Below are 72089 nucleotides of genomic sequence, written 5' to 3'. Positions count from 1 at the left end.
GCATGGAATATTTCGTGACGAAATCAGTCATTTCGTCGATGAAATGATTATTTTGTTACGAAATGACGACATTTTCCACGAAATGATATTTCGTTAACGAAACGGTCATTTTGTCGACGAAATGACCAATTTCATAAAGAAATATTCCATGCGACACTTGGCGCTCCATGGTTTTTGTTCATGGTTTAAACCATGGTTTCATTTGTACCACCTTCGTGAATTCGGGCCTTTGAGTCTCATATCGAAATTCCAAGTAATTTGACATTTATGCTGTCATAATTGTGCTGTAGTGATATATGAGTACACTTGCCCTAGTGTCATATGGCTTTACTAGACCCCTGCATTTTAGTTTCAAATCAACGAGCAACGAGTGACAGAGCTGATCTAATCTCCACAGGGGATGCGCCTTCTTTCTTGCAATGAAACGATGGAGCATCAGAAATCAAAGCATTGTAAAATCACCCCCAATCCCCATGAGTCGGCAGGCATTGCATCTGAAGAAACACCCACTCTCCGAGGGCAGTGTGTGTGTCCAGCGTGCACTGCCCTGGTTTCCATGCATTCCTCTCTCCATCTTCCCCTCTCAACCTCCCGCCGCTCCCTCCCATCTCAGCCAGCCCTCATGAATATTCATCATCCCTCTTCAAGACCCCCCAAAAGACTCAACAGGTTGTCTTCTGGGGGTACCGGTCTCTACGTCCATGTGACTCCTCAACGCATGTCCAGAGTCGGTACAGTGCATGAAGAGTCAGCAAAAATGTGTGCCATGGCAAGCGTTTGTCCTCCCCCTTTTTTTTTTTTTTTTGTGAGAGATGTTTTGATCAACACGTAGCGCTAACACCCTCGTCCCCCTTTGCCGAACTGATTTGAACGCCATATCCCTACAATTATCGCAGTATAGGGGCGATTAGATTTTGTTGATGTCAGAGCGAGGAGACTCCTCTGTGGAAAGTCTCCACTATGAGTGACTTCAGGGGATTCTCGTCGCCCACACAAAAAGAAGGTGAAAAAAATAACAGGTGTGTCAGTCACTTGTTATTGTGAAATTACTCTAATTTCTGTAATTTCACTTGGTCTGAATCCAACTCACCTTCCTATTTACCTGATTCTCATTACCAAGACCCTTTGAATGTCCTTTCACTTTATTCCTCACACTGACTTTGGGATCGGCTACACACTTCAGATTTATCACATTTGTCATAATCATGTTGATCAGTCTCATGTTTTTCAGTTTTTCAGTCATTAGTTGGATAATGTGTAAAGAAAGGCAACAGAGGAGTATCAAAAGCTGTTGATTGCGAAAATGCATTCATAAGTAGCATTAATGAAGCAGCATTAGTTTAGCCCGACTAGTGCTAGGGTGTCATTTTGTTTGGTGTTTTATGGTCGAGAGCTACTGAGTCTCGAGTCTCCCGAGTACTGAGAATTAGATATCTCTGAAAACAAGATATTTCTTCATGACTTCACAAGAGATTATAAAACTGTCTATGAGATGCATATACCACACAATTGTACCCCTGATGGCTCTAAGGAATCTCCCTGGTCTTTACTGCGTAAATGTTTAATCCAGCTGAAGTATCACCCCACCCCCATTCAAGATGCGAAAGATTCAGGAAAACAAACAGGAGAGAATCAAAAGAAATTAAATGCCTTTGAATTGCTATCATCACACAAATTAAAGGGGAAGGCTAGTAACTGATCAGTGGGAATCAGTGGAAATGCTGGGAGATGATTGTTCCAATCCTTATTGGATTCATTCAAGAGTTCATTGTATATCTATTGTTGTGTGAAAATGATTTGCTTCAGAATGGTCTCATATTCAAGTAATGTGCAGTTTAATGCTTCCAGGTTAGCGTCCCTGGTCAGTGACGGAGCATTAATCTGCACATTACTTGAATATGAGACCGTTCTGAAGCAAATTATTTTCACACAACAATAGATATACAATGAACTCTTGAATGAATCCCATAAGGATTGGAACAATCATTTCCCAGCATTTCCACTGATTCCCACTGATCAGTTACTAGCCTTCCCCTTTAAGCTGAACAATCTTGCTTTTATGTAGGTTCCATCATATTTCTTTAGCATTTACTCCAACTTTCATAGACCACCATGTTCTATTTATCTGCAATATTTTGTTATGCTTCCTAGCTGAATATCATGTATCATTTTATTTTGTGATATTTGTCATATTTTTTACTGGGAAATGTAAAAGTATATTGAAATTGAATTAAATAAAAAAAAAACACACAAATTCATGTATATACATTGTATGTTTGCTCTTTTTTTTGCAATATGTATTCAATGAAAGTTGAATCTCTTCAACCAGTCTAATTCAGTGAAGGAAACTGCCGAGTCACCTGATGAGAAATAGAAAAGACAAATGAAGAGTTTGATGACAAAATGTGGTAAGTGCTATTTCAAACATTTTAGGCTAAGTCCATCATCAGATAGAGCAGAATAAAAACCTTTCCAGTGATCACTTTTTGCATCATAAGAAATATTCTTGATGTTATGATTTAAAAAATAACAAAGTTTTTGGTTATTTTCTCTGTTCTTACTTTTTAGCAGTTCATAATCACAAATATCTTAAATTGACGTATGTTGCCATGGTGAATGGAGTTAACTCGTCTTGCAATTAGACTCTTCAGATAGTTGTATAGATTAGGGTCATTAAACAGAGGATACATTGTAAATGAACAGGTGTGGTCATGCAAGAGGATGGATCAAACAATCATAGAAACAGGCACAAAATACTTATCTCATCTGACTAAAATTTTGGGAGTCATCTCTCCCTGCCCATCCTGAATCTCTTTCCTTGAGTGCATCTAGTAAGATATCCAAAGATCAGTAATGTATTCTATCACAGTCTTGCCCAGCACAGTTTTAGAATGAGGTCAAGGGTGGGGAGGAAGAAGGAGAGGAGGGGTCGGGGAATGTGTGTGGCAAGGAGTGCACAAGAAACACTATTTGTTGAACTTTCTGTATTGGGACAGGAAGTTCTCCCAACATGCAGTTAGCTGAACTAGAATTGCAAGACACATCTACAAAAATAAGCAAAACTCTTTGTTTGTGTGTTTGTTTGTTTGTTTGTTTGTTTGTTTTCTATTACATGTATACTTTGGTCTGTGTGCTCCTTTGTGCAGTTGTTGTTGTTGTTCTGTATTCTGTTATTGCAAATCTATAAACATCCTTCACTTTCATTTTCAAACAAAGGGGGAGGGGGGCAGGAATTGCGTGGTTCAGTCATGGTCGCCAACCACATTGTAAAATTCAGGTCAGTCACGTGTTTGCTTCAATGCGTGACGAGGCGGAGTGGACACTCACTACACACGCACGTCCTTGGGTCATAGGATTTGTGCTTTCATTGTCCGTCCTTGAGCTTCCATATATTTTGAATTGTACATGTGCGAGTAATCTAGTGCTTTTGTTTTGTTTTGTCTTTTGTGTGCGGGGGAGACTAATTTGAATTGATGCGACTTTTATCTGTGGTGTACGTACGGATACCATTGTCACTTGAGAGTGAATTTTCCCAAGAGTAGATATTGATTGATGATGTCTAGATGCATTGCACTTCCACTACTCTTGTCCTCCTTTCGGGAGGCAATCACAAATACTTCAAGAGGATAAAGGTATACCTAGGTGTGGCAGTACCCCATTCTACATGTGAATATGAGTGGACAGCAATTCATATTGAAGAGAAATCAGTTTGCTCATCAAAGCTGCCGTTACATGTGTGAACAGCTCCGAGTATTCATGTTAAAATGTGTGTGTGTGTGTGTGTGTGTGTGTGTGTGTGTGTGTTGTGTGTTCTTGTAGGTATGCGCATGAAGTTGCCCTTAAGGCATGGATCATTAAAATGTGAGCTGTGGCCATGTATCAACCACTGATGTCCTTGACAGCTTTATAGGTAGGGAGACCATATTAGGTAAAAATGCATGTGAAATGGATTTGCATATGATCTGCGAGTTGACTGTTAAACAGTGGTATGCATGTAGTTTTCATGACTCTTATAATCCCAAAGTGTGATAAGAAATCAGATTTGAATTCTTTTATGTTGTGCATGTGTGTGTGTGTGCATGTATATATATATATATATATAGGCCTACATGTGCCAATTATGTTCACACTAAAACTTTAAGATGTCATAATTTCATTTTTTTAAGATAGTTAAGCCAATTAGAACATAGATATATCTTTAGTTAAAGGATTACGTTTATAAAGGCATGACTATGTTTGTGTCTATGTCTGTTTCTGTGTGTATGTGTTTTGTAGTGTGTATGTTTGTACATATTTTGTTCAGCATGTGTTTAAGTGTGTTTTTGATGTTGTTGCTGCTTGTGTATGTATTTGACATACCTCTCTGGTTTTAATCAGCTTTTCACCGCACAGTTCGAAGCATGTGTGTCATTTTATCATTCGACACCAGTGATCTGTAATCTTGCGGGCTAAATGGACATTCCAGAATGTCAAAAGCATTTGAGTTTACAGCACTCCAGAGCTATAGCATCAGCCTTTCCATGAGTGTATATCATTACAGATGTTCATCAAAGTTTTGAAGTGTTTAGAGGAATATATGTTGGGGGGGGGGAGCAAATTTGAACCGGGACAAAAAACAATCATCACCCTCTCCACTTTGTAATTTCCAGATCATTTTTTGCGTTGTTAAAAAATTTGACGGAGTAGTACATTACAAATCATGAACACTGATAATCCTTGGGAAGTTTTATTATGTTCATCTTGGTTGCTTTTGCTTGTTTGTTTGTTTGTTTGTCTGTTTGGGTTTTTGTTTTTGTTTCTTGCTTTGTTTTGTTTTTACCGGAAGAGACATTTTGAATGTAGATGGCTAACAGGAAGTCCTTTCTAGCGTTCTGCATGTGCCGCATCATACCATTGTGTGAAACAGATGACAAAAGAAATGAAATGAAATGGAAAAGGCCGAGGAAATGTGTTGACCTTGAATAAAGTCATTTTTGTTGTTGTTGTTGCTGTTCTACAAGTGGGTGTGAGTGTGTGTGTATGTGTGTGTATGTGTGTGTGTAGGTTGAAGAGAAGGGTGCTAGATATAGGAGAAAGAAAACCAAACAAAAGGAGGTGGGCGTGCAATGGATTCGCCCATGTGGACTGAGTCTTTCTGTCAAGAAGTGATAAACTGGGACAAATTCATCAACACACACACACACTCCCTCTCTCTCTCTCTCTCTCTCCCTCTCTCTCTCTCGTTTTTGCTCTCTAACTCTCTCCTGTCCTTAAACCTCTGTGTGGTCCGTCAACGTGAGTCGGAATCTCATGTCCCCCTGGTTCTTGGCATCGGTCTGAATTGTGTTGCACTTGATACCTGGCATCGATCAACATGATTGCTGTCGTGGTATACCTGCCGTCCTGTTTGATTTTTCGGCCCGCAGATCGGTAGCTGAGATACATATTATACAGGTTGCTCTGTAAACTGTTTTAGATGCATGAGATCATCTAAAGCAGATATTAACACCTTGCTGTCTTGTGTGACCGTGCTGTGTAAAGTTAGGAATCTGATGAGCACACGTGCCTCTGCAAACATGTCATTTCTGTTTCTTTTTTGTTTGTCAATGTGCAAAATAATCTTTGAATCATTTAACATATACATATTTTTTCTGTGCTATGTATTCTGGGTACTGCCATAATTATTCATATCTTTGTGTGCAAACATATATCAATATCTTCAGTGCACCTGTATATCTATTCTTGAACTATCTCTCTCTCTCTCCTTTTCAATATCCTATTGTATCCTCCTTTCCTTCTTTTTCTCTCTATTTTTGTCTCTTTATGTCATGTTGAGAGCAACAGATTGACAACACTTGAGAGAAAATCTTACATATGTGTAAAAAGCAAGAACCACTTTCACGTAATTCATCAAAAGTTGCATTGAATGGTCACCTCAAAGTAGGTATGTATATCACGTCATGACAGCGTCATCTCTTCAGCTACATTTTTCATTTGCTTTGTAGTAAAAATAGGCTTAAACATTTACGCTCTCTATGTAATCTTTTTTTGCGTCATCAATGATTTGCAAAAACAGCCACAAAAACAAGAGTACACTTTATGTGCCAGTGGCAGAATGATGGGGAAAATATGAAGTTGCTGACATTCTAGACATATGTAAGACATGGCGAGAGTCTTCTCATGGAGACGTCATAGTCATGTCACCATGGCAACATACGTCATTCTTAAATGACGGCATAGAAGATTTCACGCTGAAATCCAAAAGATTGCAGGGATTTTTTTTTTTTTGCATTTTTTTCCCCAATAGGTCTAATTTTCTCTGATCTGTGAGATTTATGTATCATCTTCCCTGCAAATGTCACTTTTTCAAGAACTCCTTTGAACTCTTATTGATCTGTAGTTTGTTTGTTTTTTTCAGCTTTGCTGCAGACAGCTTGCCTCTACAACTCCTGTAACTAGCTGAGGATAATTCTCTTCATCTTCTAAAGCTATATGCTTACACAAACTAATATCTCAATGAAAACATGAAAGAGCCTTTCCTTCTTTCAATCCCTTTTAAGCTAGTTTCCTATTTGTCTTTTTCCTTCCTATTTTACTTAATCCTTTGTGTACTTTGAGAGCCAATTAGCACAGAAAATCCCGTAGTTTTGTACAAACTGTCCAAAGTCCCTAGCGCAGAAAGGGTTAATCCTCATTTGTAAGTGAGCCAGAGTCGAGAGGGCTGTTTACAGGCCATTATAATCTAGGTCGCTCCAAGACACGAATCGGGCGCTTGTCGCGACGGGAAAACATCACTCCAACTGAAGACGTTGAGCAGGAAAAACACTTGATTTGAAATCCAGCTGGATATCTTCACCCACGTATCCATCGTTCCTGGCTTATCTCGGATGACGTCACAGAGCAATGCGGAAACTCAAACGATGACGGTTGTTTTTCTTATCTAATCTTGAATTTGGACAAGACTAAAATTGGAGTGACATAATATTTTCTTTAGTACAGGACACATGACGTAGCAGCAGTTGTAAACCAGTTGTAAACCAGACATCAGACAGGAGCTTAATTCTGACATTGCAGCGATTATGACAATGTCATGAAATTCTAAGGGTAAAGCAAAAAACACAACGAAGCATATATATCTCGTGCACAAGCAATATCGAGTGAAAGAAAATAAGGGTCATGACCTTTGAAGTCTAACGCCCATGTCAGAAATGTCAGATTGCAAAAACACTTGATGACATTTTGAAATTTGATGTTTTGGAGTGTGTCATATCTTACAACCAAAAGTGCAAATAGCAGCTTCATGATGTCGACATTTCTTGACCTATATGTTTGTTTGTTTTTATGCCTCCGCCACGAAGTGGTGCCGGAGGCATTATGTTTTCGGGTTGTCCGTCCGTCCGTCCTTCCGTCCGTCCGTCCTTCCATCCGTCCGTCCGTCCGTCCGTCCGTCCTTCCGTAATGAATTTTGTGGACAAGGTAACTATCGAAACCTGTTGAGGTATCCTAATGAAACTTGGCATGTATGTGTATTAGGGGGTGAAGTTGTGCCTATCAACTTTTCGGTGCACATGCTCAAGGTCAAAGGTCAAAAGGTCAAGGTCAAATACATACAATTTCACTATTTCCACCATATCTATTGAATGCCTGAAGATATTTTCTTGAAACTTAGCGTATACATGTATTACCCAATTAAGATTCTCTGGTGAAAGTTTGGGTCATGAGGTCAAAGGTCAAAGGTCAAAAGTTCAGGGTCAAATACATAAAATTTCACTATTTCCACCATATCTATTGAATGCCTGAAGATATTTTCTTGAAACTTAGTGTATACATGTATTACCCAATTAAGATTCTCTGGTGAAAGTTTGGGTCATGAGGTCAAAGGTCAAAGGTCAAAAGGTCAAGTAAAAATATTAAAACTTCTTTTTTTTCTCCGTACCTTGGAAAATTGTTCAAGGTATCCTCATGGAACATAGTATATACATGTACTGACTGGAAGTGATTATCTAGAGAATGTAGGGTTCATGGGGTCAAAGGTCAGGGGTCAAAGGTCAAGTGCAAGACTTCAAAATTTTACTATTACCCTCATATTTATGCAATGCCAGCAAGGTTATTTTTTTACACTTGGTGTATGCGTGTGTAACCTAATAGAAATTCTCTGGAAAGTTTTTTTTTTCTCTTTTTGCCTCAAAGGTCAAAAGGTCAAAGATCAAGTGAAAGTGCTGAACTAACTTTTTCCTCCATATCTCGGAAGTGGCTCAAGTTACCTTGAAACTTAGTACATATTATGCATGTTCTACCTGAAAGTAATTATCTTATGAATTTTAGGGTCAAGGGCCAGATGAAAATGGTAACAATTTACTATTCAATTCAGAAATCGCACTTTTTCTCCACACTTGTACCTTGAAAATTACTCAATGCCTAAATGTATGAATGGGTCAAAGTCAAGTTAAAGTCCTTAAATCCCTAGATACATGCTCTCCTATTCATCCAATTAAACCTACGTCAAGGAAGGTGAACATTCAACACATTTGTGACAAACTTGTCATTCCAATATTTTGCCAATTTTGTGAAAATGTAATCACACAGTGTCCACATGTACTATCTAGACCTATTGGGAAAATCATGCATTATGGCGGAGGCATACCAGTCGCCAAAGCGACATTTCTAGTTTTTTTTTGTCACGAATTGAAGAACTTTGTATCGTGTGTGTGTGTGTGTGCGCGTGTGTGTGTTTGTGTGTATTTAGGAATGTATGTGTTTATGTGTTTGTTTGTTTCATTCTGTTTGTTCCATCTGAGAAGATGGCTGCATAGTCCATATTCAGCTGCACTAGCTGGTCTTTCATGGGGTCTGGTTGGGTGTGGAGTGGGACCACTTCACCGGGTTATGCACCCTGCTCTTTGCAGTGAATGAATGAAGCGGGATCTTTTACATGCATGAGTTGTGACCCTCTCACACACGGGACCTCCATTTTATGTCCTATCTGAGGGACAGAGTCACAGTGTTTTGCCTCGTACTAGTGGGGACAGTATGATTACACACAACATTGCTCAGTGAGATTCAGGAATCGAACCTGGGTCCTTTGGGTCTGGAGGCAGACATGCTCCTGACTGAGCCATATCACCGCCATGTGTGTATACACATGTGTGTTATGTATTGCATACATGTCTATATAAATGTATATGTGCATGTGTGTGTGTGTGTGTGTGTGTGTATTGGAGGCTTACATTTAGTGACACCTGAAAAGGTAGAACTTTTGCCTCCTAAGCTATGAAGAGATTATCATTATTCTGAAATGTGCACTTTCACATCTACAGTAGATTTCCCACCTTGACTGCTTATTATACTTCACTGTCTGAGCAAAAAACAACAACAAAAAATGAAATGTTTGGCATGTCCTATCTAGTCTGTTTACATGTGCCTTTTTTATGATAAAAGCATCAACATTGTGAATTACATTCATTATGTAATCCCTCTACCATGCACACATATGTACAAACATTTCCATCCCCCCCAAAAACAACAACAAATATATACAGGGCTTGACATTAGTGGTGGCCCGGTGGCCCCACCCGGTGGCCCGGTGGCCCGGGACCACTTAAGATTGATTTCAGGTCACCAAATTTGCAAAAAGGTAATCTTTTTCTGGCAGCTAACATTCAAAATAGAATTTTAGATTAAATAGAATTCTAGATTTGCCTTTATTTTGGGCTGCTACATTTCTTCTTTTTTTTGCCACCAAAATTTCAAATTCATAGACATTATGGCCTAAATGGGCCACCAGATAAATATGTCAGTGTCCAGCCCTCATATATGTACATTGTACTGTAAAACAAGAAATGTTTCCATGCATGAATTTTTCACGAATTTTGAGCAGAGCCAAGATGTGCGAAATTAGAATGCACGCAAAAGTTCTTGTCTTTACACATATGCATTGAATGCCAGTGGCAATTCACAAAAATTTCATGGCGTGAAAAAGGCTGTTGGCTCCCATTCATGATCATTTCTTGTTTTACATTCAATGTATTTGGTCAACTGTGACACAAGTAATTGGCCCCATTGTGCTTATTGCCAGTCAATGGTTCACCATTATGATATTTCAAATAATATGTTTGCCATGCCCTCTACTGTTACAGCCCATTTTTCAGTACCTGGTCATTGTATAATAGTTTCTACTTTGTAGATTAGACCACCTGAGTTCTATGGTATCTATTCATGACATAAGGCCACAACTTGGATTCCTTTCTTCTGGTGAAAATGTCACATCACTGATTTTGTATAGTGTATGCACAGCTTAGACCTTTGTTGAATTTTCCAGGCACCAGGATCATAAAGGGACGAAGGAGGTGGGGGGGGGGGAGGGGTGTGAAGACTTTCAGAGTTATACCTTTTGTATACTAAACAATAGATTTATGAAATGTCAGCACTTGAAGTCAAGGGCATTGTAATCTCTAAGACATTCCTGCCGCCTGAAGCTACCGGTGTTGAGGTCTGCATTCACTGGTGCAGGTCAGGGATGGTTTCAAAAGGGCTGAGCCATGGTACTTCCTGGCAGGGGTACAGTGGGGGGGGGGAGGGGGGAGGAGACAGGGGAATGAGAAATGATAAAGGAGAAGAAGGAATGGCTGCAGTGATACAAATTATCCCCGGTCAAGGCCGAAAGATCTTAAGGAGGTGGGGAGAGGTTTGGGATATGAGCTGAGCTCTGGCAGACAAGTGCTTGTAACCCCCAGTGTAATCTTGAATGACTAAAAGAGTCTCTTAATTAGCCTCAGCTGTGGATCACTTTCACCGGGAGATCACTTTAATGGCCCTTTGTTATCTCTGGTGACTGTGCGGAGCTGGTGCGTGTGCGAGTGTTTTGCTTTCTTTCTTTTTCTTTTTTCTTTTCTGTATCTTGACCTTTTATTTTTCTCTCTCGTACAGCTTCCAAAAAACCACTTGTAATGAGTGAAATTTGAGATCGTGAGATTGCTTTCACATTCACGTTTTCAGGTTTTCCTCCTCCGCCCTTTTCTCTTCGATTCATTTGTGGCATCTCAGCATTAATGATGTGCAGCTAATGCATTCTCAATGTCAAGAAGCCAAGCAGCGGAAGCAGAGTTAGAGAGAGAGAGAGCTCTGTCTATGAGACAATGGTTTTTATGATTCGTTATAGTACCTGTTTGGCTGCCGAGATGCCAGTGCAAGTCCCATCTTTGTGCGCAATAGTGCAATTGAAATGAAATCTGCTCTGTTTGGTTCTTTCACATTGCTGTTCAGTACCGTCTTCTGTGTTAAAAACTGATCACAAACTTCAGAGTTTTGACGAGAGATGCATCTCCACGTGTCTTAATTTTTAGCTCACCTGAGCAGAATGGCTCAAGTGAGCTATTGCAATCGTTAACGTCCATCATCAATCTTGCATAAACTTTTTTTTTTTGGGGGGGGGGAGGGGCATTTTTATCTTTTTCTAGATAACTGATGATAGAGATCATCAGTGGGGGAGGAATTATAGTTTTTACAATTGATGATAGTGCCTCATGGGTGGCAGCTTAGTGCAGGGTTCAAATGTTTCAAATTAGCTAATTTTGTCTTTTTGTATTTTTCTCTTCCATCTTCGTGGAAAAGATAGCTGGATATTAACCAAACCTGTCATTAAAGCATCAATTAAGGGAGGGGATCGTGATTTACACAAATGGTGTCGCAAAGCACCCCCTGGGATCCCAAGGGCAAGGTTCAAATGCCCAAAAATGGGATGGTGCTGCCCAGGCGCAAGAGAGTATATAAATCTTTACTTATGAGACATTTGTGTAATTTGTTAAGCTCTTAAATGTAATGCACAATGAAAATTCAGTTTTCTTTTTTAATATCAGCTAATACTTTGGAAATCAATATATTTTTAAGTTTTTCGCCTTTGAGTAGTAAGTTGCACAACAATTAACTTTTCATAATGTAATCAGCCTTGGCTAGTATAGGGTATATCAAAAAAATAATTCTAACATTGATTACTCATTAAAGTGAGAGAGAGAGAGCGAACTGGAAAATAAAAGAGTGTGAAAGGTGAATTTGGAGTTCAGACGTGGAGGGAGAAGTTTTATGTGCAATCTGCTATTTTAAAAAATAGAACAGAATCATCTATGATTGCTCATGCATATTCTGTCTGTTCTTACATCTCTAACCTGTGCTGAGGATGTGGCCTACTTGAAATCAATTAACTGTTATGGGCTCCAAAATCATATTAATTTTGTCCTCTGTCTATTCCTCCTTCAACTTTTCAGGTTTAGAACAGAACAATGAGGGAAATTAAGATATCTTGCATTGAAGTCACCATGCAGTGCCAAAAAAAAAAAAAAAAAAAAAAACATTATCTCCATTTGCATCATATCTCAAGAAATTAGTTTTAAGGCCACAGTCATTTTGTTCTACATCTCACATTTTGCTATGAAATATATTTCTCCAACCTTCCCCTTTTATTTTCTGTCCATTTCAATGACCATGGTGTATATTGATTAATAGTTGCAGGTCACTCCGGCTACTCCGCCTCCAGTGATCAGGGGAAACAAAAAATGCGACGCCTCATTCGTTTGGATGGGGAAAAAAACACAACAACAGCAGAAGCCTAACGAACTTCAAGAGCTGCCTCGCAGCTCCCGATGTGTATCAAGGCGGTCAACATAGGCGAGGGGAAAAAACAAAACAAAAGGAAAATGGGGTAAACTTTCCACCCCGCGCCGCTCTCCCGATCTGTATCATAGTGGTCTGATTTGTGAGAATGGTAGTGGTATTGATGCGTATCTAAGCAGCCGTTTCCATTATGCTCCTCACTCTCACTCGAGGCATCCTTTTTACCAGGTGATAGCCACAGCGTGTGTGTTTGTTTGTATATAAGTGTATGTGTGTGTCTGTTTGTGTGCATGGGGGTTTGTTTGTGTGTGAGTGTGTCTGTGTTTGAGTGTTTGCATGTTCGTGCATTTGAGAGAAAGAGAGAAGGAGAGATAAACAGACTGAGACAGAGAGAGGAATAAGTAAAATACATCCTGCTTTTCTGCGGAAGCATTTTCATCAGTCAGCAGTGGTTTTTGCATTCCTTCCTTGTCACATTTTCTTAATCAGCACCCCTACATGTACAGCAGCCCATTCACTGGGATAATCAGCTGCCTAGTACTTAGCTCAGCCCTCAGTCACATGCATTTTAAAGGCATAATTTACCATTTGCAGAAGAAACAAAAACCCAGCATTAGTGCTTTAAAATAGTTCTAAAATGTGAGTTAGGGATAGAAACAACCACTGTAACTATTTGACTCTGTCTTACCAATGTTAAGTATTGTCAAATACACAAAATGTGAACAATAGTTATGATAAATCATCATCACATCCATTGAGAGGAATGTTCCTTCTGATATAAATCAGAGAACCCTCTCCTTGAATAATAATTTGACCCTAAGAAGTAAACATAACCATATGATCACTACTGAGTCCCTGTGTGTATTTTGGAACCTCAAAACAAGATATGTATAGGACGCAGGAGTTTTTTCTTTCTCTCTTTCTTTTTTTATTGAACAAAATGAAACAATAGGAGTATAGAGTTCATAATGTATGCATGATTTGATAATAGAGTGCAACACTATATGTAGGTAATGTCCAAGACCTTACCCTTTGGAATAGTGCATAACTTTTTTAGGTATCAGATTCAATTCTCCACTATTGAAAGTGAAGAGCTGGTTTGTCTCTTTTCTTTGCTATGTGATACTCAAAATTTTTTGCTACTTTTCAGCAGAGTTTTGAATCTAGCAACAGTGAGAGGTGTGGCTTGGAATTTGTAAAAATATTAACTTTAGTTATAATATTTCAGCAGCAAAATTATGTAGGTTAAAACTTGTCATCAGGAAAACCAAACATGTCTTTTTTTTTTAGATGGAAGGTGTAATATTTTGATTGGACTTGGTAGTCTCATTATCTTTGCCACAAAATATACAAAAAAGGAGGTATCCCTTTGCTTAGTTTATGGCATCAAAATGTACATTTAGATGACAAGAATGGACATAAAGCACAATATCCTTTAAAAAATCATGTAGGCTTTATCAGTGAACTAAGATAATTTCCAAAATAATGTTGCACCTTGTGGAAAAGGAGAGGAAAATATACATCTGTGATCACTAAAGTCCCAAATATTTATATGAAACAACAACAAAAAGGCAGACTATTGTTTAGTTATAAGACTATTAGGTTGTTGTTGATGTTGTGGCAGGTATGCATGTTATATCTGTGAAGAAGAAAATGTAAAAAAAAGAATCAAATGGATGTATGATATATCACTGGTTTATGTTTTGTTTTGTCTTTTATTTATTTTGCACCCTGAAATGAACATTTGCTTAAAAAAAAAATAAAAAAAGGTAGACCACTCTAGCAACATGTACTGGTCACTAGAGCCTATTATGACATACTGTAAAAGTGGACATTTTCGCGGTGTTGAAATTTTCACGCATTTTGCGCAACCAGAAACTTGCACGAAAATAAAAGCACGCAAATATTTTTGCTTGCCGTATGTTCCTGTACTCAGTGTTTTGATTCCGCGGAATTAAAAACACACAAAGCTCTTCTCACGCGGGCCAAGCGCGGAAAATTAGTCGTGTGAAAATATCCACTTTTACAGTATGCCATGTGATGAAGAGTGTTTTTGTTGTGTTTTTTTTTTTTAGCACACATGATCCTTAGAAATGCAAGGATGACTTTTGATCTCTTATGATTAAGAAACATAGAAATGTACTTGAAAATCATCAGTCACGTTCTGCCAATTAGTGGTATGGAAAAAAAAATCTGAAAGTCAATCTATTTAATTGCCATTTGGAGAACAATGATGAATTCATCCCCCATCAAAGCAATGATCATCAAATTTATCTTCCTTTAAAGAGTAGTTTCTGCAATTCAGAAAATGAGAAAGTGTCTGATTGACAAACTGCCCTTCATTAACGTAAATAAACACCGATTAGATTATTCGGTGTTTGAGTAATAGCCATGATTAAAGATCACTGCGTACATTCTCGGGTGGGATATGTGCCCATGATTGTTATCATGGCTATCACTCAAACACTGAATAATCGGTGTTTCTTAAAGGACAAGTTCACCTTCATAAACATAAGAATTGAGAGAATGCAGCAATATTAGTAGAACACATCAGTGAAAGTTTGAGGAAAATTGGACAATCGGTGCAAAAGTTATGAATTTTTTAAATTTTTGTGTTGGAACCGCTGGATGAGGAGACTGCTAAGGCTCGTGATGTCATATGAGTACAACAGCATAAAGAAAATGTAAAGAAAATTCAACATATTTTCACTTTTTTTGCTTAATAAAAGAGCACTTGACTTGCCTCTTTCTAAAGGCAATGGGAATAATATTACCCATAACATATGTCAGTAACGAGTCGAGGGAATGTGTACTTTTTTCAAAAGATGAAATTTTGTGAAATTCTCTTTATATTTTCATTATATTGTTGTACGCATGTGACATCATACACTGCAGTAGTCTTCTCATGCAGCAGTGACTGCACAAAAACTTCAAAAATTCATAACTTTTGAACGGATTGTCCGATTTTCCTCAAACTTTCAATGATGTGTTCTACTAATATTGCTACATTCTCTCAATCCTTATGTTAATGAAGGTGAACTTGTCCTTTAACATTGATGAAGGGCAGCTTGTTGGTCAGAGTTGCAATAAAAACAACTTGATGCAAGAATCATTAATTTGAAGAGAAAATATGTGACTTGTACTGATCAGTTTTAATGTCACACATGGGCAAAAGATACCATTTGTCTATGGAATGAATCTTGATATAAAGCTAAAACATAGTACTCAGAAGGGCTCAGAATCATCTTCCACCATTCGGAATTTGCTTGCAATAAATCTGAAAGCTCTGCCAAGAAACTTGTCTGGCTGACGTGATATGCCGGGATAATGAGCTGTCTTTGAGTATTTTGAGATCAAAATTGTGGAAATGATAAAAGTTGGTATACCAACTTTTATTCCTGAAGTGCCCTCCCCACTCAGTAGTGGGTACGTAGAGTGGTGTTAGTATGTGATGATCAAGCCATGTCAAAGCAGTGGTATTAAATTAGATGCAGACTCGCATATAATGAATACTGCTATGGCCCGATATGTTGTAATCAATGTCTATATTTTCAATATCAGAGTCTGTGCATTGATTTGTGTGTTTTTTTCCCCTCTTGGTTGTGTAAGCATGCATATATATATATATATATATATATATATATTAAGGGTTGTGTTGTTCTGTTCTGATGCACTTTGCTCATTTTCTTGCCTGTTCTTATTCATACCTGGCAGTTTTAAGTTGATGTTTAATACCGTTTTGAACTTGTGGTCTGAGGGTTTTGTGTATGCTTGGATGTCTGTCGTATCCAGGTCTCCTCCTGTTCACCAGAGCTTGAATTTCTGACAGGGCTATCATGGATGAAATATTATAGCAGAGATTGATATTCAGAAGAAGAAAGTAAATGTATTTATAGCGTCAAAGAGCAGGAAGTGGATAATTTTGTGCAGAAATGGGGTGTGGAGACTTTCTTATGTGTGGGTCAGAGCATACTATTGTCTGGTAGTTTGTTTGTTTTTTTGAAATCCTGGTGTCTGGTTTCTAAGAGGAGCTCCCCACCATCCTTGACCACTCCCAGACTGGCGGAGGACACCAGACTGGGAGAAGCCCCAATGCACTCAGGAGGTACCTACAGTGTCTAAATATAGATCATGGTACCCTAGATGCCCCATGCACTCCCTAGCCATCCATGCTCCTCAAGATGACCTCCCCAAATGGCTGCAGGAAAAGAGGAGTGGTCTGGGTATCCACTCAATGACTGACCACTACAGCCACAGTGCACCTCAAATTTCACTGTTGTTGTGTTTGTGTGTGTGTGTGTGTGTGTGTGTGTGTGTATGTGTGTGTGTGCATTTTTTGTGTAAGTGACCGTCTGCCCCTCCCCCGATGTGTATCAGAGTGGTCTAATTCGAGTGGTCATCTGCTGCTGTCCACTCTGGCGAGATAATGAATGGAAAGGGAGAGAGGGATAGGAGCCTTTCTGGTGAGAAAAGTACTCTCTCTGCCATGGGGAATAGGAAGGTCATTTGAGGTCATTTCCCTGTTTGAGCTACAGTCAGTCTACTTTTTCCACCACAAAGGGTCTACATTTACATGCAGACCGCTTCCTCGCTTGCTAATGGCTTCTTCGATATAACAATGTACTCCAGAGTGCAGGTGAGACCAATTACGGTCACATGGATAATCATCAAGCGAGTCTTTCCATATTTTGACCAAAACTATATAATGTAAATATATGCTTGTGTAAAGGTATGTAAAGACTAGCAGAGAAGGACAGAAGGCTATATATTCAAGCTCCAAAAAAAAAAAAGGAGAAAATTCCAAGAAATAAATGTAAGAAGACATTACGTGCAGATGTGGCACACATCTCTTTGCTATTCAAGTCTCCAGAATGAATGAATAAATGACCTGCTGAACAACTGGAAAGCTATGCGGTAACAACTGTTGATAAAAAATTGATTTCGACAAAGATTGGAATACAATGTATGTGACTTAGTTCCAGAGTTTGTTTGATGTGTAATGTGTTTGCTACATTTGCAGCGAGTTGCAAGGTTACGGGGTGAACAGCCTCTGTCTCAACAAGGCTGTGGCAATCTCAATTTCTGATGAGTCATTCCAGGCTGTTTTAAAAACGGTTGATTAAACTTTTAGAACTTGATGTGCAATTAATGAGAGCAGTACTGGGTGACATAACTAAGCCTTCTATTGATTAGGCAAGCTAGAGGGCGCTTTTTTTTATTTTCTTTCCATCTCTTTGTAGTTGCCTTGGATTACGACAGGACAACTGCCCTCAAATCGAGATTAAACTACGTCTAGATGAGACAAGAGTGGGAGGCCGCATCTTATGTGTTTTAATTAAGGAAAGCTCATCGCATTTGTGCAGGTGACTCGCCCCAGGTTGGATTTTTTTTTTCCCCCATGAAGAGTGACCGGAGCAGCTTGATTTATCTAATTGATGGACTGGACATTTGGAAATGCGTGTGTGTATATGTGTGTGTGTCTGTGTGTGTCCGAGTGGCAAGATCAGCTTTCGGTTGTCCACCCAGGTCACCGATGGGCAAGGCGAGTTCATTCAAAAAATAAAAAGAGGAATTAAGCTTTTTTGATTGATGGCTTGCAGTATCTTTTCCTCCTTTTTTTTCTGACAGCTAGAATATTGAGAAGGGTGCAGGAGAAGAAGAAGTGTCATAAATTCACACTTTGTGTATCTTTCCCAGTCACCTGGGGGATTCTACGTCATCCCCCCCCCCCCCCACATCAGGTCAGTGTAATGCATGGCAAATGGCCATACAGCTTGTAATCACGGATGATTTACCACACATAGCCGTTCATCTTCTTCATGTAGTTCTTCCTTGTAATCATCAATGTTGTTCTCCATTTGTTATTATTTTTTTCTCTTTGTTTCTGTCCATCTGATTTTTGTTTGTTTTTTTTGCATGTATGTGTTTGTTCAATATCTTCAATCTGCATTGTGCATGATCGAAAGCATTAGAGTGCGATAAGATCTAAGTCACCCAGGCTCTTGTCAAAGACACTGCCATGTCATCTCGTCATATTTTCTTTTAATATTCTGTCAAACCGGTGTCGGATGTTCCATTCTTGGGTCAATTTTTTGTTTTGTTTCTCTCAAGAAGTGAATGTTGAAGTTAGAATCGATGTTTAGACCTTTGATCTTCTGTGCTCAATGAACAAGTTCCATGACTGAGTCTCTCCCTGTGGCCCATTTCTGCCCAACACCTACTCATCATAAGCTTGCGGTTGAGGGCGCCAACCGCTTTTAAGTCGGCGCATATTAATAGGAAGATGGGGAAGATCGTGTTTGACCTTCTGATGGCCATTGCTAATGAACTATATCCAGAGCCCCAAGGATTATTACAGTGGGCGACTGTGACTTTCAGGAGGTAAACATGACCCTGAACTGATCGTGATTCATGTGGAGATGTAATTAGAGACCGAATTAACCTGGACTACTTTTCTCCCCCCTTCCTTTAGTCACGACACGAGTGAATTAGACGTCCCGGCACATGTGTATTGCATTCACCAAGTCCTCGGGGGTAAATCGGTCTGGTACATTGATTACCAACGTGATTTTATCATTGACTTAATAAAGAAGCAGACAGGGAAAATGGATGAAGGAAAAAAAATGGGGACAGGAACTGCTATTATCAGCCATTTTGAAAGGCGTGCCAAAAAAAAAATGTTTAAGGTCATCGTGGGTCAGACCTCCTTTGTTTTGGTCCAGTCATTCATTAACAATCTTTGTTGCAGAATCGGCATGCAGAGAGGCCACACTGTCAAGTGTATTATTTTGGGGTCATGATAAGGGCTTTCCTTTCGTCACTTGCTGGGGCGGAAGTTTTCGGTAATACTCGAGGTGCCTCGAATGTCGAATGTCGGTCATGTCGTTACACTTTAGGTCCAGCACGATAGAGAGAGAGAGAGAAAGAGGGACAGCCAAACAAAAGCGAATAAGTGAGGGAATTTTTTTTTTTTTAAATCAAAACAAAGCACGCCTCAAAATGTGAAACAAATGTGCCATTGTCTCGGGCTTGAATTGTTAAGCACACATTGACTGTAGTTTTGTCCCCGACGAGAAGTTTGAGTAGCGAGGGATTCTGTTGATTGATGCAGAATGGTGGGGAAGCAGCAGTTTGTATGATGATGGTTGAGATGAAAATTAGAGCTTTGTGGGGCATGTGATTAGGCTGCATAGCATATACTGTTAAACCGGAACATTTGCATCACAAAACTTTCACGTATTAGAGCTGATGGCCATTGTGTAGACAAACACTTTCACAAATCTTGGCTCTTTGGGAAAGTTTCATGCACATCAAAATTTCTGGTTTTACAGTACCTTTCATTTGATGCAAAGTGAATGTTGCAAATAGCAAATAATGATGACAGAAAAAGATTGCAGTTATCAAGATCACTATTTTCATACACATTTCTGGTATATAAAGAATGTAAAATAATTGTCAGATGTGCTGAAATCTACATTTCTACCTAGAATGTCCTCACCTGAAGCCTCAGTTGCCGTTTAACAGAGTCACTGCACTTTCCATATTGTCTTGAGAAAACAAAAAGTGTGGAATTTTCCCAGGCATTCATTTTTAAAATAGAAATCTTCAAAATCACTGCATGCATATGATTTTACTTATTGGTTCTATGAAAGTGATATTTATGCTATTCAGATTTTGGGGGGTTTTTTTTGGTGAAAATATTTTCCTCAAAACAGACAAAAGGAAGCTTCATAAGACTTAGAACATTACAAGAAAGCCCTCTTATCATGTTGTAAACATTTTTTTTTTTTTAACCCACATCAGTCATGTACTCTTGAGACATGGTCTCTCAAAATAAGCCTTCCTCTGGAAAAAAAAAAGAAGGAGAAAACAGCAATAATAACATTTAGCAAGTCATTTGAAAATAAGCTGGTTTTGTAGATGATTAGGTAATTTTAAAGTGAAAAAAAATTCTGAAATTACTAACCATGGAAAAACTACAATTGTACTACAGGTACTAGCATTCAATGCAGAGTGTAGACAAGATCTTCATGTGCATTTTACATTTGCGAATCTTGGCTCCTTACGAAATTTGTGAAAGTTTCATGCACACAAAGATTTCTGGTTTTAAAGGAAGCCTTACAAGTTCCAATAGCCAGACCGTTCTGCATCAACATGAAATCTTCAGAATTTTGTAGTTCAATTGGCTGATAGAACCTATCACGCATTATGATCAAGCCATCTGATGTCAACCTTTAAATTTTCTTATTGTCCTAAAGAAGATAAAGAAAGAAAGCCAAAATGCATGTGAAGTTGATGGCATTTAACTTCGCTATTCTCTGAAGTGAGCCAAGTATCGTTACACTCTGATGTGCCGACATAAATTGTGCGAAACGGGTCGGAGTGGCTTGCATGTGGCGGCGCTCGACAGAAGCAATGCATGCCTGGCAATAGTCCCTTGGCATGAGCCTTCCCCTAGGTTCATGCTTGTCCCCAGCTGATCTTGATACACTTTCCTTTTTTTAAGTCTCACTTAACTATCCTCTCTAATGAACACTATGTCCTTCCAAATAGATAGAAGAAAGAAAGAAGAGGAGAAAAATAGGCCAAATAGTGGGGGACTAGCCTATAGTCCATGAAGCACAATGGGATCAATCTCTATTCATTATTTTTACAACTCCAACCTCCTGACTCCACTTTCCTTTTTCCCCCTCTTCTTCTGTTTAAAAGCACCAATCTTTTGTTCATGTTATATATAATGACCAATTTTGAAGCAATGTATGCCTCTTACCTATGAGTGACCTCATAAATAAAGAGAGGTCGTATGAGGTCAAGAAGAGGTTTTGTTTTGGTTTTGGTCCCATTTCTTTCTCTTTTTTGGGGCGGGGGTGGTTAGAAGAAATTGGGGAAAGAGAGCATGTTCGTTCGGAGTCACAAGCATTTTAATCTGTGTAGTTTACTTTGTTCCACTCCTATGTATGCATATGTGGGCATGTGCTTGCATACATCTCTGACTGTATAATATGTTTATGTCTATGACTGATCCTATTTTTTTTTTTCGTATTTTAGAGGGAAAGTGATGACCCCAGACTATCACAGAGTAACCATACCACACCATGTCATTGCAGGATGTGTTCTTACATGTAATAATAACACACCCTCAACTCTTCAAGATACACTTGTAATTGGTGGGGCCGAGTTCATTCTTGATGGTCACTGTTTTCAGTTGTGACGCTCGGTGATGTATTCCACACATACCGTGGAGCTGTTTTGATTAGTTTGAAGAGTCGTCAACTTACATGTAGCTTTCTGAGGAACATGTTCACACAAGAAATGATGACACACATGAAAATGATGATGACGATGACGATGATGACGATGATGACGATGATGATGATGATGATGATGATAATAATGATAGTGATAATGTGTCATCATCTTTATTGTCAGTTTAATTATCAATGTTCAAAGCATTGATACTGGTATAAATGAAAAAAGGCATAGATAATACATGTAGGTCTGTGTGACATAAGGCACTACATTTATTGCTTTTTGTTTGTGATTTACAGTCAGATTGTGAGTTACTGACCAGTTGTGCCACCCCAGAGTTATTTCTGCCTAAACCTCACCTTTTTTCAGAGGTCACATGATTGAATCCTGATGAGACAAAACTGTTTGGTTGTCTCTGGAAGAAACACCACACACTCTCAAACAAATATAGGTCTACTTGTCCTTTAACTTGTTGAGAACAGGCTGATTTTACTACAACACGCATTTCCCATAGACACTTGCCCGGGTATACTCAGGACTCATCCTCAACGGGTTAAAACATTTGCCTCCCATCTTGGTCACTGCAGGCTGGCAGGGGCCTGGGATGCAGCCGCTGACCTACATAGTACTTACATCAGCTGTGAAAAGGAGAGCAGACGTCCATTTAGGAAGGACACGTTCCATTCAACGCATCCGTCAACGCCAGGGAGTGATAATGGGGTGTTCATTGTTCAAGTCCAGTGTCTGATTGGTCATGCGGCCACGTGGTCCTTTGTCTCCTGGGAGCTGAACCCAAACCCTTTTTGTGATGTCACAGTCCGATATTAGTCTGGTGATGCAAAGGGGCCTGTTTGTAGTTATATCAGTGTGTTTGATAATAACCTTATCCAATTTATTCTTGATTTGGTTATTAGGTGATCCGAGTATCCTTCGGATCACCTTCTGTATCTGTACTGATTAGGTGATCCGAGTATCCTCTCGGATCACCTTCTGTATCTGTACTGATTCTTTGTTCTTCATATTTTTATTCTTCTTTATTTCTGGGCAAAATTTGTGCAGCGGTTAGCTCAGAAAGTGCATTACCTTTCAATGTCAAGCTTATACCATATATGTATGATGTCCCAAAGACGACAGATCAAGTAAAATCATAGTGATCAGTCGATCGTGACGTCACTATGACGTCATTATATGAAAACACATTTTCATTCATATCTCATTAATGGAATGGAATTTTTCAATGAAATTTACGTCACATACATTTCAAGTGATGCGCATTTTATTCATTTTCTAAAAATTCATATTTTCTCTTAAAACGTGCGCGTACGCGCGCGTTGAAATATTTGTATGGTCAAATCAAGCTCAAATTTTTTTTTGCACACGTTTCAGACCATTTGGAGCATTTTTTGAAAAATTGAAAAAATTGGACGGACGCGTACGCGCGCGCACATATTCGCCCACACAGCTCATATGCAATGGAAATTTCCCGTTCTTTTACACTTATTGGATGCCTAAAATGTCAAGGAATATTTCTACCAAGTTTCAAGTCAATCCAACTCAATATGACGTCATACGGGCCCGTCAAAGTTAAAATTCCGCGCGCGCGTCAATGGCGATATACACTGCAACGATGCCAAAAAAACGCCAATTTTAAATCCGATTTTTCTCGTCAGGATGGACGGTGACCCCCCATTTTCTTTACATATTCTGAAAGCTGATGAGTTGGACATGTTTTTTCATGGGTTGGCGATGCTGGCAAAATGATTAAAAGATATCAAATTTCTTAATAAAGTAAAAAAAGTAAATTTTCAAAATGACGTCATCAAATTTCAAGTTCACTTGAGCGTATCTCACTTATCCTTTGCCAATTTGCACCCAGATTTCAGTATGTTGTAGCGTTTTAAATGATCTTTCAGTAATATAATAACAACATTTTGATTGGATGACGGCATCACCTCGTAAAAATGGATTGAATGTAATATTGTCAAATTTGACCAGTTTACGTGTTATCTCTATGGGAGAGCAGTTTTTCTGGCAGTGAAAATTGACATGACTCTCTTTTTCGAGCACTAGCTCACTTATGCTTCGGTGAATTTCTCCCAGATTGTAGTATGTTGTAGCTGAGACTATGGGCTATCGTAAGTGTGCCCTCCATTTTTTCATACGACGTCGGCATCACGTCGAAAAACTTGGTTGAAAATGGCACGATGCTTCGATGCAGCGTCATTTTGCTTAATACACAGGGCCTATGGAGAATGAAATAGGTCATTGCGTAGCGCATCCGACTCGTAATCCTAAGGTCCCTGGTTCGAGGCCCACCCCCTGCCAATATTTTTTTAAATTTTTTTAAACACTTTTTTTCTTCTTTTTCTTTAGTTAATCTTTATCTCCCTTTCCTTACTTTATCTTTTTCTGATTTTTTTATGCTTCTCCTTCAAATTTCTATAAAATAAAATATTTTTTTCTTTATTTTTCTTTCTTTCTACTACTTTCTGTGCAATAGATGAACAACAACAATGGCTACCAAACCCATATTTTGCACATGTTTAGTACATGTCACGTACATTATTTCATAAAATAACAACTACTTGATCGGACACCATCTTGGGTATGTAAATTAGGGTCAAAGGTCATAAATGTTTCATCCTGTATCTTGGTGAATACATGGCCTATCTTTCCCATATTTTGCACACGCAAAGCCCATGTTACAAGAATCATTTCATAAAATAATCACTTTTTGCTTAGACGCCATCTTGGGTGTGCAAAGTGAGGTCAAAGGTCAAATATACTTCATTCTGTATATCCGTTAGTGTATACGGAATTCGGTACCAATGATGGCAGGTCTCACTCCCTTTTCTAAATGAGAATCCAAACATCACACGGCCAATGTCCCGTCAACACAAATGAAACCTGTATGGTCCTGAATATTTGGATCAGGACTCAAATCACTGATTTCAGAAAAGATCGGATCACCTAATTTGTCAGTGTTGACAAATTCCGAGTCTAGTTCTTTCTTTATTTCTCCTCAAAAGTTGTGCAGAGGTTAGCTCAGAAAGTGCATTGCCTACCAATGTCAAACTTATACCATATATGTATCGTGTCCCAAAGACGACAATCAAACTAAAATCAAAGTGATCAGTCGACCGTGACGTCACTATGACGTCATTATATGAAAACACATTCTCATTCATATCTCATTAATGGAAGGGAATTTCTCAATGAAATTTACGTTACATATATTTCAAGTCAAGCGCATTCTATTCATATTCTCAAAATTCATATTAACGCTTAGAACGTGCGCGTATGCGCGCGTTGAAATATTTGTATGCTCAAATTGAGCTCAAATTTTTTTTGCACACGTTTCAGACCATTTGGAGCATTTTTTGAAAAATTGAAAAAATCGGACGGACGCGTACGCGCGCGCGCATATACGCATGCACAGCTCATAGGCAATAGAAATTTCCCGTTTTTTCACTTTGATCGGATGTCTGAAATGTCAAGGAACATTTCTAACAAGTTTCAAGTCACTCCGACTCAATATGACGTCATACGGGCCCGTCAAAGTTGAAATTCCGCGCGCGCGTCAATGGCGATATACAGTGCAACTATGAAAAAAAAACGACAATTTTCAATTCGATTTTACTCGTCAGGATGGACGGTGACCCCCCATTTTCTTTACATATTCTGAAAGCTGATGAGTTGTACATGTTATTTCATGGGTTGGCGATGCTGGCAAAATGATTAAAAGATATCAAATTTCTTAATAAAGTAAAAAAAGTAAATTTTCAAAATGACGTCATCGAATTTCAAGTTCACTCGAGCGTATCTCACTTATCCTTTACCAATTTACACCCAGATTTCAGTATGTTGTAGCTTATTAAATGCTCTTTCATTAATGTGTAACAACATTTTGATTGGATGACGGTATCACCTCGTAAAAATTGATTGAAAGTAATCTTATCAAATTTGACCAGTTTACGTGTTATCTCTATGGGAGTGCAGTTTTTCTGGAAATGAAAATTGACATGACTGTTCTTTTCGAGCACTAGCTCACTAATGCTTTGGTGAATTTCTCCCAGATTTTAATATGTTGTAGCTGAGACTTTGGGCTATTCGAAATGTGTCCTTTATTTTTTCATACGGTGTCGGGATCACGTCCAAAAACTTGGTTGAAATTAAAGGTTATCTTTGATGTATTTTCATATTCCTTTCTCTTTGCAACTTTCTTTGCAATAACTCAAGAAAAACAAGCCCTATCAGCCTAATATTTTGTACATATTTAGTTCATGTCACGTACATCATTTCATAAAATAACAACTACTTGATCGGACACCATCTTGGGTATGTAAATTAGGGTCAAAGGTCATAAATGTTTTATCCTGTATCTTGGTGAATACATGTCCTATCTTTCCCATATTTTGCACACGTAAAGACCATGTTACAAGGATCATTTCACAAAATGACAACTTTTTGCTCAGATGCCATCTTGTCTGTGCAGATCGGGGTCAAAGGTCATATGTACTTCTTTCTTTATCTTCGTTATGACGTGTTATCTCTATGGGAGGGAATTTTTCTATATAGATGTGAAAATTGACATCATTGACTTTATCGAGCACTAGCTCACTTACCCTTTGGTGAATTTCTCCCAGATTTTAATATGTTGTAGCTGAGACTGCGCGCTATCGCTAGAATTCCCTTTGTTTTTCATATGGTGTCGGCATTACGTCAAAAAACTTGCTTGAAATTAAAGCTTATCTTCGATGTATTAAGATATTTCTTTCTTTGTGCAATTTTCTTTGCAATAACTCAAGAAAAACAGCCCTTATCATCCCCATATTTTGCACATGTTTAGTTCATGTTACGTACATTATTTCATAAAATAACAACTACTTGACCAGACACCATGTTGGGTATGTAAATTAGGGTCAAAGGTCATAAATGTTTCAACCTGTATCTTGGTGAATACATGTCCTATCTTTCCCATATTTTGCACACGCAAAGACCATGTTACAAGAATCACTTCACAAAATAACCACTTTTTGCTCAGAATGTGATGCCATCTTGGCTGTGCAAAGTTGGGTCAATGGTCAAATATACTTCACTCTGTATCTTCGTTATAGTGTGTACCGAATTTGGTACCAAAGATGGCAGACCTGACTCTCTTTTCTAAATGAGAACCCAAATATCACACGGTCAATGTCTCTAAACACAGATGAAACCTATATGGTCATGCCTATTGCGATCAGGACTCGAATCATTGATTAAAAAAAAAAAAATCGGATCACCTAATTTGTCAGTCTTGACAAATTCCAAGTCTAGTTTGTTGTTGTTGTTGTTGTTTTTGGTGGGTTTTTTTTGGGGGGGAGGAACATATATATGTATTGATCTATACAACGTATATAGACTTGGCATCGGGGCATTGTATGGTACGTATGGCTGTGTGTGTTTTGTGTGTGTGGTTTTTGTTTTTTTGTTTTTGTTTTTTTTTGTTTTTTGATGTTATAAGTCTGTATGAGTTCAAAATTTGTGCTATAATTCTGCCTCCCAGAGGGCAGACTGTTTTTCATGTGCATACCTACTGGGTTCTTTCGTACACCGCAACAATTAATGCCTCCTGACCAAAGGGTTGTAGGAAAAAGCATGTGCCTGAATGCTGAACCTCTGCGAAACAGTGCAGATGCATGTTTGTGATGCAATTTCTGCAATTTCACAACACATCAGTGATAGCAATATATTTTGTTCAATTTCAAACCATCATAAAAAAATAATCTGAGCATTGCAACTGATTGACAAATTGCCCTACATCGAGGTAAATAATGTCAATCAGTTGCAATGAAAACATGTCGACTGAAGAATTTCATGAATTTGAGTAATTTGATCATGATGGAGGAATGATTATGCATGTACAAGTGTAAATACTCTTTAAGTCCATTCATAATCAAAATCACATATTGGCCGAATGCCAGAATGTGATATCTGTAATGCCTGTCACATCGTATCCAAGTGTGGCCCTCAATACAAAAATGATGATCACCTTTCACTCTTCAGTCCCGTCTTCAATCATGCCTCTTTAACCCTTTGTGTGTTTGGAGTGTCTATTGGCACAGAAAACCCCATAGCATTGTACACACTAGTTACGTTCAGACGGCAGGCCCTAACCTCGAGGTTAGGAAACCTCGAGGTTTAGCTCTTGCCCCCTAACTACGACGTGTGTCCACACGACGAATTACGAAACCTCGAGGTTAAGCTTCTGAACCCCCCCCCCATAACTACGAGTGGGTCCCACTCGATGTTAAAACCACAAAACCGGAAGTTTCAGCCCACACTGCTAACAAGGTGTCTATTTATTCTTTAGTCCAACCCTGTCGGACTCGCTTACAGGTACTCTTTTTCTCTGTCATGGTATACAGAGATAGCACTGCACTGGTGACTTTATGCCTTTATAAAGATATTCGTCGAAAACATTTTTTTTTTAGCGTCGGAGAAAAATATAGAATACAGTAGCGAGTTCGACGTGTTCAGTTTCAGCATGCAGCTACAACTTTCGTTTGTAGCTCCATGGTTTCAGAGATCAAGCGCATGGGAAGAAAAGATGATGTTGTTGTGTCGTGCGTCATAGGTTTTTCACACGTAGTGTATTTGTGGTGTACGTTTGGGAGGTTGACCCGGAAGCAGAGGGAAATTGTGGGGGCTGGAGTTTACGGCGAGGTCACTCTTAACTTCGAGTTCGTTGTTTTTTGTGTCCACACGGTGCTTAACTACGAGTGGGGACCCCCCGCGGCTCGTGGTTAGAGCGCTAACCATAAGATTTCTCGTGGCTCGAAACATCGAGCAAACCTCGAGGTTTGCTAACTACGAGTGCGTCTTCACGGTCCCAAACTACAAGCTCTAACCTCGAAGTTTCCTAACTTCGAGGTTAAGGGCTCCCGTCTGAACGTAACTATTGTCCAAAGTCCCTGGAGCACATAAGACCTCAATGTAAGCAGTTCATGGTTGTTAGCCAATTTGGAAATTCGGACCAGAGGTCCACAAACTGCAGCTTAAACCGATGTTATATATTTTTTCTTCTCCTTTTCTTCATACTTGTGATAATGATAATAATGATGAGGATAAAAATGATTATGTAAATACCTACTTTCATCATTATGATTTTTGTCATCACTAGCAATAACATTAGTATATTGCCATTGTTATCAATATCATAATCATCATTATTGCTATTCCTCCTCTTTATCTTCATCTTCTAGTTCTCCCTTTCTGCCTTTATTCCCCTTCCTTCTCTTCTAGTTCTTCCTTCCCTTTTCTTCGTTCTCCTCTTTTAATTCTTCCTTTCTTCCCTTTTTTTCCTCTTTCTCCTCTTCTCCTTCCTCCTTTACCTCTTCTCTCTTCGCCCTTTCCTCTGACATGTCTAGTGCATAATGTAGCGTGGACATTAACCGAGGGACATTTCTATTGCAGGATCACTTAGGGAAAGCCTCCTAATTGTTCCAGCAGGAGTAAGTAGAGAAAATTCCAGGAACATGTGCCAAATATATCCATTCCTGGCACAAAAGTGAACTTTCTAACTCAAATTTTCACACATGATGTTCTGATACCAATTCTGCTGGAGCTGAAGAGGTTTGCAAAAAAACTGCTGCTACGAGTAATTACCATGAGGTGTCTGGGTTTTTTCTTTTCTTGTCTTTTCTTCGTTGAATTGGAAAGGGTTGACTTTTTTTCTTTTTAAGATGACTTTAGCAGCCACTTATCCTGTATACCTCCTTTGTGCTCACAGAGCTGGAAAGGAAAGCATGTTATTACGACAACCTCTAGATCCATTTTCCTCCCCCCCCCCCACACACACACTATACACTGTCTAGTCGTCTCTAAGGATGATACCTCTCACAGATGCACCCCCGCATTTTTACCGGTGGATGAAGTGTGTCTGTCTGTTTATATTGACATGTCAGAGACAAGGCGCAGAAAACGAGCGCCTTCCAGCATGCATTGCGAGGAGGCAATCGTGAGCGACGAATATTGGTCAGAGTCGAGTGACTCTGACAGATGTCAAAAGAGTGGCATCATCGTCGGTGGCAAGTTTGGGGAAGGTATTAATAGTTGCGGAATTCATCATTTCCGGCTCTCCCGCAATAGAAAGTTAGGTGTGCTCGTTGATCTACTTGATGAGTAATGGTGCATCCCGTTTTTTGCTCTTTTGACATGACCCGGTTTGGCTGAATGTGATGCGAGAGTCTGTCATTCTCATTGAGCAGTGCCCTGATGAATTTAATGGCAGTAAGGTATCTTACCCCACTCGTTTTTATTTCCCTCCATCTTTGTCTTCTTCTTTTCTTTTCATTTTTACCATCAGTGTCTTCTTCCTATCTTCTCCTCTTTCTTCTCCTTGCCTCCTTAGTAATGAAATATTCAATATTTCAGGGCTTGACACTAAGTTTTTGTCTTTAGTGACCCATTTGGGCCAGAAAATGTCTTTAAATTTCAAATTTAGGTGGCCTGAAAATAAAATGTATTGGCCCAAAATAAAAGTAAACATATAGTACCATCCCATTTTGAATCCTAGTTGCCTGGTTGGACCACCAAAGTGGTAATCTTTGTCTAAATTTGGTGGCCCATCATCACATGGTGGCCCCGGGCCTATGGGCCACCACTAAATGTCAAACCCTGATTATATGCCAGTACTGACACAGCAAGGTAAAAGTGATACAGCCATTGTCATGTGATGATGCTGCTGACAGTTATAGTAATTCCAGCCACATGACAGGCTGGTTGAGGGTATCCAAGGATATAAATATATTCTATTTTTAATCTTCTTCCTTTGTTTCAAAACTGCACCCACGCACTCTGGTTCTCCTGAGCTTAGAATTTTGCCCGTGACAATCGGGTTTCATGAAGAATGTCTTTGAAAATGTCACAGTCGAACAAAATTATCCCGCATTAAGTCCGCGACCCCGAAAAGTCTCCTTATATAGCAGCTGTGACTTATCAGCGATACTGCAGTGGCTTCATTACCGATATTAGGGGATCGGGCAAAATGTGAATGTGAAACATGATCGCAGAAGAGAAGCCCGGAAGGGGAAAAAATGTATAATTTGGTCGGCCTGTTGATGTGATCAGAACTACAAGCCTGCATTAATGCTGCCACGTCAAGCTGACACATCCACGTCCCCTCGGCCGTGTCACATGATTTGAAGTGACGGCTAAATCAGCCCGGTATCACTCATGCGAGGACTGATGGGAGTTTGAGTCGCCCTCCTCGTAGAGAGGCATCCAGCTGGTCGCGCCACACTCGTCCCGCATTCATGAGGGTCGAATGTTTCATTCAGCAAGGAACGTTATACGGCACCGGATAAAACCCAGAGCCTATACAATGCACCCAGTGAGTGACATTCATAGACTTAATTCTAGACCTTGCTGCATTTACTTTCTGACAGTCCCACACACCACACTTTACAATATCATATTTCTGAGATTAAATTTGTCAAAGTGTGTGCAAGTTGTACCGTTACGACTTTCGTGAATTTCACTCCACTCTGAGGACATTTACTACAGTTGTCGCAACACGTAAACTCGGGGGAAATCCTTGATTGAGTAGCAAAGTATTATTTGCTTGAATAGAACGTGATGTTCACAGCAATTTTTCATTTAAACCCAGTACTTCCTCTTTCTATCAGAAGAAATGCAGCAGAGGATTTAACTCTGCCTTTTAAAACACACATATACAATTTGTATATGCTCTGTTGTTTGGAGGAACTGGGTGGAATATCCAAAATCATAAATTCTCTCTCGTAAATTCCCCTTTTCATTTCCTTCACTCTCTCGAGTAGCTGTGTGTTCCTGTCGTCCCAGGTAAAACTATCGTGCAATTGACATCTTCAGAGTGAAAGAGAGGTCACGTTTGTCTGGCTGATAGTGTGTTTTGTTTTGCTCAAAAATATTATGACTTGTGGATTTGGTCTTCAGTGTCACAAGGTCCTTAAATTGAGTGGCAAAGGGAGGGGTGGTTTAAATATATAAATGTACAGTTAAACTCGCATAAGTCGATCTTCTCGGGACTGAGCAAAACACATCGACTTAGGCGAGTTTCGACTTGTGCGTAAGTCGAAAAAAATCGACTTACAGTTACACCACACGTACATAATGTATAATGTACATGTATGTTGTCTACTCTGGAGCCGAGAGCTAGAGCGGTGTGCCCGATATTTGCCCTTTTAACAAGCAAGACACTTTATCCACATTGATGCAGGCCAGGGCTCTACACTAACTTTTATTTTGGTGGCCCAAAAATGATTTTTTTTTTTTTTTTTTATTGGTGGCCCGAAAAAAAAAAAAAAAAAAGCAAAACTAAATCGGTCCTACGTTCGGTCCGAAAGTTACCGTTATTCATTTCTGATTGTAAAAGCAATCATCCACCATTTACAAGACACCTTAACACCTTCCGGAGCCGAATGTTACCGTTAATCATTTTCAAATGTAAAAACAAGCAACCGACATTCATTCTAAGATCTTACGGAGCTGAATATCATCCTTATTCATTTCCGAACGTGAAAGCAAACATCCGCTTTTTATTTTATCATCTAACTGAGCCGATTGATACTGTTAATCATTTCCAAATGTAAAAGAAACAATCTGTTACTTATTTTAGCATCGTACGGAGCAGAATATTACCGTTATTCGATCTCCAAATTCAAAAGCAAACACCCGACATTTATTTTATGATCGTAAGGAGCCGAATGTTACTGCTGTCCACTTCCGAAAGTGAAATGAATCATCTGACAATTATTTCAGCATCGTAAGGAGCCGAATGTTATACTGTTTTTCATATTCGAACGTCAAGGCAGACATCCGACATTTACTTTACCATCAAACGCAGCTGAATGTTATTGTTATTCATTTTGAAAATTTAAATAGCAAATGTCTGATATTTATTTCAGCATCTTATTATGGAGCAGAATGTTACTGCTATTCACTTCCGAACATAAAAGCAATCATCTGACATTTATTTTGGCATCTTCCGGAGCCGAATGTTACATGCTATTTACTTTCGAACGTAAAAGCGAACATTCGGCATTTATCTCATCGTCGTACGAAGTTGATTATTATTGTTATTCATTTCCGAACGTCAAAGGGATAATTCGACATTTACTTTAACATCTTCCGGAGCTGGATGTTATTGTTATTTACTTTCGAACGTAAAAGTAAACATCCGGCATTTATTTTATCATTGTATGGAGTTGAATATCATTATCATTCATATCCTAACGTCAAAGCAAACATTCGACATTTATTTCAGCATCTTCCGGAGCCGTATTTTATCCTTATTCATTTCCGAACGCAAAATCAAATATCTGACATTGATTTCAGCACCATACGGAACTGAATCTTACCATTATTCATTTCCAAAAGCATAAGCAAACATCCGACATTTATTTTAGTTTTATGCGGAGTCGAATATTACCGTTATTCATTTCCAAAATTAAGAGCAAGCATCTGACATTTATTCTATCATCTTATGGAGCCGATTGTCACCGCTGTTCATTTCCAAAACTGAAGGCAAACATCCGGCTTTTTTTGGTGGCCCGGCGTGCGTTTTTGGTGACCCCGGTCGCAAATTAACCATTCGCGAAATCGTGATTCGATTCGCGAAAAGACTCCGCTAAATATAAGGCATAGATCGCTGCACTCGTCAGAGGCTACGTCGTCCTTTCACAAGGTCTCGTTACAAAACCAAAATCTCGCTTGAGTTCTTGCGTTACCTATCGTTAATGTTAACGAAACATTGTTAATTTGCGCAAGGGATCGTTACTTATCGTTACTAACTATACAAACGTTAATTTTCCCGATCGTTAGTTTGCGTTTCTAACGATTCAGATGCTTGCGTTAATGAAACGTTAATGTTTATTAACGCAAAGTTTCTTTTGGTATATACTGTACGTAAACAAAAACTGGCGTCTCGTGATTTTGCCAGTGATTTATTACACAATAAAATCTTATTCGACTTAGGCACAGTGAATTCAATGGTTTTTCCGTGAAAGTGTTCTTGGAATTTCATCGACTTAGGCGAGTATTCGACTTACAAAATTCGACTTGTGAGTGAATTAATACACGTAAGTCAATGGGGGAAAATCGGGACTTTTTAAAATCATCGACTTGCGCGATTATTCGACATATACGACGTCGACTTAGGCGAGTTTAACTGTACTTCTCTATCTTCTCTGCCACTACCCACCAAATTTCACACAATTTGTGATCATCAATTAAATTGGGAAAGATATCTAATTGTGATCCACATATGACACATACTCAGTTAGCTACTAGTGGGGCAGAAACAGTATTTGCATTTATAGAGCAATTAATATGTATGTACATAGGCCTACGTTTATCAATGTAGAAACGGCGGTCTTTATATTTTTGTAGCTCATTGTCTAGACTGTCAGGAAATATTGATAGCCTTGATATCACCCTATCACCTTGATATCACCTTAGCCGGTGATAGGACATTTACTGTGTCTGCTTCAAAGCACTGGAACAATTTACCATTTACCGTTAGACAGTCTCCATCAGTCAGTGTTTTCAAAAAAGCCTTGAAAACACATCTTTTTAGTAGCAACTAGTTCGAAGCTGTAACATTTATCCAATTACACATACTGTCGTACATGCTTTGAATTGATTGTAAGCGCTTTGGGCCTTGAGGGAAAAGTGCACTATAAATAATAGTAATAATAATAATGTTGATCTAACCTTGTAGACTGCTATGCCATATATACTAGAAAGAAAGAACTAGGCAAAAGAAACTGTGAAAAACCACTAAAAATAATTTCAGGTCATTCATTTTGTTTCAGTCAGTCATCTGCAACCTCCATTGTAGGGTACTTCAATCTTCACTCCTGCCACATGTACCACTGTCCTTTTCATAACTTGGACCTACTGCCCTCTGTGAGCTCGTGCCATTCATATATCTACAGCCATTGATGGCTCAATGGATCGGCTGATTTCCCGAATCAGAAAATATTGCGGCTCTTTTAAAAGTAATGAGGACCCTCCTTCACAAGGCTTACAATGGTCCCCAGTAATTTCATGAATTGTTTTTTTGTTTTTTGGTTTTTTGTTTTTTTTTTGCAGAATTGTACAGCCACACTGATTTTCATCTGTTTGTTTTGTTGAAGCAATGTAGATAAAACTGTTGGAAGTACAAATATCATCATTTTTCCCCTTAGATCACACTGGATTGAAGGTCCTTTTTTTTCCCCCTGATCCCTGCTGTATCTTCTGAGACATTTCATGTGCCTTTTAAAATGGGACATCTGTGCAACCTTTTAAGGTCATTGACAAGAGACGTAAATGTTTGTGTTGGATTTTGTTGTCGTTTTGTAGGTCTGTTTGGGTGGCGGGGGCATTTTTAGCTTCACATGGCATTCTCATGTCTTTTGAAGATTGTAGAAAGGAAATAGAGTCTGATGCCACTGTCCCATTTTTAGCATGAACTCCCACATTCACATGATTAGTTGTGAGGCCTCCTGTTAACATCTGAGAAATCTCTTTCTGTTATATACCCAACCCCTCCCCCCTTTTTATCTCCCTTCCTTTGATATTCATACAAGGAGGATAACCTTTGAAGCAGAATCTGCTACAAATATAGAGTTATTTAGGCTCAGTACAGAATTGCAAAAGTACTTTGTTAATGAAAGCTGAGTGATATCAGACAATTCGTTAATAATGTGTGTATACATGTATGTATCAACTTGTTTTATATCTACTTTTAGTCCATTAAATGTATAGATATATACATTTATTTATGTATTAAAGGTATTGTTTACCATTGGTAGCAGTGATTTAAAAAATTCTAAGTTATCACATTTGATGCATACAGTATGTGTAGGCCATTTGTGTCACAAAACATCTTACAATATAAAAATTTTGCAATAAAGCCTAAAATATAAGGAGATATCACTGTTGTTCTTACTAAACCATAACTGTAGATGGTTTTGTCTAGAAACAATTGTATTATAACTGTTTTTTACATTTTGTATATTTAACAATACTTAACATTGATTGTAATGATTAAAATTTTTACATTGGTTGTTTCCATCCCTAACTCACATTTTAGAGCCATTCTAAAGCACTAATGCTGAGTTTTTGTTTCATCTCCAAATAGTAATATGTATGTATGTGTTCAGTTGTCTATTTATCTATTAACTTGTCATTTGTTTTGTTATGTGCTCATCTATATATTTGTTTCATTTCCAGGAACATTAAACAAGAAGTCATGCAATGCAGAATGTATGCACAAAGTAAAACAGTAAAAGCAATTTCTGTCTAGTTATTCCCCTAGACAAATAATATCATCTTGAGGAAAAAAAAAAAACTATAGCATGCAGACATGAGCAAAAATTAACATGAACACATTCTTGGCATTCATATGAAATGGTAATAGCTGTTAGGGCCATGTCGACTAGATCCTATAGTTAATGGGATTGCTCTTTTTTATTCCTGCAGATTGTGATATTTAGGATGAATCACAGACATTTCAATAGCCCCAAGTTTGATGACATCTTTCTATTCACTTGAAAAGTTTCATTTAACTTTCCCTCTTCTATCATTGCTTTTCATTTACGACAAAATCTCTTTCTCCTATAAAGATAATGAGAGATGGTTGACAGTTCCAACTAAGCTGAAAAATCCCCCCCCCCCCCCGCCCTATACGTATGCCAGTACACCAAGAACTACTGCACTCTAAGCAAACCTTGCAATTCTTGCAGATGACCTGTATAGGCCTAAGCATCAATTAGTCAGACAAAAATGTACATGGAAGGTTTTTCCACTTCACATGGTAGGGGAGCAGAAGGAAAACAGTGCCAACATTTTTTGCCCAAATTCTCTCTTGCAAGAAAAAAAAAATCCCCTTAGATCTCTCCTAGGGGTTGATTGCACTCTTGCAGACAGACAGGGGTGTTAGGGACTTGTCCGCAAATATCAATTTTATGGTATTAGATTCCTTCAGTACGTATCCATTTCTCATTCTTTTTACCCCCGTTTTTAGCCGTTTTCCCCTTTTGTACATTTTGTCATCCACTCTCGTTTTCTCTTGCTCAATCACCCTTTCCATCTCTCTATTTTTCTGCTGCTTTTCCTTTTTTGTTTCCCTTCACTTGGTTGTTCTGTATTTCTGTCTGGGTCAAGCTAATTCTCTCTCCAGGCCAACTGATCTACATTCTTTAAAAAAAAAAAAAAATAAAAAAAAAAGAATATCCCTCATTCTCAATATAGCTTTGTCTGCTGTATAACTTTGCTGAATCATTAAATCACTCAAATGAAAAGCTATAGTTTGACAGGGGGGAGTTTTTGTGTACTTTAATGAAATTTTACTGTATTTGATTGAGGGACAAAGATGGTAAAATATACTTAAATGAAGATGCAGTGCTATTATGTTAGTTGCTACTTATAATGAAAAAAGATTGATTTTTTCATTTGATTTGGTTTGAATCAATGTATTTAACATTTGTTTTGGTTTGTTTGTTTGTTTGTTTTTTGGCTTTATTGACAAGGTGATCATTTAACTTAGCTTTTTTTTTTTATGAGAAACCAAATTTACAGACATCTTGATCGACTAACCACTGAAACCGAAATTCTGACTGGAGAGACTTTCCATCCAAACTAATGTCTCTGACGACATCTTCACCTACTTGTCATCACATGCCCACCGTTGTTTAGATTCAAACCACTCATTAATTAGTTTTGTTTGCTTATGTGTAGTATTACAGATGTGCTAGTTGAAATTGATCGTGTTATTTTGTTTGCATTAATGCAATTGATGGGATTTCAAAACGGCTAAGAGGAGAGGCTTTACGTCAAGTTGGCATGGTGTATCATCACCACCTCGCCATGGGCGCCTCGGAGAGAAGACCCACAAGTTTTCTCTTTCACCCCCCATGATCCGGTTTCTCGATCACTAGTACGCGTGTGTCGTGGTGTCGTATTCTTGTCTTGCAATAATTCCCGGCATTTCCTCTGCGGGTGTGAAATTGTTCCTTCTACTTCTTCTTCTTTTTTTTTCTTTTTTTTTAGATACATATATAGAAAAAGTAGACATGGGATGCCAAAGAGCATATTGATGTTGTGCCAATCCAAATTTGGCAAAAAAAAAAAGGTGAGATGAGATCTGGAGGGGAAAAGGGGAGAAGGGTAAGAGGGTTCATTTAGAGTTCACGTGTCAGGCTTTGTGTGAAAGATGTGAAATGTCATCACCATGTGCATTCATGTGCGCGGCGAGACCGACTTTTGATGATTGAGAACTCATCAGGGCAGATTCCCTCTCGCTCTGCGACATGTGTTGTGATAGCCTCAGGGCAGTATTAGGTCGCGTAACATTCTCATGCAACGTCTAGCACACAGAGAGCATTCCTATCATATTATCTGTATTTTTTTTTATTACAGAAATTTTCTCTTCTTTCACATCAGCCCTACCCCATGCACTTCAAAAAGGTCCGATCTTGAGGGGCAAAAGAGAGCTATTAAGCATGAACAAGAATAAATGTAAAGCTTTTAAGGGGTATAATCAGTCATACGTAGATGGAGAGAGAACGGTTTATTAGAATAGAAAATATATTGGAACATCCATTTAGTCCATGATTGAATTGGGAAAATAAACTTTTCAGCAGGGATTAGATTAGCAGATTAGGTATTGGTAAAAAAAAAAAAAAAATACATATATTCTGCTTATTCAGCAGCGAAGTATTCATTCTTTGTGCAGCGTGCAGTTATTCCTGGATAATAATGCATTTAAGACGATGATGCTCAGACACGAGAATCAGATCTCCAGATATTGCCACTCCTGTGTAAACATGATCCCCAGCCACGCCGCGAAGGAGCGAAAGGATGTGCTCGCTTATGATCGCGGTCTCTCTAAGCGGCCGCCGATTGAAGGGTTTTTACACCTCTCCCTGCCACGCGAGGCAATGTTTGCTCAAGAGAGGCCTAAGACTGTGGCCTACTTCTCTTCCCCGCCTGGCCTGATTGTCTCCACTTACCCCCTTGATATTGCATGTGACCGTGCTCTGAACCTTAATGATATATACCAACTCTCCTTCTCCTAAACCCCAACCTCCCCCTCACCCCTCCCCCTTCTTCTTTTTCCTACCATCTCCTCTTTGGTCCAGCAAAATTAGGAGGCATTGCCCCCCAAGAACCATTTGAAAAGGTCATTCAATACACACAACTTGACCCTAATTTTCGCCAGCTTTGAAATGTGACCTGGCTCTTTTGTCAAGCTGGTTGGAAACAGTTTGTTCCCTTCTGAGGTGGGCCTCCTTTTTACCACTCTCTCTCCATCTTTCTCCCTCTCTCGCTGCCTTTCTCTTTCCATTGCTCTCCTCTTTCTCTTTTTCTGCCATTTTCCAGAGATTTTAAAGTGGCTCTGATGGTGTACCCTCTTCCTTCTGGCCCCTCCCTGACCTAGCCTCGCCTCTTGGCTTCTCTGTGACCCCACATCACCTCCTTGCCCCTTCTTGAACTGGCCTCACCTCAACACCCTCCACTCTGTGGTTAAGGTTAAAAAGAAAGATATGTATTGTCTGGCCTAAATACCTCAGCTTTCATTGTGCCTGGAGTTCAAATCAAACACGGCTTTGTTCTAGTCTGGCAACTGTTCCACCTGGCTCACAGTGCGCTGAGGGGAGAGAAGCGTGCTGTACGGCATTAATCCCCGGGGGTGCTGGACGACCCACTCCTCAACCCCCATGCACCTCACTCTCTTCCACTTGGCCTTCATCCTTCCTTCCATTGCACCTCTTGCTTTGGCGCCCCTTCCTCTTGGCCAGCGCCCAGTGTGATCAAGTTCTTTTCATTCATTGACCCACTTTTGTTGGTATGTAAGTTCAACTTGAGGGCAGTCTTTGTTACCTTTAATTATGCCTGTCACTTTGCCTCTTGTAAAAGACAAGATGGCTGATGTTCACATGTCTTACATGTATCATCCATTATATTTCAGTAAGTGGTAGACACAGCATCCTCGTCAACTAGCATCCATTTAACCCCCTCTCCCCCGAGTCTTGAAATGTGCAGCAAATTATTAATTTTTGCATGCATTTCAAAGTCTGATATTTCATGGTGTGTCAATAGTCTTGATATTTCACCAGAATGTGCTGCATGGCTACACTGCAGTATCAATCCAAGAAATGGTCCAACTGTAAATATGAAATGCAGAGCTATAGAAATTCATTTTATCATCAAAGGGGGAGGGGGAATGCAGCTACTACCTTAATTCATAGACAGCATTTTGAGACACCGAGCCTTCATGAAAGGCTACATGAGGTGGCCCTATTGAGTCTGAGCCCTGCTTAGCAGTATCTGCTTTTGTCATAGCCACATGATGTTATTCAGGACTGCTCTAACATTACCCCAGTGCAGGGGGCTTAATGGGCCCCTATTTAAAAGTGAGCACTTAGCTCACATGAACTAGAGAACCTCTGGAGGAGAGTGATAGGGAGTGGGAGATATAGGTTAGCCCTCGGCGGCGAACTACGCCTCCTACCCCAGATTTCTAGCTCTCCTCCGTCTGGCATCTGTGGTCACATGACCCCGACCCCAAACACATAGCATAGTCTGCATCTCCGGCACACCTCAGACGCCACTCCTGTCTTCCTATTATAGTAACATGGCCCCGCCAGCTGATCCCCTGGCTTCGATGCTGGGGGTATCGGATGCCTCTCCGCTAAAACCCGGCTGCCTATTCCAAGTATTTCATTCAAGCTGATCACTCGGGCCCAGTGATAAATGCCCCACAATTTTGCTCTTGCCTATTAAGGAAGGCCGCAATGGCAGTATGACTGCGTCCCGCATTTAGTTCCATTTTTCACGGTTGAGCCGCCTCATCGGCGCGCTCATTTCTCTCGATTACTGCAGATTTAGGGTGGGAGGGGGGAGGGGCATGACATGGCATTTTGTGTGTATATTCAGCACATTAGTAATTCATCTCGCGTGCTAATTGATGAGAGGTTATTAGTCGAAACGGTGTGACTGCAGCGGTGAGCTCTTTTTCCAGGAAGAGCAGACGGCGTAGTTTTTCAACATGAAATATCAACTTACAAAAAAGAAACTTTGCAGATATGTGGGTGCATGGAAAATGAAAGGATTTTTTTTTTCTCTGATATGAAATTAATATTGCATGGAAAGACCTTGTGAATTTGCGATGGACTCTGCTCATTTTCCAGCCACGTCTTTCATTTTCAACTCGGTCTCTGTCACTCTGGTTTCCCAAATTAGTCATTGAAACAGAATATTGTCCATGTGCTGAGATATTAGTGAATCAATTGATTTTCATTTCTTTTTTCATCCTTGCACGTGTTAGAACATGATTGTTGGTTCCTTATGATGCATGCAGTTGTCTCTAATTTAGAAACATGTATACAGTGGTTATAGCATTTAGTGGTTAAATTAAGAGCTCAGTGTGAATCTGTACCTCCTGTTTTGTTCCCTATTCTATGAACCGCAGAGAAAAAGGTATATACTCTTATGAGTTGGGTTGAGTTGGGGGGCGGGGGGGGGGGGGGGGGGGGAAGTGATTTTAATTGTAACACCAATCACATTTCAAATGATAGTCCGGAGATGTTTTTTAAAGAATTTCCAGAATTATATGGAACAAAACAGACGTGTGAACAGATTGACCTCTAAATCACGTTTTTTGGGGCGGATCTTCCGGTGACCTTTCAACCACTGCTGCAGAAAGACCATGCTCCTCAAATTTTCACACCGTAGCCAGAGTGTGCGCTACATGTACTTACCGCTCAAGAGAGATTGATGGAAACTCGGAAAGAAGCCACACCTCCCCTCGTTCTGAAATTCAAAATTGCTGAATCCCTGAAGCCTTTCTTAGTAGTGAGAATGAATGATAATTTGAATCATAATTGCAATCGTAATTGTAATTCAGCATTATGATGACATTTCTCGACCTGTCTGAAAATGGCCCAAGTGAGGCTGAAGACCGCACTGAGGATTTGTTGACCAACTTTCCCATGTTTGAAACGTGTTTCAATACCCACTATCAAAACGCATGTGCAAATGCCTTTCAGATCATGTTTCTTGAGTATCGACTCTGTCGTGAGTTGATTTGGAGGCCTTGTTACTGCACAGCTCCATTGCGCAGTTTGACCTGAGGAGCGGAGATGTGTAGTTGGCAGTGGTTGGCGTGGGCGGGTCTGAGCTACAAGTATAATCGCGTTTCAAAATGACTTTGCATTTATCAACTCTGCAGAAACGCGTTTGGATTCGCACTTATGGCTGTTTCTGTGTTTTTCACCCCATAATTAGGACAGCTTTGCATTTATCAGCTGCCCAAAATTCTGTGAAAGTTTTTTTGAAACCTTAATTATGCGCCAGAAGAGAGTTGATAAACACATCAAAAGTTGCATTCGTGGTGGACTGTGTGTTTGTTTTTTTTGTCTTTCTCATTGAAGGTTTTACGTTTCCACTGATCTCATTTCGCATCCACACATCCTGGTGATCAGTGGAGGCGTTTGCACGCAAACACAGCCCAATCAAAATAGGTGTAAAATCACTGTCAGTAGTATTAAATATCATCAGACACTATTCCTGTGTTGGACATATGAGCACAGAAAAACAGATGATGGTATCATATCTGATCTCATTCAGATATATGTATATATATGTATATACATATACATATATATATATATATATATATATATATATATATATATATATATATATATATATATATATATATATATACATATATATGTATGTATGTATGTATGTATGTATGTATATATATATATATATATATATATATATATATAAAGAGAGAGAGAGAGAGAGAGAGAGATAGAGAGTGAAATAAAGAAAGACAGAGAATGAAGAGAGAGAGAGAGGGAGGAGGAAAGAGGGAGGAGAGAGCTGAGCCAGCCACTTGCAAGCAAGGATTGCGTGGGTTATTAGATCCTGGTTACCAAATTAATCAATGAATGAAAACAGACTTTTTTTTTTTTCTCAACTAACCTATTAACCCATTCCATATGGGAACCTGGTGGCCTGGGTATTCAAGGGATCGTACAGTTTTGGTTGACACCTAATTTCAGGTTTTTAACAGTTTTTGGTGAAATAATGAGAAACCTCTTTGGAAATATGAAAGAGCTCGAATTCTATGAGGAATTCAATGTTTATTTGATGAAAATTGGTTTTGAAATGGCTGAGATATCCAAAAGAGAGCGATTCTAATGAAGTGTGGGACCCACACTTTATTACGATCGCTTTGTTTTACTTTGTTTTTGGATGTTTCAGTCATTCCAAACCCAATTTTCGTCAAATAAACCTTGAATTCCTCTTAAAATGGTATGCTCTGTACTATATCATAAGTGTTTCTTGGTATCTCGAAAAAAAGTTAAAAGCCCAATTCTCATCTCCACCAATACTGTACCATCCCTTTAAGTCTATGAGCATTTCAGAATTCAGTATAGAATGGGTTAATCAATGCAAATGTATGACTAATGTCACGAAAAGAGACACGGAGACTTCTAAGAAGTCGGGTGGCATATAGAAAAAGCTTACATTTGGATCACACAACACCTTGACAGGACAATCAGCTCTCTTTGCTGCACGAATTACTTCAACCTTTTTAAAGCTGGTGTTAGTGAGGTGGAACGAGCACATCGTTTAACCCGTTGAGGACGAGTCCCGAGTATACTCGGGCAAGCGTCTATGGGAAATGCGTGTTGTAGCAAAATCAAACCGTCCTCAACGGGTTAATGAAATTAACTCAGATGACTCTTGCAAAGAATGATGATGATAAATTGTGCATAATTATAGAAAATTCTCTTCCTACTGATATTTCAATGTATAGTCTGTCCAGGGGTATCATATTTATGGCCATATTTATGTTTGTGTCTTTGTGTAATTATTTTGTTTTATTGCCACAACTTATGACAAATTCAAGATATCATCTTAAATCTTTATCATATTGACATGACCGTACAGTAATGAACTGTGATGAGGTTATACTGGTATGTAACTTTTCACATTTTTGTTCTTTTCTTTTTTATGTTTGTGCTGCACAGTTAGACTAAAGTTAAAAGTTTTGATGTTATTTGTATGTGTGTTTGTATGCTAAACAGTTTTTGGTGGTTTTTTTTAATGCCACAACCTTAAAGCGATTAAAGTTATCATGATAAAACTTAGTAGATAAAGATATTACCATATAATGGTAAGAATATGACCATTTGATAGACAGGAGTTCAAAGATGTGAGTCAAGGTCAAATACCACATGTTTTGTATTTCAAGGTAACAATTCCCGAAGCTATAAATAAAATTTATTGTAACTTATAGTATCAGAATGTAAAAATAAGATGTAATTCAAGAGCAACACAGAAAATCATGTTTTATATATACAGATATATATGTAGAGATTATTGCCTCTCTCTTCTTTTATTTTGTTTCCAAACAATTTGTTGCCCATACTTTGTTCTCAATTTTCTTATGCAAGTATATACCATTAAAATCCTTTGTAATGGTTAAGGAAGTAGTCCAGTCTAATATATGCAGGCCACGCCCCTCACCAGCCTACCGCCAACCCTTTGAATTTGAATCACAAATTGTAACAGTAATCCCTTAAAAGCACACACAGAGGCTTTTTAATAACACCAAGCCAAACCAATTGCCCTTCACTTGACCCCTGCCTTTGCCTCTTTTCAGCAATAGGGCGCGCTCTCCTTCCGCACCCCTCCATTGTCCGGTCTACTCCAGTGACCTCTTTGTTGTCTTACCCCTGACGCTGGCACCTGTCCCCCCTCTGCCCCATTCCTCCACATGGAACACAAAGACCCCCTTCCTCAAAAATCCTTCTCCCAAAACTGGGGTGAAGTAGTGTGCACCCCTTTTGAGGCAGGTGGAACAAGGAGGATATATGGTCATGATTGACTTGATGCAGCAACGGGCTCATTCGAGATTCAACAAAGATAATCACGGGGCCACAGATAATAGTTGCGCCCACGAGACAGATGTCGCTGCAAAAAAGACAAAGAAGAACAAAGCCCGGGAGCGGAAGATACAAACTACACACATGAGTGCTGCCTTTGCTCACAGAATGAATATCTTCTCTGCTGGAGATTTAAGAAAAAGAGAGGAATAATATGATTTTTTTTTTTAAGAAAAAAAAAGTACGACATACCGATACATGAGTCAATGAGCCAATGCATGTAATCAGTAGCGCATGGACAATTACGGAAGTGCATTTCGTCCTTCTATTGTTGTCATCATCTGTTTAACAGACAGAAACACTTTGATAAAGAAGGGGAGGATGCTGCTGCATTGCCATCTGTTGATTAGATGTTGACCAAAAAAAAATTGTTGAAAACACATGTTTCTTGAAGATTTCATTGACAGCCTTGATGTGTAGATCTGTAATGTATCGCTATGTTCGTAAGTCATGCCAGCACACCCAGATGAGTGCAATCTAGGGAGCAAATGATATCTGGATATTTGAATACTGTGTGTTCAGTGCAGCTGATTGGAATATCACTTCCAATACCCTTTTGGAGCCACCACAACCACACACACAAAAAAAGAAGAAATAAATCAAAAAGTGTCATAAGCGTTGCATACAAACTGGTTTGCCGATGATGCCGGCAGGGTTATAAGGATGATGTGTCAATTCCCGCATGGCCATCCTTTGCTTCACGAGGGGGGTCGAGGCACAAAATGAAGAAAAACCACACAAATGCATTCACACTTTGTGACTCTTGCCAACCCCGCAGTCTCGAATTTTTAGGGTTTCATCAACACCCCCGCCAGCATCTTTACATGGCCCCAAAAGTCGAGAGTGTCCATGATCCAGTTAAATCTCCTGATCATTGTTGATTTTTGGACCATTTCATTTAACCTGCACTATCTCTTTGCCTACGTGATAGTTTAATTTCCCATCATTTTGCTCCATGAGGTCTCAAAAAAAAAAAAAATGTTTTCATGGTCTTGTGCTGTTTCTGTTTGTAATGGTTATCACTTTTCATCATTACTGCGTGAAAAAGAACAATAATTTGGGCCCTTTTTACTTTATACCAGTTTCAGAGCTTTCAAAGACTGTTAATTTCTGAATGTCTAAACTAATTCCTTCATTGGCAACTCAGTTTAAAAAAATTGACGTTCCTGTATCTCCTGTTAAAGTATGGCCCACCAACTCAAATAGAAAATGTTCAAATGATGTTTGGTTGAAACACAAAGGAAGACATATGTGCACATGTGGCATGGTATAGACAGAAGTTGTTGATTTTTTTTTAAGGAAATATATATTAATCAAAACCTTAATGGTGTGGTTTAAAAGGTCATGTGACCAATTACTCTCCAAATAGACTAACCAAGGCTGCAACACTGTTCCAGATTTCTCTAACACCTCCAAAAAAAAATAGAATATGTCTAGTTATCAGGATTTTGGCTTCTTCTTATCTTTATTTTAGGGGCATTGTGTCCTGTTTGAGACATGGACATTTTCTTTCTTTCTTTTTTGCATCAATGGGTCAACATATTTGTTATTATGTATTGTATAATTTTTTTTGTGTGGATGTGTGTGTGTTATTGTTCATATTGTCACATGCGTGGCCCTAATATAGTTTTCCGTTGAATGAACCAAAGACTGGTCCTATTGGAGGGAGGTGGGGCCTGACAGCACATGCTAGGGGTAAGGTTGCTTGGGGTTATGAACCCCTATAGGCCCACCCAAGGATGGACCAATAGCCCTGTAGGATTACGGACAAAGGAAGCTGTTTGAGGATTATAGCTGGTGATAGGAGGGGGGTCCTGGATGATCCTCTTCTTCCTTGTTCCTCTTGCATTTATCTTCACAAGTCCAAATTCAACCTAGTCTGTCTTCCAGACATTTGGTTTCCGACAATCTAGACAGAAACAATCAATCAATGAGCACATTGCTAAATTAGGCCAGCAAAGAGACCCAGGGCTACAACAGGAAACAGCATAGTGCCAAGACAACTCAAAATGTCAAATCACGTAAATCAGTTTCCTAAAGTCTGTTTCCTTGTTTGGACTTTGAAAACAAAAAACAAAAGCAAAGGTCTGGAACCTGATGACCATATGGTCAGATAATTTGTGGGAAGAAGTTGATGAGACAGCTGGACATTAAGAATAAATGCAAACACGCATGGAAGAGGAACAGACAGTTATATCATGATATCCCTTGTGTGGTGCTGCTGCTGCTGCTGCTGCTGCTAATCTTCATCTCACAATGTGCTGGTACATGTAATACACTAGTCTGGATATAATTTGAGTGTTCACAAGTGATCATATTAAACTCAACGAAGTTATACAAGATGTTATATAGATAGGGAAGAAAAGATGAGTTTTTTTTTAACTTAACAGAGTGTGTGACCAGAAAAGCACTGTGCTGTACTTTGTGAAAAAAAAATTATACAATTACCAATGGTGCAATTACTAATATTAGTGTCTTTAGGTTTGTTTTGGTTTTTTTCTGTGTATTCTGCAATAAACATATGGATATGTTCCTTCATGAAGCTTTTCAAGTCTACACTGCAAAGCTGTGGTATGAGATTTTATCAAGATATCTGAAATCATGTTTGCACTTACGAACACACATATATCTGGCCATTAAAAAAGAGAGAATAAAGAAGTACAACTATGTAGGTTTCGAGAAAGGGATATTTGCAGTGAGAAACATGAATATATGTTGAAGTTTCCTATGTGGTAGAGTGTGAATGATTAGTCTTGATATCATAGGGATTTTTTTTTTTGGAAGTAGGCCTACATGTATAACAAACATACTGATTTCCACTCTCATCATTTCTTGACAGCTGTACTTCAAAATTTTCCTATCTCAAAGGGCTATTAGTGTTTCAGTTATAATGACACTACACAGCTTTTGAAAGTCAATACAAGAGTCATGAAAAATAATGCACTGTTTTTTCCAAAAATGATGACTGATCTGATTTGAGTACTTATCATCCACATATGAAATCTTCTTTTTGATTTAGTCATAACATAGGAACCTGGTACCAGTAATTACAAACCCAGTATGAAAATAATAGAATAGTTCAGAAAGCAAACAATGGCTAGATGAATAAACAGTGAGTGTTCCTTTCTCATGTGAAACAGCCACTTGTACATGTTTGTATTGTCCACAATTCATGTGTCATGCTCAGTGCAGAGAATGTTGAAAGTGCAGTGAATTACACTTCACATCCTCTGTTTTCACTGACCAACGCATTGCTTTCATGCTTGGTATTCATGCCAGTTTGCGCCTTCGGACCATTCATGTTACAAGAAGAATGGAGGGAGTGCATGGGTTGGTCATTGTCAAGTGCCATATTGTCTATGATCTGAGCACTTACGATACAGAACAACTCTCTCTTCTGACCACATAATATGATGGGAGGTGGAAGAAGAATACTGACTGTTGCCAGTTGTCATGTGACCACTCTGGCGGGTAGAGTTAACAGTTTTGAGCTGTGCCCTGGATACAGAGTAGCGTTTCCTAGTTTCAGTATCAACAGAAGTGGATGCTAAATATGTTAAGACAATTGTATCCTTCCATTTCATTTGATAGAGAGATAAGGCATACCAAACAGTAAAATGGAAAAAAAATATATATATATGTTCTTTAAAAATTGATCATTTTTAATGGCCCTTGCTCTTTTCTCTGACTAATTAATGCAGCTGTCCTTCGGAAAGATATACGAAGTGAACCTTTTCATGAAATCTTTTTCCCCCTTTGCACTGTTTCAGACATTATGATAGTATTATGTACTTCTCCTTTCAATGGCAGTCACGTTGCAACGTGTTGTTTGGTCCCACTAACAAAATACATGCTTCTTAACCCTTTCCATTAATGAGATACTCAAATATCCAAGGACTTCGTAGAGGACCATCCAGTTTCTCGATTGGAATAGGCATCAGAAAGCAATCGCAAACTTTCAGTACTCTCTGCTTACAGGAAATGGTTTCCCGCGCTCTCATGTTTTCGGAGAAATTCTGAGCACTTTTGATGAATAGCGCTGAAAACGGAAAGTAAACTTGTAACATCAGGATACACTTCCTCGGTAAATCCTTTTGAAGCACACTCGAGAACATGATTCCTGTTTCCCATCCACAACAATGTGCGCAATTAGACATTTCACACGAGGGCGTTTTGCGATTTGAAACCTAGGTCCTGCACAGCGAAGCGTCTTCTGAGAAATGGGGGCCTGGATGTAGTGGTGTATAATTATTATGCAAATGAGTTTGTCTCCTGAAAGTATAGCGGGAAGTACTTTCGAGCCCAAGTGTAGTTTTAGGATTGCATTAGGAAAAAATAAGATGTCAAATTTCACTTTTCTTTTACACTCATCTACTCCAAAACATTGTGTCGCTTGTGTGCAAATTTAGTTTAGACTAGACACTTGATTTAAAACAATATTTTTGGCGATGAAATTGTCTGATCATTATTTTCATTTTTTGACTTGTCTCTTCCTTTGCAGCAGAAATCAGTAAAGGAAAGTTGTTTGGAGTGGAAACATGAACATATCTACAAGTACAAATGTGTGATATTTTTGGCATTATTCGATAAATATAGTCATTCAGGTATCTTCTTCTTTGGATGAGATGACTAGACAGTGTTGCTTATCTGTTGCAACCTAGCTCACTGTGTTTGGGTTAGGGTTTTTGAGGTTCATGACATTAGTTGGGGGAAGAGTGGGGCACTCCTAAATGATATGATGGGTGGTCTTCTCCACGCTACTGCATGGGCAGGCTGTGGAAGGGTGCAGTCCCCAGCAGTGACTTTTGTCCAAAGCTGATTTAGCATATGGTCCAATCCTTGTAAAGAAGGTCAGCGCCCGGTGGTGAAGCTTGTCTTTGGAAATGACCATTTGATTCAATAATGCTGTTTCGTGCATTCGTCTAGTGGGTTGCTGGATGTTGCAGTCATGTGACTCCAGAGTTTGTAATGTATCTTCAAAGTCAAGAAAACTCAGTCAGTGTTTTAGGTGAATAGCAATGTGTCCTAGTTCAGCTGGAAGGTCATGATGACATAATATGGATTGGGTGATTAGGGGGATTAGGTAATCTCTATTCTTTGATATTTAGTTTTGAAAACATCTGTGCCAATCTGCATATAAAGCACACTGGCACGTGTGCCAGTCAGTGAACATAGCAATCAGGGTCAGTCTTCTTTGAAGAAAATCCACTTATTTCCATGTGTAATTTGGACACTTAAACAGCTTCACATGAAAATCAGATTTTTTTTTTCTAGTTCTTATGATTTAAAAAAAAGGCCTGTAAAGAAGAGAGTAGCATTGTATCGCATTGACTGGAACCCCCCTATTCATCAGCAGTGCCCACAACCAAACTTGGGCAGGCTGGGCATGTTGAGAGCTGGCCAGCTTTCTAATACTATTTCTTATTGATAATAACAACAATAATCATAGAAATAACAACAAAACAGTGATAATAATATTTGAAATTGTACAAGAGAAGAAGAAGAAGATAATAAAGAGAGGGTCAACTTGATCATACCTTGAATTTTTTTTTCCCTTGAGCTTTTATGCAATATCAGAGTGAAGTAAAACTTGATCCTTTTGTTCACTAAAACCCTTTGTTCACCATGTGTATCATGCCTACATCTACAGATATATGCAGACTTGCAGCAAGCAGCACCCCAGCTTTTTTTTTGGGGGGGGGGGGGGGTAAGTATTGTCTTGACCACAAAATGCTTGGCATGTTGAACTACTTTCGTTTTCAAAGAGACAAGGGCTGCTTGGGTTCCAGTCATTCTAGTCCAGCATTACAGGGACAATGTACATATGAGAAAGCCCCATAGCGAATACACCACCACCACCATCCCCAGTGCTTTGTTTCTTATATACACATCAGACACTTCTAATTGCGTTCTACTGCCTTTGTCTGTTGAGTAACCCTGTGGTCCATGACATAACAAATTGCATCATTGCCTGATGGTGCTTTTGTTTTTTCCACTTCTTGGCCACGTGTGTATGAGATCTTTGCAACAGAATTCACGGGTACACCTTGCGTTGAAGTGTGGCCAGTCACAAATCATAAATACTTTTGCCTTTAACTTGTGGAATGATTCATTTATTGTATCATGTGACCATCTGATCTGCTTTGTGTTTTATGCAATTAGCCTTTTTCTGTGGATAGGTATCATCATTTTCCTCTTCTTTCTTTCTCTCTTTTTTTTTTTTTTTTTGTTGTTCTCTTTTTCTTGTATAAGTTATAAACAAATATCATCATTAGTTTAATGTTGTTATTGCTATTATTGTTGTATTAGCAAGCAAGAGTATTAGACAGCAAGCATTGCTCCCAACCCTCTCGCCATGAAGTGGCGCGATTCTCCCAATGCCCCCTTTTTTTTGGGGGGGGGGGGGAGGGGATAAATTGTGGGGTTAATGTTATTACAATTGCAGTTATATTTGGTATTATTATAATTATAGTTATCATCATTAGGACCTCTTCTACTATTACTGATATCATTACCATAGTTGCTATGAGGCAATTATTTATATTACAGTACTGAAGTTTCTGCAAAGCAGTCTGAATGACCACTTGGCGTGTTTATCTTCAATAGCAGTATCCGATGGACATGATTTTGAAAGATGAAACCAGCCGGCTAAACTAGATTGGAGAGAGGCACAATGTGACTGTTACATGTTTTCTGTGAAATACTTAGCTAGTGCAAATACTTATTGCAAAAATGAAACCAGTGCAGAAAGGAAACACAACTAAAGGACACACCCTGTCCTTAGGTTGTTCTGTCCTTCTCACATGGAAACGACAAACGACAATAGATGCCTATATATCAACAAAACTCCAACCAGCAGGTAGACAAGAAGTGATGCTGTTTTGACAGTGTGTGTGTGTGTGTGTGTGTATGTGTATGTATATGTGTTCAAGCATTTTTATAATATATTTCATTTCTATATTTTTTTTTAATTTCTATGATGTATTTCATTTTGTGTATCATTTTCATATATTGTATCTTCGCTAATTAAAGTGACTGAGCTGATTTGTGTGTGTGTGTGTGTGTGTGTGACAATGGACATGAAAATGTTTGAATTATCATTTATTGTGAGCACTCAAATTGAAAAAAAAAAAGTTCATTTGCATTAGTATGATTGTATTAGGCCTACATGAATTGGGTGAAATCAGAAAATTTACTGGAAAAGAAAATTTTGCACCTTCTGAAAATAAGAGAGGTGCATATCAATGTTATCATTATATTTTCCAGGAAAGTATCTCCAAGTTTCACTTCTGAACCTGTTTAGTTATACATGCTTCACAGATAAAAACAGTGAAAAAAAAACTTCCTACAAGTGATAAATTATTTCCTGTAGATGCATAAATGCCTGATTTCAGGGACAAATGTTGTACATGTATGTAGATAACTAACATCCTTGTTTAGTTGTGTATGTAGTTATGAGCAGTTATGAATGCCTTGTATACCTAGCAGATTTTTCTAGTGAAAGGTTTTTTTTTTTTTTTGAGGTTCTGCCTTCCTGTACAATAATTTCATGCATGTGATTTCCTACATGGAAAAAAAGATGGAAAATAAATGTTATACAAACTTAAAAATTGAACTTGAAAGTTTGTTGGTTCCACAGTGCCCCTTTGTATTTCGCAGGATAAAGGAAATAAGTGTATGACAGATTACTATTGCAGCTGGGATCGGACATCCCGGATTCCAGATTGAAGGATTTTTTTACAAAGGTCACGGAAGGCAGGTGTATGATCTTGATTTTGTTGGAACTCACTCAATACTTAGAATCCATTGCAATTGGCACAATAAAGGGGGCAAAGAAAAATGAAAAGGGCCTCCATGAACACAAAGGCATTGACATAGAGCAATAACCTCTTTCAGTTTCAGAGAACGAGGACAGATTTATGTCATGTCCTTAGAGTTAGGCAGATTTTGAGAGCACCGGTGGTTTTTCCCCCACCCAGAACAATAACCTCCTCGGGGATGAGAGAGCTAGGCTGTCTCTGTGTACACAGTGGGAGGGCCTATAACTGGGTGATGAGCGGCCTTTGTCTGTTAGTACTCCCTGCCGCTGTGGATTGGGGGGACCGTAGGGATGCTGGTAGCAGGTACTGGTCTGCTTGCAGGTCTCCTAAACGGGACGCACGTGGACGGTGGACAAAGGGGACAAAAGGTGACCGCTTGTAACTCCAACAGAGGGATGAGGAAACAAAGACCAGGTTGACCATTGGTGTCTCCTGGCTAGCTGGACCATATCTCACAAAGAAGCTTATTCTGTCTAGTTTGCTTTGTTTTAGTTGTTCCTCTATTGCTTTTTTTTATTCACTCTTCTTTTGTCTAAATGAGGAAGAAGTGTTACCTGTAGAGAATGGAATGCAAGGAAAACAGGTGTGTTTGTATGGCTCCGTTCTACAAATTAATGAGAAGGAATGTTAATGGAAAGCCGGCCCTTTGTGCTTGCTTGTCTGTATTTCGGCCGACATAAAGAAGTGTGCTGGACATTTATGGTAATTGTCCCTCTCTCTCTTCTTTTTTTGAGATTGGAATGTCAATGGGGAAGTATGAAGTCGATGTGAACACCTCTAGCCACGCCACACCATATATGGCCATTTTTAATCAGACGAGTGACGGAACTCGCCTTCAAGATGTAGACAACACCACTTTTTTTTTTTTTTTTTTGGAGGGGGGGGGGGGGCAAATTTGTATTTGAGTCCATATGCGCACTAAGAAGTTGATACACTGCGTTTCAATATCACCTTAATATGTACACAATATTGTATGTTATGATTTGACCGGTATTGTAAGGGGTCAAATTTAGTTTGCCATATTTGTTTGTTCCAGTAGATATTCTTTGTTCTTACAATTCTTTCAAACTGAAAAAGGTGCATTAGCTCCAGGAAATGATATTTGATACATATGCATCCAAAGTTAAAAACTCTAAAGTTATAAGCAACAGCCAAAGTGTGTAACAGCTCATAAACATGCATCTATATCCTGTCCCATAATCATGTGAATTGAATTCAAACCATGTATATGTTTCATAGTTATCAAATATGATTAAAATGGAACAGTTTCATAGGTAAGCTACATTTTGTCTTGAATGTGAAACATGAAATACAAAGAAGAGCAAACTTGTTAAACATGAAGATTATCTCAACAAATTGACAGATTATGAAATGCTGCAGTTTCATTCATTTTATAGGCAAATGATTTAAAAGAAAAAAAGGCCAAAAGAATAAAATTATGACACAGCATTCTTGAGCGAGGGACAGAATGCTGTGATCCTGGGGTTTTCCGGCGATCACATCCTTTGTGCTTTCCAACAACCAAAATCACCTTTCAGCCATTCATCCTGGTATACATACCACAGAGGGGATACTAGTAAACATATAGGACCAGGAAATTCTCTCTACATCATCATAAGAGCAAATAAGCAAGCTGTTACTTCCTCAAAACCAAACACACACAAAAAAAAGGGGGGAGGATGGAAAAAAAAAGTCACTGGTGTCATTTTAGGATCATTATCAGCTAAGTTGTTCCTCTTACTCCTGAAAAAAAAAAAAGATGCAACATTACATTCCTGGGAGAGATAAAACTGGCCCGCCCACCAATCAAGGAAGTGAGCAGGCGTAAGTTACTTCGAAAACATTGGTGTATCCGGCATTCTGGTTGATTCCCTCGTACAGTTTACGGGGAAAAAAGCGTAGGAGAAGAATGTTGCAGGGGAAAAACTTGAAAAGTTCCAAGTTATTGATTGTTTGGCACCAACTGACTGCTTTCATGGAAGCGATCAGTATTGGGAACTGAACCTGAATAGAAAAAGAATTGAAAAAAAACAACAAACAGTTATTCCAAGGAATATGTTCAAATTGTACCCTGGACAGTTTAGGTGGTGGTAACCACCTTCGCCTCTGTTGGTTGTTGAATAAAATATTCTGATAAAAGTGACATAGTCTGGCACAAAAGGGAAGGGAAGAAAACACTACAACTGTGTCTCAAATTAGGCCTTGGGTTAACATAACCAGGAAGGATGGAGACAGGGCTGTATGTTGGTTGACAAAAAACACTGGATTAGCACATAATTTAGTCATACAAGCAGTATGAATGTGACTTTCATCATTTGTTGGTACATATAGCAATGGTGTTTGTTGTTAGCATTTGTTGTTGTTTTTGTTGTTGTTGCTGCTGCTGTTGTTGTTGTTGTTGCTGCTGCTGTTGTTGCTGTTGTAAGGAGGCAAGGACAGGATTTTTGACTCGTGATCTTCATATCTGGGCCAGTGTAAGATGCAACCAGACATGGCTTAAATACATTTCTCCTCCAATTTTTGTAATTGAGCGAGCAATGGCACCCCTTGTCGGCCGGCCGGCAGTGAACCAGTGATCAGAGCGGCTTCTTGCCTCGACACCTGGGGACAATGCGAGGTCTCGCCGGCCGGGGCTGCCTAGGCATCCACCGCCTTGGAGCCTGACAGTCAGGAGTCTAGCTGTGCTCCCATTATACCGTGCCCTCTCGCATCGCATAAAATCTAGTTCGTCTGCCTCCTTTCCATTCTTTCTCCAGTAGTCGGGGTGTAATTGAAGGCCACAGGGGCTACCGTATAAACCATGATCGCAAAACACCCAATAAAGTAGATCATTCTTACGCATTCACAATTTCTCAGACCCCCTCCCCCAATACCTCATATGCTTGCACACACAAATACATGTAATATAATATAATATTATGTAGTTGACAGCATGATTATTGATACCATTGAACGTTTTGTGTGTGTTTTTTTTTTCCAATCTGTGAATAATAGAATGATTGTACTTGAACTTCAGTATATCTTTAATGTATTTCGTTGTCATATGATGGATTTTATTTGCAGAACAATAGAAATACTGAGAATATTATCCTTTTGGCTGTCCATGATTATTTGATTATTTGGGGGAATGTAAGAATTCTTGCTGGGAACATAGTGAAATTCAGTCATCATCTTTCTTTGAAAAATCTACCATGTTATAGCTAGGCCTATTGACAGAACAACTTCACCTTACCAAAGCATGTGGTGCTCATTATAGTATTTAGTATAACAGAGTATAGCAAAGTATAGTACTTATACTATACCTTCAAGCTTTGAAACACCACTCTGAACTTTTGTTGGTATTGAATATTAGTGGCAGTTTTGGTTTTCTCTCAGTTCCTGCTAGGAAAAGCAATTGAAAGGCTATTCTCTGTTTGTTAGTAAAAAAAAAAAAAAAAAAAAAAATACAATACCATGACCAAATGTGTGACAATGAAGAGACTATAAAAGTATTAAACAAAAATAAAATGCCATAATACATTTATTTGCTCTGCATATATTTCCCTCTCTGTGTTATTTCTACTCCATAGATTTATCTGCCCTTGATATTGCTTGCCTCTTTTTGTGAGCCGTGCTCTCATGGAAATGGACAAGGTCTGGACAATTCGGCTGGGCAATTGCACAGCCCCCCTAAGTTTCCCCATAGAGGTACGAGTAAGAGGAAGATGACATCTCGCTGCCAAAGGTACTTCCAGTGCTTATAATGGTAAGAAAGTTTGATACGTTCCATTGCATAATGTAGTTTACCTTTTAATATCTTTTGTTGTGAAGATACAGTATGTCTTTGTTTGGTATCCCATGGAGCTGTACAACCATGGGTCCCAAACCTGTCATTCTAAATTTTTACAGTTATGTCTTGTATTTTTGTCATGTTTGATTTGGTTTGAATAGATTGAATTGAATTGAACTGAACTTGTTACTCCATGGTACATCATGTACATCTTAGCATATCCTTTAGTGAATGGATGGAGCATTCTGCACAGACTATTGCATCACCATATTCAACACATTGCCAATTTATAGGATAAGAGAGAGAGGAAAAAAAGATAATTCTGACATGTTATGATAATTGCACCTGTCATTCAGTGCGGAGATGGATGTGACAAGAGTTTTGGAACAATATTATATCATTACTACTCATCCCTTTGTTCATTTTGTGTATCTATTTTCATTATCACAATGCAGGGATGTTCAACATGTGAATATTGCAGGGAGGGAGTAGCATACATGAGTACATGTCACCTTCCTCACTTTAATGTTAGCTTATCCCTGTTCTCATATTCTCTCAAAAAGGAGTTTTTTACAAGTTTCTGACTGATTTACATGCAGGTTTCTTCAATACTTTTACAGTTTGTACTCAGGAAACATGGAGAAGTCTGCATTTCGCAGTTTCCTGCTCTACGCTTGGACCATGCTACGATGCTGCAATCCTATGTGTGTGTACTCCCAGCTGCGTGTCTCCACCACGTGGTCCTTCACTCTTGGATTCCCATCGTCTTGCCAGCCACGTGGTCGCGTATAAGTCGGTTATGTCACAACCCGGACTCTGCCCTCTGCATGAACTCGGCGTTTCCCTCTGCCCCGCCCTCCCTTCCCCCCTTCCCATGGGACAAGGAAATTTGGTGCTCACAGTCTTGTGCAGTGGAGGAAACAAAGAACAAGAATAAGAGGAGAAAGAATCATAAGTCTGCCCCCAAGAAGGTCAGTAGGGGAGTCAGTCTACTAGTGCCTCAGATTTGGAATGAAAAAAGAGAAACAGGGACCAAGCCACAGCTAACAAAAGCATAGTTCACATGCCTGTGGTCCACCACAAGGCTTTCATGCTTGGCACCAAGAAGGGGGGTTAAAAAAAAAAAGAGTACAGTGCACCCATTTCACAGCATTGGCCACAAAGGTTTACACTCTGTAGGTGACACAGTGTGTATACATGTATGTGTGTGTGTGTGTGTGTGTGTGTTTGAGAACCTCTCTTTTCTTTTAATACCCTTCTCTTTATCTCCCCTCCCCCCCCCCCCCCCTTGTCTGCTCTCCCTACCATTTGTTCCTCTGTGCTGTATTGCCCGACGCCGCCACACTACACACCAGTGGGTCAATAGTACCGCGCCCGGCCTCGGCTCGGCAAGGCGGGACCGAAAGGGCGGGAAGCTCATATAATTATATATACAGAATGAATTGGAAGCCCTTATACAAGCACCCCTGTCCCTGCCCTCTCCGTGCACCCTGCTTCCTACAGAGAGAGAGGGGGACTTTGTGCCTTGTTCCAGCCCTTTGAATACTCGCTGGAATGTTAGGACTGTTTGTCTTCAAACAAATCCCAAGCTCAGTCTCTCTCTTGTCTTTCTATCTCTTCTGCTCTCTCTCTGTCTCTGTCCTAGTTTCGCCTCCCCCTCCTTTTTTTTCCCTTTCTTTGCGTGTGTCTTCCTGTCTTCTTCAGGAAGTTGTAGGACACACATGCCCATGTTTCAGAGAAATATTTGCCGAGTGATAAATTCCCCCGAGTTGTATACCACTCCTCTGTATGTGCAGAACCCTTTTGTTCAGACCGGAATTGACTGTTGAATTAGGCATCTATTGCCTCTCTTAAAATTGTTAACATTTTTCTCTATTTGTGTGCTTCAGCGAATCATGGGTTTTGCGGAAGTCTCTGAAAAAGAAAATTGTGATTTCTTGATTTTTTTTTAATACACCAATGTGTAGAGAGACATATGACACATAGATTAGTGGAACAATACAGAGGCCAATAGCATTCTTGAACCTGCATTGACCCAAAATGAAAACAATGCAAAAATTTCAGGAATGTGTACATGGACACGCTCTGAAATACTACAAAAGGATGTAGTATTTTTGCCCAAATGATACAAATTCTTGTTCTTTTGTGATTGATACATTTCTCATTAAATTTCAGCCGTGCATTTTCATGTAAACACAGTTGTTTTTAATTCATCATGCATGACAATGCCTCCCACTAAATTTTTGACTATTTGGCATCAGACAATGAACCCTTAATTGGATGTCTAAACTTGTACAACATTCAAATCGCTCATGTTTTGGGTATAATTATATTCCGGATTATTTTCACAGATTGCTGTAGTTGTTTGTGTGTGTGTGACTGTTAGTGTGTCCACAACTTGTGTACCTGCACAGAATGACACATGGACTAAAGTTTGCAGACACCAGAGACGGTTAAATTCAAGCTCCCCCTTGTTTTCCCCGTCGTGATCATTGATGGAAGGAATTCTTTTGACTTGTCCTTAAAACAGCCTGCCACTGAGGAAAGTATTGATTCAACGGTTATTGACTGTTGCATGTTTTTTTTCTTCAATTACAATAAAAAGGAATGAGAGATGTCCAGGTCTTGGCTTGGGATAATAGTTAATTGAGGCGGCAATCACATTCCTGAAAGTCGGCGCATTCCTCCACATTGTTTCTTAACTCCGCCTCCCTGTCCCATTCACAGGGGGGAAAAGATTTTTTGGCGGGACCGTTGCCATTGTTTAGTTGTCTATTCTCACCCTCAGTACCCACAAAGCAGAGCCATGCTTACCTTGATGGTTGATGGTGTGGTGTTTAAGTACGGTATCATGTTGCAAGCAGATTGAAGTTGTAGGGATGCAGTGTAATGCTGCTACTAGTCTAGGAACATCACAAGTGCTATCTATGCATTCTTGGTCTGGTTGAAATTGTCCTCTTTCTGGGTATTAAAGGACAAGTTCACCTTAGGATTGAGAGAATGCAGCAATATTAGTAGAACACATCAGTGAAAGTTTGAGGAAAATTGGACAATCGATGCAAAAGTTATGAATTTTTAAAACTTTTGTGTTGGAACCACTGGATGAGGAGACTACTAAGGCTTGTGATGTCATATGAGTACAACAGTATGAAGAAAATATAAAGAAAATTCAACATATTTTCACTTTTTTCACATAATAAAAGAGCACTTGACTTGCCTCTTTCTGAAGGCAATGGTATGTCAGTAACGAGTCAACGGAATGTGTACTTTTTTCAAAAGATGAAATTTTGTGAAATTCTCTTCATATTTTCCTTATATTGTTGTACGCATGTTACATCATACACTGCAGTAGTCTTCTCATCCAGCGGTGACTGCACAAAAACTTTAAAAATTCATAACTTTTAAACGGATTGTCTGATTTTCCTCAAACTTTCAATGATGTGTTCTACTAATATTGTTACATTCTCTCAATCCTTATGTTAATGAAGGTGAACTTGTCCTTTAATGGAATGATTGCCCAGAAGAGATTCTTCTTCCACAAGGATAAATTGTTTTTACCATGTAATTCAGTTTGGCTTTGGATGTTCAAATGCCTGTGAGATCCTCTCTTAGTTTTTGTTGATTTATCTTCTTTTTTTTTTATCATTATTACTGTACATTTCAATCAAATACATGCAGTTATGGGGATCGTATAGTTTTGGTTGAGACCTAACCTCAGGTTTCGAACATTTTTTGGTGAGATAATGAGAAACTTCCTATAATGTTTTAATTTTAAGAGGATTCAACATTTGTTTGATAAGAATTGATTTTGAATGACTGAGATATCCAAAACAGAGGGATCCTAATAAAAAGTTGGACCCACCTTTTATTACGATCACTTTGTTTTACTTTGTTTTACTTTGTTTTTGGGTGTCTCTGCCATTCCCAAACCGATTTTCATCAAATAAACTTTGAATTCCTCTTAGAATAGTATGCTCTGAAGTAATTCATAGGTGGTTTTCTGGTATCTCGCAAAAAGTTAAAAGCCCATAACCCTCATCTCTACCAATACTATACCATCCCTTAGGACGTTGACTGCACAGAAGATCATGTCACATGCACTTCATGAACCTTTTCATAAATCCCTGTGAACCTCCTCTAGACCCCCACGAGACCCCCTTGAGACCCCCACGAGACCCCCTCTAGACCCCCTCTAGTCCCCCTCTAACCTCCTCACCCTACTTCAGCTTGCAAAAAAGCGTAACTATTCAGTGTTCACATATTATTACAACGCTACATGGGTTTTATCGGGGGAGGGCAAACAGTACCTGAATACGTGAACTCTGCCCTACACTAAAATTTGTTATATCACCCCCAAACAGTACAGGTAGCAAGCCAGTCACAGCTGTAAGGGCACAAAGTGACCGACATTTCAAAATGAACTCCTTAAACAAAAGTGCAAAGTCAACCTTGAGTGTGAGGTGTGCAGACAGTACATAATTACACTGCTCCTCTACATGATATGTAATCAGTATGGTTGCTTCCAGGGGCTGGTAGCACAGGTGTAGCAAAGATTTGGTCACATACCTGAAATGTGACCTCTCTTCATTGCCAGGTAGCAACTGAAATGCACTTCTCGTGGGTATATCACATCATCGCACATGTACAATGATTACATAAACTGGTCATGGACAAACTCACGGCGCCGTCATATATGCTAGATAAATGAAAATATGTTGAATTATCTTTATATTTTCTTTATATTGTTGTTCTACTGTGACATCGCGAATTGTTGTAGTCTTCTTATGTGGTTGGTACTGTTAAAGGACAAGTTCACCTTCATAAACATAAGGATTGAGAGAATGCAGCAATATTATACCCCTTTCATAAACTCAATAATGCGGATAATATCCGCAACATTTGGTCGTACAATCGGAGCAGGGATAGAATAATGCGCATTATTTCGACCCTTCTATTATCCGCATAATAGCAGCGTCGGGACCAGATTTTGAGTTTATGAACGCAAACCCAAATAATGCGGATAATTGCCGGGGTGCGGTCAAACGTCACCTGTCTTTCCCGCAGGAGGGACGTGTGCAGTCACCATGACGATTATCCGCCTTTTTCAGGACGGGCGCTCGTAAAAATAATGCGGATTATTTTCAGAGTTTGTGAACGCATTTTTTATTGAATTGTCCGCATTATTCTTATGCGGATAATAGGAGGATGAGTTTATGAAAGGGGTATTAGTAGAACACAACAGTGAAAGTTTGAGGAAAATTGTACAATCGATGCAAAAGTTAAGAATTTTTAAATTTTTTTGTGTTGGAATCGCTGGATGAGGAGACTACTAAAGCTTGTGATGTCATATGAGTACAACAGTATAAAGAAAATGTAAAGAAAATTCAACATATTTTCACTTGTTTTGCATATTAAAAGAGCACTTGGCTTGCCTCTTTCTAAAGGCAATGGGAATAATATTACCCATAACATATGTCAGTAACGAGTCAAGGGAACGTGTACTTTTTTCAAAAGATGAAATTTTGTGAAATTCTCTTTATATTTTCCTTTTATTGTTGTACGCATATGACATCATACACTGCACTAGTCTTCTCATCCAGCGGTGACTGCACAAAAACTTAAAAAATTCATAACTTTTGAACGGATTGTCCGATTTTCCTCAAACTTTCAATGATGTGTTCTACTAATATTGCTACATTCTCTCAATCCTTATGTTAATGAAGGTGAACTTGTCCTTTAAAAATGCGTAACTTTTGAACAGGTTGTATGATTTTCCTCACTCTTCACTAATATTTCTACATTCACTCAATCTACTTATATATTTTCAGTTTCATTCTGCTTTAAAGGAACATTTCAACTTCTTTCCTTTAAAGGTAGGGGATACCTTTTACAGACCTCCCAAAATGCAGCAAAACATTAAATATGAACCTCAGGGGACTTGTTTAGGCCACTGCTGAGAAATTTGGAAGTCAACAGTTATCTACAATTTGAATAATGCACAAAACTCAACTACTCAGTAGTTCTGTGTGTCAGCCACACTTAAGCCTTTTTGTTGCAGTCTTCTGTATTTTTATCTATAAACACAAATCTTAAAGTATAAGAGCTGATGTAATAACATATAGAGTGTGTGGCAAGAATGTATATAGAAATGTTTGTAAGTTTTGATGAACTTTCTTCACAAAATATGCATGATGGACACACATGCAGTGCATGGGTCTGCGAAGGTAGCCTAGTAATGTACTGGAATTTACGGTGAGCCCCGAAAAGAATTCAATTCAAAATCTAACGGTCAATAAAAATGTACTAAATGTTACCTTCCACTTTCAATACTTTATGGGAGTTTCTAAAATGATACTCTCTTCAACATACCACTGTATTTATACAACTCTTCATTTGAGGCATGCAAATGGGATTCCCTACCTTTAAGCGGAGTCTGCTCAAAGCTACTGCATTTTTAATTCTGATGCCAAATATGATCTTCAGGTGACTGTGGTAGTTAAAAAAAAAGAATATAAAATAATGCAGGGCAATTCAGAAATGGCAGCTACTCTTTTACCACTAAATTTTTGGGGTGGGGTTTGGTTAGAAGAACTACATGTATGTAATTTATTCTAAGCAAGTCAGTTACCTCATCTTCTGTGCAATTGTCTAGTGTTTGACGATTTGATTAAACTTGCAAGCATAACTGTTTGGTTTGTTTCGGGAAGATAAAGCGTGATCATGAATGCCTTATCTGTTTTATCAGATTTGAAAGAGGGGTGCCGATTTGATTCCTGGACAGATTTCAGAAAGCCAGGGCATGGGCGTTCGCTCACCTACAAACCTCTTTGAGCTGTGAGTCATTGGTATCTGAGAGGCACAAGTGTGTGTGTGTGTGTGTGTGTGTGTGTGTGTGTGTGACTGTCTTTGTCATGTTCATCATATGTTTCATCACATTGCACTGTGGGAAGATAGGATACATATCTTTTTGTTTGTGGTTTATGATCAAGGAACTGAAATGGGGTTAATAAGCAGGCCTTGAATTTCTATTAACTTCTTGTGCTGCTTAGATGATTCCATTGAGATTTCAGTTTTCAGTTTTCTTTAAATCTTTTTCTCTTTCTTTTTTTTTTTTTAACAGAAGCGATTAGTGTGAAATGTTAAATAATGTGTCAAATGTTAGAATCATCATTGGGCTTTGCAGAGGAGGGTATTTCACCAGGGAGCCCACCTCCCTGGTTTCACTGTAGCTAAAATGACAAGTCATCTCGAAAGATGGACAAAAATGGACAAAAATTGGAAGACTAGTTTCTTTTCTCCTTTCTTGCATGTGGCCAAGTTTGGTCTGAGGAAACTGATATGCATGCTGTGATCATCTCAAAAAGTTGGGCAGATATTGGGATGGTTTACAAAAGAGGACAATGATAGCCCCCTTCCCCCCCCCCCCCCCCTCTTTCAAATGTGAAAATTTACCTCTCGAGTTCAGCAACGTTGAGGGCGAGTGCAGCAAGGAGCAGTTTCCTTACATTTCACTGTTCTATTCACCGATTCCTAGGAAAATTGGGAGAAGTAGAAATAATGGAAGAAGATGAGATTGAGTAAAGTCCTTCAAAGTTCTGGAGGTAAAAAGTGCATCATTCAAGAATTGGCAACCTACCACACCTTACTTTATTGCTTTGATCTCACCACTGACCGTTACATGGCAACCAGCCAACCAGCCAACCAGGTTGCAGAGATTCTATGACCCATTTAAAACCAGGGAAAAATGTGGTTTCACCCACTTTCAGGATGTTATCTGCTATTTTTTCGTTTCTAAATTAGAAGCTAGCGGGAGTGATAATAATAAGTTAAAGGGATGGTACAGTATTGGTGGAGATGAGAATTGGGCTTCTAACTTTTTGTGAGATACCAAGAAAACACTTATGAAATAGTACAGAGCATACCATTTTAAGAGGAATTCAAAGTTTATTTGATGAAAATCGAGTTTGCCATGACTGAAACATCCAAAAACAAGGTAAAACAAAGCAATCATAAGAAAGTGTGGGTCACACACTTATTAGAATCGCTCTGTTTTGGATATCTCAGCCATTTCAAAACCAATTTTCATCAAATGAATGTTGAATTCCTCATGGAATTACATGTTCTTTCGTATTTCATAAGAGGTTTCTCATTATCTCACCAAAAAATGTTAGAAACCTGAAATTACGTGTAGGTCTCAACCAAAACTATACAATCCCTTTAACAGACTTTGTGTTAAGCCACAGAGTATCACATCTTTAAAAGCCTGTTCAGTGTTTGCACCGAAAACAAGAATCCTGTTATTTTTACAGGAGCTCATTTAACACTGGTAGAGATGCAATTTGATGCTATATGTGCTGTCTCTGTGGTCATGCCTTATTTACCGAGTTCTGAGACCAGATCTGGCGACCAATGACTAGCAGGGTCTTATGCTCTGTGTCAACAGATCAGTTGTGGTGCAGTTTTTAGTCTATTCGGTGATAGAGCGAAATAAATAGTTGTTGGGTGCTATTTCTTTTTTTTAACTATTGCAGTATCACAATCACAATCACTGCAGACTTTGCACTGGTGATCCAAATGCGTCTGTTTGTACTTGGGTCGAATCTCCCAAAAGGGTTTGTCCATGTTCGGAGAAACAACTTGAAAGTGACTTTGACACTGTGGCAACGATCACAGGTGAACGAACATTGCTGCTACCAGTGATGGCGGTGAGTTAGCTCAGTCAGTAGCGTGTCTGCCTCCGACCCAAGCGACCTAAGTTCGATACCCGAGTCTGGACTGAGCAATGTTGTGTGTAATAATACCGTCCCCTCTAACAAGAGGCAGAACACTCTATCCCTCGGATAGGACATAAAATGGAGGTCCCATGTGTGAGAGAGCCACAATTTATGCACGTAAAAGATCCCGCTTCATTCATTCACGGCGCAAAGAGCAGGGTGTTTAACCTGGTGAAGTGGTCCTGTGTCACATCCAACTGGACCCGATGGAAGACCAGCTTAGTGTAGCTGAATATGGGCTATTCAGCCATCTTCTGCGATGGAAAATGAACAAGCAAACAAACAAACAAACATGGAAGCAGTTAGTCTTACCATGGGGATAGTAGTCTGATTGTAGCCTCATCTGGAATACTGAGTGGATTAGTGTACGGTAGTGGTAATGTGACCATAAGGTTGTAGGTTCGGGTGCTTTTCGTTATTCCGAAGGTTCGCTGTTCCGAAGGTTTGTTGTTCCGAAGGGTCGTTAATCCAAAACACGCAAATTCCCTATACCTAGAGGTTCGTTAATCCGAAAATGAAAAGGGGTTCGTTAATCCGAAAATTTGTGGCGTTATTCCAAAGGTTTGTTATTCCGAAGATCGGTTAATCCGAAAATGAAATTCGGAATAACGAACCTTCGGAATAACGAGCTGTAACCGTAGGTTCAATGCCCAGTTACTTAAGTGCAAATGAGGACATCCAGTGAAATGGTGCCCTTCTCTGAAAAGCAAACAACATCAATGGATGTCAGTACCTAATTCAGCCTTAGCTGCTTCCTTTTCCATTTTTTTTTTTACAGTTCTATGAGATGGAGGTGTATCATTTGCACCTTTTTTCACAGTGTACATGAAAAAGGGATTGAAAGGCATTTACAATAATAAAACAAATTTGACAAGGATTTCAGCCGGAAAATATTGACTTTGAGCACCAGTCCATGCTCTTAATTCTCCGAAAAGTTTGAAAGCAATTATTGTATCTTATCTCTTCACATGCTATGTTTCTTGGCTGCAAAGTTGCTGTAGTTTTTGTGTATGTGTGTATGTGTGCATGTGTGTGTGTGTGTGTGTGTGTGTGAAATCATGAACCACCTCCTTATCCCCCTCCCCCCCCCCAAAAAAAAAAAAGAAAGCCTCCATATCAGAGCACATCATTGCTCATTCTTTGATTGAATTTGATGTGGTATTGAAATGGCTTTCTTCTTTTTTTCTTTTCATTTTCTTTTTCTTTACTTTTAAGTTTGTGTGCAGATGTTTTGTGGCTTATCAAGATGAGGATGACGAATGTGTGGTTTCCAAGAAATGCGAAAATAGCTGGAGGTGAAGAGTAGTGTGTCTATACTTGGAGGGGGTATGACATGATACAGGAAAAAAAAAAAACAAGGAATGGCAGCCATGTTCATGTTTCATGTGTATTCTTATTTTTTTCTTAACTTTTTGTATTCTTATTCAGACATCCATGCTCTACTTTTATTCTCCCAACCCAGCCCTCCACCCCCATACTAAATTACATGTGTACTTTATTTGTTGTTGAAACCTTAAAAGAGTAGACAGTTTACATACTCTAGGTTTGTACATAGATACTATATGATGCATCGGTTGTTTTGTTATTTTTTTTTGCTGGAGAAAATAATCTTCTTGTAATTGAGATGATTTGTTTCTGCAGTCTGTATGCTATTTGCTTTCCCATGAAAAATTCCAACAAATCAGTCTCATGTTTGCAAAATCAAATTTGATTTTTCGCCTTCATCTTCTGAAATTTATACCACTCACCTCCATGATGAAAGCCATGTCCTTTGTCTAAAAATAGAAGAATCATACTGCTAAGCCATTCAAGCATAATGTTATATTGTATGTTTATGTAATATACATGATTCTATAAATACATATTATATACATAAATGATTAGCATTCATGGAAAGAGATCAAAACCATACCTCATACACAAGGAGCCATTTCATTTGAATACACTCATTAAGAGACCCATTCTGAGGAATGGTTGTGTTTACATGAATAGACTGCCATGCACATTATGTCAGTTAGGGCAACAGTACTGTAGTGATTTTCATTCAATGGATGCTCTCCAGGGTCAGTGCACTTTTAGCCCGCGATTCAATACTGGCACGCATTCTCCGTGCTGCACATCCATGTGTATTTCAGGGCAGGAAAGTAATGAGGTTACATGCTCATGTTTCAGAGTGAACTAAAGGTCAGCGTTATGTCAGATGTGAACCAGAGGAAACTAGACTTAAATAATGATAAGAAATGAGTCAGTACTATAAAGAGTTGACGATTATGAGGGCAGTGTTGCAATGTTGGGGCTACGGATGTCATTTATCCCCGGGATATATCTCTCTGTCTGTTGAAAGAAAATGCACTCTTGGTACGGGTTGCACTTTCGCTGGCTCTCCACCGCAACAAGTGATAGCCCGATATCAGTTGTCAAAATACAGAGAAAGGCAGATTTACCGATTGCCGCATCGGAATCCCGCGCTGGCTCGTCTGCAGTGATAGCGGCCACGGCTGGAAATCAAATGGAATCATTGTTAATCCCACCCCTTCTAACCCCCCCACCCCCCCCCCCCCATCCCAGTCAGAGGACAAAAATTAAAAATGATTCTATTTCTGACGTCTGATTCCATGAATAGACCTCGCAGATTGGTTACACGTGGAAATGCAGTGTATTATAGTGCTTGTCTAGTATCGAGAGAAACACTTTGTGCAAAATCCGGAGATAATCCACCTTCATCCAAACCGTGTGTTGTCATGACAACAAACTTTTTTTCTTCAACCGCTTTTTTTTTTTTCCGTGCCAGGGACTTTTGGCAGTGTGTACAATGTTTTGATGTTTTCTATGCCAATCTTCACTCACAGCACAGAAACAGCTAAAATGTTATTCTATTTCAGTGTTTCACAGTAGCTTCGATGAACAGAGTAAAATCAAACAAGAAAATTGAAGAGGTCTCATCAAAATTAGACCTGAAGAAAAAAGAAAAAGGAATGTTTAGAATTTTTTTGAAAGTTTTACATGTTTTTTAATTTTTCAAAACAGTGAGACAAGAAGCAACCACATATGGTGGCCTGGCTGGCAGAAGGGCGCTAAAGCTAGCATGCTCGAAAAATGGACAAAACTAATGATGGTTACATCTTCACATGAGAGAGCGTTCAAAACTCTGTCAAATTATGTCACAAACCTGAATTCGATTTCGGGTTGAAATTTTATGCTAGGGCCCTTTTGCCTGTGCAGGCGATGATATATGAATTGGATTATGTTATTACCACAGGAAAACACACAAATCTCCAATATTTTTTTTTCTTTCTTACAAGAAATCAGAAAAAGAAACTTTAATCAAATTTTAAATCAAATTTTAATGATGGTATAATAGTCTACCGATGGTGGCTTTCATCAGGGGAAAAGCTTTCTATCTAGTAAACTCTCAACAACAAAAACAACAAAATGTTAAAGGAAAAATATATATATATATATCTTTGCATGCAAACCAGTGGCAAAGTTGCTACTAACTACCCCTGGTAATATCAGCTAATGCACATACGTGACTGCAACAATATCAATATTCAATGAAAGTGTGTGAAATTCTAAACTTCAGGGACTTCCTTGAGCACACACTCTAATGAAACTTTTTTTTTTTCCAGTCTATTCATCTGACCTTGCTCTATCTGATGTCAGTCAACTTGAATATGGCATGAAACCACACTTTACATTGGCCTGTACCGAGATTTTGGGTCATTGAATCAGGATATTGGTGATATAAAAAGAAACATTCTTCTTTTTTTTCTTTAATCTGCCAAGAAAATGTAGGAGTGATGCCAAAGATATGTATGACTTAATGACCGTGTTTTCCTTCTATTGAGTGTCATAGGAATCAATTACATTGTTTGTGCGTCCAATATTTTCCCACAGTGGAAAGACCTGTGTGGGGGGCACTTGTCTTTTCTGGGAATTCGTATGAAATAAATGTGTGTGGGTGTGTATGTGGGGGAGGGGGGTATGTGTGTGGGCATGTGTGTGTGTGTGTGTGTGTGTGTGTATGTGTCAGTAGAAGTAAACAGTGCTTATGAATATTCCAATGAGCTAGTCGATGATGTCATGCGCACCCATACTTTTTCATGTCTGTTATATATGAAATTGGAGGTAAACAGAAGTAAGGAAAGTGGTGTAAGAATGAATTATGTAATTCAGGATGTTTAAATGTCACATTTTTTTTGAAAACATTTTTTGACCAGTCCTTATGAATATTCAAATGAGTGAGCTGATGATGTAATGCCCCCCACAATTTTTCATGACTGTTATATGAAGTTCAGAAAAATTGTTATTTTTAGCTAATACATGTACAGGTAAATTTCCATACCATAGATATATATATATATCTATATAAGAGTTAACATTTGTTCCTTCTTATTTTGGGTGCTTTTATGGCAAGTTTTACATTTATACAGCTGAAATATGAGATTTTTGTCATTTTTGTATATGAAATGAATGCAAAATTGTGAGAGCATGACATCATCAACTTCCTAATTTGAATATTCATTATGACTGGTCAAGAAACATTTTCTGACAAATTTAGAAATTTTAGAAAGTAATGACATCCTTATTTCTTATCTAATTTTTATCATTCTTGCACTGTTCTGCAGGGGATGTTTTTTTTTTCTCTTTCTTTTGAAATTGATGAAATTCTGGAGTGGACTTCTTCTTTGAAGCATGATACTTTTGTTTGTAAATAGAGGGATTGCATCGTTTTATCCTTCTTCTTAAAAGGTGTGTACAGTTCTGGTCGAGGTGAGGATTTAGCTTTTAACGTTTTGCGAGATATTCAGAAACCACTCTGAGATGTTAAAGAGCATGCAGTTCTAAGGGGTATCAAAAGTTTATTTGATGAAAATCGGTTTTGAAATGGCTGAGTTATTAAAAAACAAGGTGAAACAAAGAGATCCTAATAAAGTTGTGGCATGTCGCCTTTTATTATTAGCACTTTTTTGGATATCTCAGCCATTTGAAAACCAATTTTCATCAAATAATCGTTGAATCCTTCTTAAAATTACATGCTCTTTCATATTTCATAAGAGGCTTTTCATTATCTCACTTAGGAATGTTCAAAACATGAATCCCCACCTCAACCAGTACTGTACAGTCCCTTTAAGTCCAAGAACATAGGCATTTGACAGGATTCAAGTTTGGGACCTCAAATTGAAAGCCATTACCACACTGTTCGCACTAATATGGTTCTTTTAAATTGCTTTATCAATTATATTTTGTTGTTTTTTGTCGTTACATACATAGTAAAGGTTATGTAATATCCTTTTGAAATTATCAATTATATATTTTTGTTACATTCATAACAAAGGATATGTAATATAATTTTGAATTCAAATAAAGATCACTGAAAAATAAAAGAAAACATGTGTCTCTGCATATTCCATTTGTGTATATACTAATGTGCTCTTTTGATATTTTTTTTCTGTGTGTGTGTGTGTGTGTGTGTGTTGAATTCATACCATATGTGTTTGCATATATGGCATGAATAATGTGTTCTACATGTTCCATGGTATATATATATATATGTGTGTGTGTATACATTCTTATTGACCAAACAGGATAATTCAGCAACAGAAAGCACATACATGCAACTAAATGGTCATCCTCCAAAAATGAAATCAGTAATTTCAATGTGTGGGTCCAGTCATCATGCTGTTTTTCAATTTAATTCAAATCAAATCTCATTTCCAATATCATAAATTCTTTCAGATACAAAAATTGTAGGTTTAAAAAATAATATCAGAATAACTGAAATGTTCTGATACCATCTTTAAGATTCTGTTTAAATCATATATATATATATATATATATATATATATATATATATATATATTGTGATACATAATTGACCACAAAATGAAGACTTATATTTGGCTGCACTACGCTTCGACTATACATTAAGCAATTATACAGTAATAACTCATTTTCCAAGGAATGCAAAACACAACTTACACATATCAAACAAGCGAGACGTATGATACCATCTATACGTATGATATCTCTGATCTGTGATCTCCATTAGCGTGGCCTCATTGTATCAGCTCAAGATATTAGCATCAAAGACTAACCCAAATAACATAATCATTCTGAAGAAGGTTGTGTGCATGAACAACAATCCTCATTTACACAGCGCCCAGTGGGAGGTTGACATAAAACAGACGAACAAATAAACAAACAAACAAAATGATGCTTGTTACTTTTCCAATTTAGGTGGGATTTTCAAAGTTTGTCCCCTCCAGATAACTACTAAGCACTTTCAAGTTTTGTTTAGTTTTTGCTTCTTTTTTGAAGGAGAACAGATTATCTTGATACTTCATGCCAAAACCATATAAAAAATGAAATAAGCAAATATTAACCTATTTGCAAGTCAAAACAAGGACAACACTACCTTGCTAGGTATAGATATTTTTTTCCACTGTCATGCTGTGGCAACTATCTCTTCTTCAATGTTTTTGTGTATACGTAGTGATTGAAGAGCATTATACATTCATTTTTATTGGAGTTTGTGTGTGTGTGTGCGTCTGCTATTTTTTTTTTCTTAAACCCAGAATGATGAAGTAATTTCAAGCACTGTGATTTGTATTAATGGACTTATTTTCATGAAATTTGACATATGATTAAATTTTACTGGGATGATTACATTATGATTTGAATGAAATCTTAAACATTTTTTAAGTGTGTGCTTGTGTTGTGTGTCTGTACTTTTTTTTTAGGTCAAGATAATGTCTGTGCAAAAAGTCCATCAGATTCTGTCTGTGGTTTGATTTGATTTGATGTGATTTCAGTTTTTGTTTTTTATTTATCATCACAAAGACTGAACATTTCAAATAGCAAAACTTGGAGTCCATTTTGCATGAAATCTTGGATATTCCATTCTGCTATG

Source organism: Diadema setosum, chromosome 2 (assembly GCF_964275005.1).
Source record: "Diadema setosum chromosome 2, eeDiaSeto1, whole genome shotgun sequence".
In the NCBI taxonomy this organism is placed as follows: Eukaryota; Metazoa; Echinodermata; class Echinoidea; order Diadematoida; family Diadematidae; genus Diadema; species Diadema setosum.
The sequence above is the reverse complement of the archived record's forward strand: the minus strand, read 5'-3'. Positions refer to the sequence as shown.